General features: G+C 35.8%; 4 protein-coding genes, 2 long non-coding RNA genes and 1 pseudogene across 7 annotated transcripts in view; 2 read left to right on the top strand and 5 right to left on the bottom strand.

Moving 5' to 3' along the window:
• Positions 1-1,532, bottom strand: part of LOC147293204 (uncharacterized) — a 2,471-nt gene extending 939 nt beyond the window's left edge. The window contains exons 1-2 of the mRNA XM_086234139.1: positions 1,471-1,532; positions 1,324-1,368 (exon numbers count right to left, since the gene is read on the bottom strand). Of these exons, the coding sequence (XP_086090265.1) occupies positions 1,324-1,368; positions 1,471-1,524 (99 nt within the window). The 5' untranslated portion in view covers positions 1,525-1,532. The remainder of the gene's footprint in view (positions 1-1,323; positions 1,369-1,470) is intronic.
• Positions 1,533-16,940: 15,408 nt separating this feature from the next.
• Positions 16,941-18,829, bottom strand: LOC147293203 (uncharacterized). Its single transcript, XR_015120824.1, has 4 exons — positions 18,649-18,829; positions 18,516-18,561; positions 17,985-18,068; positions 16,941-17,391 (listed from the first exon to the last, which is right to left on the bottom strand). It is a non-coding gene; the product is annotated as an uncharacterized LOC147293203 (long non-coding RNA).
• Positions 18,830-20,333: 1,504 nt separating this feature from the next.
• LOC147293202 (uncharacterized) lies at positions 20,334-22,080 on the bottom strand. The gene is made up of 4 exons (XR_015120837.1): positions 21,900-22,080; positions 21,767-21,812; positions 21,236-21,319; positions 20,334-20,642 (listed from the first exon to the last, which is right to left on the bottom strand). It is a non-coding gene; the product is annotated as an uncharacterized LOC147293202 (long non-coding RNA).
• A 5,226-nt stretch (positions 22,081-27,306) lies between these two features.
• Positions 27,307-30,775, bottom strand: LOC147293201 (loganic acid O-methyltransferase-like). Of its 2 annotated transcripts, none has more exons than XM_086233749.1 (4): positions 30,708-30,775; positions 29,465-29,539; positions 27,973-28,635; positions 27,307-27,791 (listed from the first exon to the last, which is right to left on the bottom strand). In XM_086233749.1, the coding sequence occupies exons 2-4, from the start codon at positions 29,531-29,533 to the stop codon at positions 27,462-27,464; spliced, it is 1,062 nt and encodes a 353-aa protein (XP_086089875.1). In that variant the 5' UTR covers positions 29,534-29,539; positions 30,708-30,775; the 3' UTR covers positions 27,307-27,461. The 2 variants fall into 2 exon arrangements, with proteins under 2 accessions (XP_086089875.1, XP_086089876.1); XM_086233750.1 differs by having other exon boundaries at positions 29,465-29,535; positions 30,708-30,773.
• A 5,947-nt stretch (positions 30,776-36,722) lies between these two features.
• On the top strand, positions 36,723-38,781 carry LOC147293200 (rust resistance kinase Lr10 pseudogene; annotated as a pseudogene).
• Positions 38,782-44,654: 5,873 nt separating this feature from the next.
• Positions 44,655-45,804, bottom strand: LOC147293199 (uncharacterized). Its single transcript, XM_086231030.1, has 2 exons — positions 45,364-45,804; positions 44,655-45,110 (listed from the first exon to the last, which is right to left on the bottom strand). The coding sequence occupies exons 1-2, from the start codon at positions 45,802-45,804 to the stop codon at positions 44,655-44,657; spliced, it is 897 nt and encodes a 298-aa protein (XP_086087156.1).
• Positions 45,805-49,770: 3,966 nt separating this feature from the next.
• On the top strand, positions 49,771-52,236 carry LOC147293198 (uncharacterized). Its single transcript, XM_086231029.1, has 5 exons — positions 49,771-50,055; positions 50,116-50,925; positions 51,064-51,226; positions 51,308-51,381; positions 51,649-52,236. The coding sequence occupies exons 1-5, from the start codon at positions 49,771-49,773 to the stop codon at positions 52,234-52,236; spliced, it is 1,920 nt and encodes a 639-aa protein (XP_086087155.1).
• The last annotated feature ends 19,853 nt before the right edge of the window (positions 52,237-72,089 follow it).

Here is a 72,089-nt window from a genome sequence, read left to right as displayed (position 1 = left end):
GGTTAGAAAAACAAAAAATCATAAAGCCCACTGCCCACCCATCTCCACCCACGCCACCTCCAACCACCCTCATAACCTCCTCCCCTTTCTTTTTCTCTCTTATTTCTCTCTCTAAACTCTCTCTCACTTCCCTCCACCTGCAGCCGTTGCAGCTTTGCCATTCTTTTTTTTTGTTTGTTTGGTAACAGTTACGATTGTGATTGGAATATGTTGGGCTAATCTTTGTTTGGTCTGCCATTTGGGATTCCCATCAATCTGATCCCAACCTGATTTCCAAGTTTATTATAAGAAAATGCAATTAATGGAGATGCTTTTTTTGTCTTTGGTTGCTAGGCTCTTGGAATTGGAGAAAAAAAAAATCAATCTTGTGAAGGAATTTTAATTTGCAGAGAAGAGATGAGGAGTATATAGAGAGAAGAGAAGAGAGAATGGAAGAGAGAGACGAGTGTGGTCGGAGACTCAAAGGGAGGGGAAGGTGGTGGCGTGGGTGGGTAGTCGGTGGGGCTTTAATTAAAATTTGTAATTCATGTCATTTACAAAATTCTATATACATACATCCAAACAATAGAAAATGTAATTTATAGAAATTTAAATAACGGAGTTTTAAATTCTATCATTTATGAATTTCTGTGAAAATTAAAATTCCTTCATCCAAACACACTGTTACTGAAAATAATTTTCCAAGTAAAAGTTATGTCTGGAAATTCAACGCAAGAGATTGAGAACCCTTGAGGCCTTGAACTAAGAAATTATAGCTCGGCCAAAATAAACAATTTAAAGTGAGAGGTGGACAGGTGGAGAGTATGTCAAAAATTCAAGGCACAAGATCTTTACGTTTTTATGGCTATGATGGTAGCACCATCAATGTTCAATCCTTCTCTAAGTTTACCAGAGCAATCTTCTATCAGAAATCCTATCTCAGATTGCACTGAGGACTCATTCAGAGGAAAAATGCTAATTTATTTTGGCCTGCAAGTAAACAATGCCATCACACATTGGCTAAAGTTATCTTCCTACATAAGTCCCACTTCATGAACTTGAGCAAGACCCAAAGTTTTCTACTTTCTTAGTTGGGAATATGAAATGGAACTGAAAGAGGTATTCGTGAACATGTGCAGAAGCAGAACATTTACCCATAAGAAGATATAATAGGCAGAGACGTCACATGGTTCTAACTTCTAAGATTGACTGAAAGGACCCAAATTGAAAATTACACATTGAACTTCATTTCAGCCTTGTATGATTGATGTTCAGTTAAGCTTGAGTTGAATCTCATTTCAAATACAACAAACATTTGTGAGTGAGAGAGAGAAATGTACATACCTGATGACCAACATATTTAGCTCTTCGAAGGCACTCGTGGTAGAGCTGCAACGACAAAAAATCATTAAAACACAAAAAAAAAGTCGAGAAAAATGATTATTTGTTTGACATAAATGCAAAGGAAAAGAAGAAATTCCCGGTACTAACTCTAATCGCATTGTTCGCGAGTTCAGGAGGCAGAGCGGTTTGCAGAGACGGCATCTTCTTCTTTACCTAAACAAAAATCCCAATCTCAATCCACACACTCAAATGAAGTAATTCAGGGAGGCAATTTGCCAAACAGCGTACAGCAAATAATCGTTCAAATGGAAGGTATAAATAGAATGAAATGGAAGAACTAAATAATTATGTAACAGAATCAGTTGGCTGCAGAGTTTTTGTTACTTCTGAGTCTGTGACTAATTTTTAGGGCTGCCCATCAGTCAGTTCGGTTTGGTAAATGGGCTTACTGATCCGAAAACTGAAAATTTCGGTAATCAACTTTCAATGCCGATTACCGAATCGATGTATTAGGTAAATTTCAGATGTTTTGGTTATTCGGTATTTTCGATCCTTTGGTTTTTTCTGTAAATTTTTGGTCATTTTCGGTTTTTTGGTAAAAATTGTTGATTAAAGCAGTAAACAAAATAAAATTATTAAAAAAAAAAAAAAACCTAAGCCTTTTCCCAGGACATATATATATATATATATATATGATAATATGACATTAGAGTTGCTGGCATATACCATATGAATTGTAAAATGAACCCAAATTAACTAGAACAAAAAATTATAAAATCCAGAAAATAACCTAGTACATAACATAATGAAGATCACTCTCTTTCATGCAAGTCTTCAAGAACTGTAGCTTATCTCGAATTCCAATATGAGCTTCCACAATGTAAAAAGAATAGAGAATGTATAAAAATGAAAGTAAATTAATGAACCTATAGACTAAACATGTGGGCTTTATTTCACAAAATCACCTTCCATGCAGAGAATCAATTTCCTGCTGTTTTTTTTTTCAATGATACATGCATTAGCTAATTTAGCTACAACCAGCATACAGACAAACAGTACGCCTTGTGCATATACACAATCAATCCCCTGCTGTCTTTAGCTAATTTAGCTAAAACCAGCAGATACACAAGCAAGATCCTGCTGTCTTTTTCATGTTTACAGCATATACACATGCATCAGCTAATTCTGCAGGAAATACAAGCAAGACCAGTTTTGTTCAACAAGAAAAGTCAGCTACACATACAAGAAAAGTCTAGCTATATAAACCAAGATTGAATATTCCCCCTTTCTCTTATAATGAAGTTGGGCTTGAGGTCAGGCGTAATATGTGGCGAGACTAATCAAAACGATACCACAATAAATAAGTAACAAATAAAAATACAACCAATCAACTTAAGTCGTTAGGTGGAGTGGTCTATATATAGTATTTGTTCTCATATTTTTGATTGCTTGTAACCAATTGGGATTTTGATTCTACAGTATTTGGATAGTGCAGAAGAGTATGGTTTGTGGGTGTGAGAACTGCTTTATAAGCTTAGATTACTTTCCATTCAGAGTTGTTTTCTGGGGAGTTTATCATTTTCTTACTTCTAATTTGCCAAATACATGGGGTTGAGGTGCTTTGATACCTGCAGTGTTCAAAATATCGGCCAACATTCTGAAATGTCGACCGATATCATTATAAGATTATAACGATCTAAACTCCATAAATCTTATAATCTTCTTCTCTTATTTTCTCATATCATTAATCGTTTGATTATACTGTTTTTGGGTGATTAATAATCAAATGGACATCGAAGAGAATTCTACTAATGCAAAGGTAAGCAAAAAAAATTCAAATTGTATGATGCATGTTTTCAATTTTTATTTTTTGGGTAGAACGTACAACCATGAATTAAGATCCCCCTACTTCAAAAGTACAACGAATAGGACTGATAATATTACCTCCTTTACTGAGTATTATATATCCTCCTTTGACATGATCGAAGAACTGCTTGCACCTCTGCAAGATTTGGATAACTCACATAATCGTCATAGCATGGATCAGGACCATTAACCTGCATATATATATATATATATATATCATGAGATTAATTTAACTAATTTTGTTATTTATTTTTCAAATTAGCAGCCCTACTTTGTTAAAATCATCTTAATTAATTAATTAATTAGTGACTTACAAAATTAGTTGGGGGAAGGTAAGGGTTGTGATTGATCATCTGTAGACGTTGTAAATAGGGTGGGTGAAAGTATATGTATAACTCTCTAATCTTCACACACACACATATATATATATATATATATACTACCAAACTTAACTACAATGATCCATATTATACTTGATGCTAATCTTGAACAGGGCATGTCATTATCATGGGGTACACCTTGTAGAATACAAGATATTTGATCAATGATATCATATAATGTGAGGTCCCGGAAATTTTTCGTGTTTATTTTTGAGTTATGAATTCTATTTTCAAAGGTTGGTTTTGAGACAATAGGAAAATAATATTCTTCGCTACAAGTCTGTAGCATTTTTCGGGACATTATTGGGTGTCTGATAGTATTTTTGGCGAGTTGTTGAAGTTGGAAGTGGTTGAGGTAGCTAGATCTCAACTGTTGATCACTTTTTGATCTATCGGTTGGGATGTTGATAGTTGGTATGTAGCAACCCGAATTTTTCATCATATCTTGTGTTAACACGTGTTTTTCAAAAACTCTTTTGTACTTAGAAACTTAAAGTTTCTTAAAGGAAATAGAGCTTCCTTTGTCTTTTGTGTAATTAACTTGTACCATTAGTTGTTTAGAGTTGAGCTCTAGTACCTTGTACACAAGTTTGGTGTTTACCATGTTGGATTTAATTTTTGGGAATTAAATTCATAGGAGTTGAATTGTCCTTAATTTTTTTGGAGGACAAATTGTTGTTTTAAGGCTATAGTAAATTAGTACTCATTGAGACGAGTCCATAGGATTTTCGGAGAATTATAGGTCTATTGATTTTAACTACTAAATTTTAATAACTTTTTAGTTTAGGTACTAAAATTAAATAGCATTTTAGATTAGGTATTAGTTAAAAAGTCAAACAAAATAATAAAGTAAAAGGTATTAGAATTTACAAATATTACATCACATGCCACCACGTATAATAAAAAAATAAAAATAATATTACATCACAAATATTACATTAATTTATACTATATTGTATTAAAAAAAATAAATCAATCCAGTCACAACTTAACTGTGACTGTCTTGATAAATTGAAAGAGACAACTTACACCACTATACTTTGTATTATTTTGAGTAAAAGTATTGTTTTGATCTCTATTTATACTATATTGTAGTGTAATTTCTCTAAAAAGAATTTAATTAAGTCACAACTTAATTGTGACTGTCTCACAACTTAGATGTGACTGTCGTTCAATCACAACTAAATTTAAAGTTGTGAATGTCGTACAGTCACAACTAAATATGAAGTTGAGATTGCTAATAAAATGTGAAGTTGAGACTACATTAGCAAATTTTCAAAATAATATAAAAGCCTTGAGGGCAATTTTGTCAAAACCTTATAAATGTTAACTAACAACCATCATATGTAGACCAAAGGACAAATGTCAAATGGAAAAGGCTCAAATCAAAGAGGCCAATATATTTGTGACCTAATCTAAAAAACTACATTTAAGTTTGATAGTTAAATTGAAATATTATATGATCTTCATCCTATACAAAAAAATTATTGGGATTTGGTATTTAATTCTAATTTTCTAGAGAATTATTTGGAGTCCCGAGCTCTTTTTGGTGAATTTACAAAGTTTGGAGAAAATTGAAAATAGGAAAAAGAATTAAAGTTGCTGATTGGACTAACAGCGCACACGTGGCGCGTTGTCATTGGACCCGCATGCTAACGTGGAGCCACAAAGGCGCTGAGTTAAGTGAGCTCACGTACTCACAATAGGAAGCGCCACACTGGATCAATCTGTGTGTTTTAATCTGAGCCGTTCCACTTCATTAAAGCCCTTTGATCTCAGCCGTCAATCCTTATAATGGACCAGTCAAAGCCAACCGGGTCCTCTTGACCCGCGTGTTTTCTATTCGGGCTGACCCGCGTGTTTTTCCTCAAAAAATGGGTTATTGGCCGATTTCCTCTTGACCTAATTAGAGTTTTACCCTCTTGTGAGTGTGTTTTTAGGTGTTTTGTCTCATATTAAAAACTTACAACTTCTTTCCACCCTCTAGTGCCTATAAATAAAGATTCTTGTCACTCATTTTCATTGCACCACCAAGTGAAGTTTGAGATACTCACTCATTGGTTTATTTGGGAGTCTCTCAAGAAGAGACAAACCGAAAAAGAAGAAAATTCTCATAGTACGATCAAAAGTTTTTCTTTTGAAAAGCAAGCTCTAAGAAGAGTCCAAAGGTTGAAGTCTAGCAAAGGAGGTCTACAACCGAGTAAGTGTTTTAATCTTTTTTATTTATTTTTAGGCTTTAACTTTAGGTTTGCATGCTTAGTTAAGTAAGTAAGATTTATTTATTAATTAAGCATGTCTAATTTTATTTGGAGATTTAATTGCTTATTTAAAGGTTAATAGCATGCTAGGTTTAGCAAGTTTCTTTTGTAGAAATTAAGTTGGTTTAATCTAAATTAATTTGTGGAATTGCTTTGACTTAAAGCAATTAGTGAAGTGGTTTGACTTTAAGATAAAACTTGAAAATTGTAAAACCTTAACTAGCTTCGAAAGAGTAGAGTTTGGTCCACTTAGGACTAGTAACTAGTGACGTGTGACTAAAGGAAAGGTCATACCATTTTTCCTTATTTGTTGTCGTCCCCTAACTAGCTTAGAATTTGTTTTCTCTTTTTGAAAATTCTTTTTCTTGGATTTCCCAGTTGCCCAAATCATTAAGAGGTTAAGGTTACTAATTTGACTAGTTACCGAGGTGTTGATTCCTAAGTTGCCAAGATAGGACCGTACGCGAATGTGGAAGGCTATGGAAAAGAATACGTGAAAAGAATTGGATTCTAAGTAGAGGGATTTATCCTACATTCATGACTATGGACTTTTGTGTGTGTATGTGTAATTTTAAACTATTATAACATGCTATTATGATTATGTTTATTATGATGAGTTTGAGAGTAAGGGTTATCAAAGTAACCTTGGGTTCAAATCCCTAAATCTTCTAGAAGGGGTATCATTAAGGTTGTGAAGGGCCTAATCAAGTTATTACGTTATGACGTGTGTTTGGACTAGCAGATGCTCATAACTTATAGGTGGCAGGTGGTATAGTTATTCAATTGAGAATTCTTCCCTCTATTGACCTAGCACTCTCACTATGTTAGCTGTTTCTTTTGAATATGGCTGACTGTAGTAGTACCTAATGAGTATCGACCATCTAAGTATTTGTTATTTGTGAGTTTTTATGCATGTTTTACATAGATTGCTGCAGCTGAGGTTTTCAAATGTTTTGTGGAAATGATTTAGTGTTTTGGAAAACAATCTTTCACTGGAAAAAAGGTTTCAAACCTAGCAGGGTCCCCTGAGGGGAAGCTATGATCTTATGTGATGCTTACGCCCTACTTTCTTATGCAGATTGGCCTCTTGGAGGAGATCTTGATTGAAGGGTGCGCAGCTTTGGAATCTCTTGTCAGGTGTCTCAAGGTCTCTTTGCTCATATCTTTTGATTTTCAGCTGTTCCTGCCTTCCATTGGTCATTTTATGTTTATTTCCATTGAAAACTTGTTCAAACATTATCTTTATGTTTCATCGAATTTAATCAGTTTGTAAACTTAATTGGGTTTTGTCTATACTTTGGTAATTCCCTTTTAGGATGTTGATTTAACTATTTCACCATAGCGGGTTGGTTAATTTTTATATATCTATTTTGATATATTATTTCTTAAAAGATTCTATTGTGTAATGAGTACTCTAATCCAACCCGACCTATATTTAAACAAAAAGGCTCAATCTTAAGTTTCTTAGGGGATTAATATTGGTTTATTGGTATTAATATTTTGGGGCATTCAAGGTAGGTGCCTCTGTTACATACCTAGGGTTTAGGGTGCGACAGCTGGTTGGGCACCTGCCGTGAAGGAAAGTTGGAGAAGAATGGAGATGGAAGATTTGAGAAGTTGGTGGAGGAAGCTAGAAGCCGATCAGTGAGGGAAAACTGATCGGTCGATGATTACCTATAGAAACCGACCCAGTTCTTTTATGATTCTTTCGCACCGTTCTCTTCGTCGTTTGGAAAGCCAACGCTGGCGAGGTGGATCTCGTGTGGTGGTGGTGCTGTACGAGCTTACTAGAATTAATGCTCAGAATCCAGGTGGGTGAAACTTGTCTAGATCCTTACTTTTGTAGGTAGATTGATCCTTATTTTTGTAAGTGATTTGTCTTTTTTGTTTCTAATTAGTTGCTTGTATACTAGAATTGGTAATTTTAGGCTTGAATCTTAATAATGGAAATGATGATGATTTTGCCTATTAAGTGAATAATTGGATTATTGTGGATTACCACTAGGTATCTTATAATGATGCAAATTGTTTATGTTGAGGTTAACAGTTGATGATTAGGCATTTGATTTGCCAGGTTGATATATTATTATTGTTGGAAGATTATTGTGATTTGAGGATATAACTTGGTGGGCAAGGTGGGCCAGGTGGGCCGGATACAAGGTAATGAACCAGGTAGGCTGAGGTACTAAGGCTGATTGTATGTAGCAGTGAGCTCCGGATGTACACTTAATAGTTGTATGTGGCAGGTAGCCTAGATTGTACAATCGGCGAATGTGTGCATGGTAGTTAGCCCAGGTTGTACAATAAAAAATGGTTATCCTCACTACCAATTCATTATTATGATTAACTCAGGTAGAGTGGTAATTGGCCAAATTGGATCGGCCATGGAATTGTTGATTGTGGTGATTGGTTGTTGGTTGTGGTGATTGATTCATTATTCTAAATCACTAATTAAAATGAATTAATGAAATTATACACTCTACAAAAAAGGACATAAAAAGTATTAGAAATTACACCCTCTGCCACCAGTCTCACGTTTTTAACATCACTAACGTCTGAAAATTTCAAAAAGTTACAAAAATGTCAAAACCTATCTCCACAGCTAGCTATGCTTACTTCTCCACAGCTACCTCTGCTCTATCATCCATAATGTGTAATTTCTAAAAAATGTCAAACTATAGTAATCAGAATGATCTCTTCATTACAATGTAACATTAGTAATCTAGTTACCCTCAACCAAACAAAAAGGAATTACCTTCACTTAATTCTTTCGGATTTATATATATATATATATTTCCTTATTAATTTTTTTTTTTACCCTTCAAGAAAAAGAATACAATTCAAACCTTTGTTGTGAGTGTGATTGGAGTTAATTAGAAGACTTATCATTTATATATGTACTAGGGGTAAAGGGGAAATTAATTTCCTTAATTTAGGGGAAATTAATTAAGGAAATTGAATGTTAAGGGGAATTTAATTAAGGAGAGAGAGACGGCAAACTAATTCTCATGGGCGAGAAAGTAAATTTGAAAAATAAATAACGGACCATTGGATGAAAGCCAAAATGACCTCAGCCATTCGGACCTGGAAATAAATTTTAGAATTTAAAAACTGTTCTGTTTAATTATATAGATATATGTAACCTAAATTATGGTTAATTTATAATGGACTAGCATTTGAGAATTGATCGAGACTATTAATTGGTTCAACCTCAGAAAGAAGATGATTAAAACATGATCTTATGAATGTGTCAATATATGCCAATTTTGTTCCTATTTGATCAAGTTGGGATTCCTTCTTTTACAAGAAAAAACAAACTTAGACCAAAATATGTATAGGTAATGAGATGATGAACGTACAGAACACATATGCATATATCGTAATAGGCCAGGTATAGGCTCACCATAGCACGTTAATGATCTCAATTAGGATATACTGACCAAATTAGTTCTTACGTGGGTTTCTATTTTTTTTTTTTTTTGTGCTAGGAATCTACATAATTAGAAATAACATTTTAGTTAAGTACATTTATTAATTAGCATTGGTCATGATAAACTAGGAAGCTGGAATCACAACCACATGTACGTGTGTATTGTATACCTACGTGCATTATGAAACACACGTGTGTAAATGGATGTTGGCACGTACGTGCCTTCTTCTACTGTTCTACTATATATATAAGAGGAAGACTAAGCATAACCTGCACTGCTTGCTTGCCTTGTTTCTTAAACCTCCCATGCACTCCATCCTTAGTTCTCAGTCCTTTAGTAATTGATTTCGATATATGATGGTCATTCGCATTATTCCCCTCCTGCTTACGATCACCATAATAGGCTTTGGCTTAGTGAAAGCTGACCTTCAATTGGGTTGGCTTTTATAGTGGCACATGTCCTCAAGCCGAACCCATACGTCTTTTAGTCACAACTCTCTAGCACTATGTAACTAAAACTTTTAGTTACAAAATTTATTGTAACTAATTCAATTTTTAGTTACAAAACGTTGTCAAAAGTTGTGACTATAAAGCTTTTTTCTATTGGATTATTAGTTACAACATCTTTTTTTCTAAATCTATTTTTGTGACTAAATGTTGTAACTAAAAATCCCGTAGCCAAAAGTTTGACTTTTGACAACGTTTTGTAACTAAAAATTGAATTAGTTACAATAAATTTTGTAACTCAAAGTTTTAGTCACAACTAAGTGTATTGGGTTGTGACTAAAAATACCATTAGTAACAATTGTGACTAAAGAGTCGTGACTAAATGATCCCTTTTTTTGTAGTGTCACGATTCGTTCGATGATTTCGAATGCTTATTCCATTTTCAAGCTTAGAAATCATTGAACGAATTGTGGGTCCAGCTTGAGGACATGTGACATTGTAAAAGCCAACTCGAATTAGCTCAGCTTTCACTAAGCCAAAGCCCATTATGGTGATCGTAAGCAACAAGGCAATAATGCTGATGGTCATCATATATCGAAATCAATACATAATTGGAAAGATGGAAATTATTGAATGAATCGTATCACTTCCTACATGATATGTTATTAATTATATTATACTTACTTACAGGGCTGTGATGGCTCAATTCTGCTCGAATGATTCATTGAACTTAAATCATCGAAAATGACATTGAATTTAAATAATTGGAAATGATTCATTGAACTTGAATCATTGAAATACCGAAAATGCAATGTGATTTTCAGTAATGATACTATGCGAAAATGAAATTATGCGATCTGACATTACATTTTCTACCGGAGCTTGGTCAAATTACCGAAAATGTAATTTGACATTACATTTTCGCATAATCTCAAATGTAAATTTGGCATTACATTTTACGTTTGTCAAATGTCAAATTACATTTTTCAAATGTCAACTTATATTTGACATTATATTTTCAAAAATTAACGAAAATTACATTTGACATTACATTTTCGGTAATGTACATTTGCCCTTACCGAAAATGTAATTTGACATTTTTCCATATTGTCAAATTACCGAAAATATACTTTGACATTATATTTCTCTCGGAGCTTTGACAGGACCGCACCCGGATTCCACCCTGAAACCCGGAGAGGTCCTGCGGGAATCCAAAATCAAGGAAAATCCTACCGAAAATTCGGCAGAATCTCCCCTGAAAATGGACTAACCCAGAAACTTCAAAACCTGTTAAGCACTTCTAACTCTTTCAGCCACCTCTACCACAAGCAAATAAAGGGTCTCGGACCCAACAGATTTCAAAGAAAACCCACTTAAACCTTAGGAGTTGTTATCAGAGCCACTAATCATTTAAAGTATGTTTTTTACAAAAATAAAACATGGCGCCTACAGGGTTCGGGAATGAGAAATGGATGCTATGCCTCGACGCGTTTGGCTCGACCTCCACCAAAGCTACAACCTGGGGGGAACAATTTGAACAAAAATAGGAAAATGGTGAGATAACTCAGTGAGTGGACAGTTTAATAAAAATGAAAATCAAAGGTAAATATCTTTTCAGAAAACCCTTTATAACTAGATTTAAATTCTAAGACCTCACGTTGCTTTTGAAATCCCCCAGTTTTAAAATCATTTCCAAGCTTTAAGAATATTATAAAAACTAAAGGAACTCAAAGAAAAGGTAACTCAAAACACTTTTCTCAAAAGCCAATCATTTAATTTATCAAAATCATAATAAAATCGAAATCATTATAAAACTCGAAAGATATTTCTCACTTGAAATCCATAAAACACTCTTGAAGGTACCAATTTCATTTTCCACCATGCTATATACCCTGAATAATCCTGGCCATACACACGCGTGGAGTAAATCCAACACGTGCAGGCAATATCCTGGCCATACACACGCGTGGAGTAAATCCAACACGTGCAGGCAATATCCTGGCCATACACACGTGTGAATAAATCAGCACGTGCAGGCAATCCTGGTCATACGTGCACGCAGAGCGGCCCCCAAAGGGCGAAGCATCCCGACACACGGCCCAAAGCCTATATGTGTGCCGTGATGGGTCCCAAAGACCTGTCAATTCTGATAACCTGGAGGGTACTGCAAAAGGCAGTCTGAAAACCATCTTTCATAACCAAATCGTAAAATCATTTTCTCATCGAAATAAAATATATTTGAAACCTTCCAACAAAACATAAATCAAAATGCCAAAGTGTATTATTTCAAATAAACATGAAACAAATCCAAACTTTCGACAATACCCAAATTATTAAATAAACCACGTGAATGAAACAAGAGACTAGATTCTTTTCCAAAGTCCAACAACTCAGAAACATCAACATGTAAATCTAGGTTTTAAAAACTTTCTTATAAAGCATTTGAAATCCGAAATCTAACATTGCCATTGGTCAAATCCCAAATTAAAATCAACAACACTGAATAATTAAAATGATACGATTTTTATAACTTATTAAAGATTAAACAACCAGCTCAAGGATTTTTATTTCTCAAACAATAATTAGAAAACAACTATAAATTAAATTATAAACTTCCATAAACATTTTCAAAAAAATAAAACATTTTAGAAAGATTAAAAGTTAGTCCACTCACAGTGATAGCCCTAGCTTCGATCCTCCGCCGGATCGTCACGAACCACGGTCGTCTCGCCCAAAAATATACACAAGAAAACCGTAAATTTAGTCTCCAATTACAATCCGAAACACTTTTCGATCCCTCTAATCACTTCCAACCTAGAATGGAAAAATCCACCAAGAATCTCGAAGATTTGAGGTGAAATTGACTGAAAATAGAGGGAAAAGTCGACGGCCCTGTGTGGCCTTTTCGAGCAGCACCGACGCGCAAGGGGGGCTGGGCTAACTGGAGGAGGAGCTGGCGAGCTGGCCGGCGTTGGGGGAGGCTCGCCGGTGGCCTGGGCTGGTCGGGAAATGGCCGGAATTGACCGGGCTGGGCTGGGCTAGGCTGAGCTGGTCGCGTACAGAAAAAAGGGGGAGAGAGAGAACTCGAGGAGAGAGAAGGCCGGAGGGGTGGTCGGCGCCTGGGGGAAGCTCGCCGGAGCCAGAGGCTGGCCAGAGGTGGCCGGTGATGGCGAGTGGGGTGGCTGGGGCTGGTGGGCGCAGGGGAGAGGGTGCGGGGGAGAGGAAAAACCCAGAGTGAGAGAGAGAGTGCGGGGGTGATAAATAGAAAGGGAGAGAAGGTTCTAGAGAGAGAGAGAAAGTTCAAAAAAAATCAGATTTTTAAACCCAATTTGTCATTTTACGAAATTGCCCCTCACTTTAAACGCCTATATCTTTCAAACCGTAACTCGGATTGGCGCGTGCCGCGTGTCTATGAAATCGTGAGTTCGAAACCTATCTAACGGACCCGAAGCAAAAATCAAATTCCCATTCTTTTTAAAAGTCAACTTTTGGTCAAGCTTAAATTAAAACAAAAATAAATAAATCAAAACTTTAAATCAAAACCCTTTTTATTTTCCAAATAAATATCAAAATCTTTAAAATTCAATTCCACATCCTTTAAAAAAAATCTCTTAAAACATAGTTGAATAAAAATTTAAATTTCTAGTGAAAATTTGGGTCGGGTCGTTACAAGCTTGGTCAAATTACCGAAAATGTAATTCTGACATTACATTTCCTAATGCAATGACATTATGCGATCTGAATGTCATTTTCTCTTAGATAGCTAGCATAATTAAGATCACAAAATGTCATTACTCTTAGGATTACCGAAAATGTGATTTCATAATATTATTTCCTAATTTTATTATGCGAAACTGACATTGCAATTCAATGTCATTTTCGGTAACTTGAATCATTTTTGCATTACCGAAAATGATTCAAATTCATATCGCATTTAACTTCAAAATGCATTAATTTGTTGGCTCAAGTGAAAATATATTATGAGTTTAAGAAATTTGAAAAATGATTCTAACATGAAGATAATATGAAATCTAATGAAAGAGATTCCTTTTTGCATGCCAAAATATTAAAGTAAAATATCATGAATTTTTAAGAGCTAAGCATTGAATTCAAGAAAATCAATCTCATCATGGTAAAACAATTAACACACAAAAAAAAAAAAAAAAAACTTCTTTTTGTTTTTTTAAGAAGCTCCATTTCGGTTTTAATTTTCATGATGATTATTTGCATTTGCTCCATCCAGTTATGAAGAGCCATCAGTTTTTATTCATTTTGGTTTTTAAATGGAAAACAAAATAGTAAATTACCTATAAGTCCAGAAATTACAAAATACTTAAGTGGAAAACCAGTCATTATGTACATTAAGTGGAAGGACAATCTATTTACACGTCTATACGTACTGTAATGTATAAAATGTTGGTATTATATTGCTATAATAGAGGAAAAGCATATTGACTTTGATTTATACCAGTCTAAACTACTATTTGTCTACATGTCCATAGAGAGAGAGATAGAGATTGTATTGTGTGTTATATTCAATGAAAATTTAGGTAAAAATTGACTTACAATTATGTCAATTTGAGGGTTTTGGGGATGCTCATCAGATTAGTAAGCGTTAATTTAATGTGTTTTGGTATTATTATTGGCAGAATGTTGGTGTTCAAGGGCATGTAATGGTAGTGTCAAATTTTAAATGAATGTATTAGCTAGGCTATGTTTTATATATGTTGTATGCTGACCCATTTCTCTTGGTTTGCTTCTTTCAACAATATCAAACCCTTTCACTCATATTTCAAGTGGTTGCAAATGTGTATAGTGTAGTAGTGTGTATTGGTTCTAGCTTATGATGCATAACCAAGTTTTGTTATGGGTTTCGGAATATAAGGTTTGTGTGATTGTATGTAGAGACAGAGACGAACCCAGGATTTTATAATGGGGTGAGCTGGACTTCCAAGCTACTTCTCACTTTTTTTAGTGAAAAAGTTTTCTTAAATTTTGGCAGTATTTTGTTTTTTTTTTTTAAGGTCAATTACAAAATACGTACCTACATTAACTATAGTGTCACTTTCAATTTGGTACATAAGTTTTAAAACTTGACAATTCGATACACAACTTTTGCTCCATTTGACAATTACATACCTTTTGTCACTCCTCTTTTTAGATCTGTCGTGTGGCATTAGCGAGACACATCTTTACGACATTTTGAATTCTAGCTTACTTACTCTTTTCCGCCCATCATATGGGTATTTAATTTAGACATAAGAGTGAGCTGAAATACCCATCTAATGGACATAAAAGAGTAAGTTGAAATCCAAAGTATCGAAAAGATGGGTCCCACTAGTGCTACGTGACATTTAACGTGGACACGTAAGCAGAAAACTAGGAACTAATGGAAGAGGTGATGGACGGTATTTAATTGTCAAACAGAGCAAAAATTGTGTACCTAATTGTCAAGTTCTAAAACCCATTTACCAAATTGAAAGTGACACTATAGTTAATGTAGGTATTTTTTAATTGATCCTTGTTTTTATGTTATTTCCCAAATGTAATGCAAAACACTTCATTGATCTAAAATGAAATTTATATAAACAGAACTCGATGATACGAATTAATCTCATTATATAATAAATAACAAAAAATACACCTAATCAGGAGGGACGTAAAGAGGCTTACCCCTCAAAATGCATATTCAAACAAAAGAAAAAGACAATGAAATTACAAATAAACATGCAAATGCAAATACAATTTAACACTACTTAACACTACTTAAGTTGTGCCCTATGTTTCTTCACAGCATAAAATCATCAATTATAGAATTATACTGAAAGTATCAACAAGAACTTTTTCAATGTGGATAACCGTACAGTCAGCAAGAAAATCATTACATATCTTGTTTTGAATTCTAGTTTTAATAAGTTTCATAAATGAAAATGCTCGCTTTGCTATTACCGTCGAAACAAGAAGAGTCAACATTAGACGAATCAATCTCTCTACTAACCAGTATGATTTTCTTGTTTTAACAAATTCTTGACATAATTCAAAGAGGGAAGACACATGTTGAAATTGTGAAAGTTCACGAGCCTCATACTCATAATGTTCTAATTGTTCTCTTAAAGAAAACAATTCATATATACTCATTAAAATCTTGAGAATAAAATTTGTTAGCCAAAATGCATATTTTATCAATGTCAAATGATTTGAACCCATCATGAGGATCTAATGCTGAGCTAAGGATAAGGAGTTCCATTAATGTCCCCTCATTGAATTGCGCTACTATCTAACTCTATCATCTGAAAATCTATTACAATATTAAATATATCAATATGCTGCAGATATGATGTAATTAACTTCTTCTTTCAATATATTTTCTTCTACTTTCAAAAAGAAAAAACTAGCGCACTTATGTAATGAGAATTAAATTGTCAAATTAATTAAAGTTATTGTGCTAATTCCCAGCTGTACCCAGCGATTGTGAAGGACTTTTATACATACATATAGCATTATAGCCCATTAGGCAAAGCTTTCTTTCAGAGTTGGCACACAAAAGTCAAAATCTATGGATTGGTGTCACTGTAAATCCAAATCATAAAACTTCAAATTAACCTTTTCTGTCAAAAGAAAAAAAAAATTATATATATATAAGTAAGTAATCTGAAACTAATGATGAAAAGATTTACAGCAGGATAAGTAAGTAATATATAATTTTATTAGCTAGTAACTATAGAGTCTCATCTCAACAAAAAATCAAACAAACTATAGAGTCACATATACCACCAACACAGACTAGCTACTAATAACTAAGTAATTAACTAATTATAATGCAAATCAGAGTACTATTAATCAATCAGTACTTAAGGGGCTGTTTGGAATTATTGTTGAACACTCAAAAGCTGTTGTACATGACAATTTTAGATCACTAACAACAATTTTGGTGTTTGGTAACAAAAGCAAAAACTGTAGTGTCTCACTATTCTAAGTCACTCACTATAATTTTGAAAAGCAGCTATCCGCCCACCTGCTTTTCAAAATTCTGGTGAATTATAGTTGTGGGTCTCATTCATTTAAAATTTTAGTTGCCCAATATATCCTTAATTTTTATTCAAAATGACAAAAATAATATACCATTAAAATTTTTACCCAATATATCCTCATTAATTATGGTATTTTATTTGTAGAGATAATTACACATTTGGTCCAGTTATTTTATACCTAGTTCAATTTTGGTCCCCAATGTCACGCCCCGAAACCCGGGTACGTAACAGAGGCACCTATCTTGAGAATACCAGAGACTACAACAACCAATCCCCCGGTGTTATAATCCCAAATATCCACAAAATAGGTTAAGCCTTTTGGTTTAGTAAAAATGGGTTGGATCAGAGTGCTTGAGTTTGCAGCGGAAAGTTTATTCAGAAATAATTAATTCATAATTAAACCAACCCTCGGAGCTACTATTGTTTGGAGTAACTTCAAAGAAACTGTTTATATAGACTCGATAATTCAAAAGTAGACAACCCAAGGACTCAGTGTATATACAAGATATGACCAAGGGTATATAAAGATAGTAAAAGGACACCAAAGACCTGCCCAAGGAAAATATACTGACTAAACATGAACACAGGAGTTGACAAGCTCGAGACCGCACCACCACCCCCTTAATCGAGGCCGTCAAAGTCCACACGCGCAGCACCTGAGAGGGAGAAAAACAACAATGTAGGGGTGAGCATCACATACGTTCATTGCTCCCCCTCAGGGAACTCCCTGCTAGGTTTGAAAAATAGTTTGAGATAATTTAAAATCAAATGCATAACACAAACCAGTTGTCAAGCTTTGTAAAACGAGTAGCATGCTCATACAATTTTCAAAATACAGTTTTCCGGGCCCAATTTCAGAATCATACATGTTGACCAGCCGTTAGGGCTAACTACCCTCTCACAAAAGCATAACAAAGTCCTGCAGTCATTTGACTGGGACAGGGTAGCGAAAGTGGCCATTTCATGGTTATACCGCCTAGACTGGCCTCCCAAGAAGGACAATCGACCAGTCCGTCCGTACAACCCCTCATGAGGTTTTGGGGATCGAAACCCAGGGTCTACCGTAAGGGACCTTTCACTCTCAAGTCAAACACAACAACAATCTCACGAGAATATGCATAACAGTCATTATTCTCATCATCATAAAACCAAGCAGATATGCCAATCAAAAACATGCATCTTTATCACACAGTATTTATTATATAGTACATGCAGGAAATCCACTAGTCAGAGTGTGTTGTCCCCCTACCTAGGGTCCAAAGCTTTTGCTTGTTTTCGAGTACAAATCACAATTTGCCACGTCGCAACGATCTCCTTTAGGTAACTGGAGTTCCTAGTTTGACAACAACTGGTGTTAAAAACGGTCTTCACGTAAATCGATGACCTTGTCTGTTAAGACCAGGTATAATTCAGAGGTTTGGCACTAGCGTAACTGCTAGGCTTCTCTGAATTCTTAATCCGACATGACTTTGCACCCCGAGGCAAACAGTCATGTCAGACCGTGTGGTTTCTATATCTATTTTAATTTATTGTCGAGGAGGTTGATCAGATATGAACCTACAACGTGACCAGGTCAGTGCATGGGGAAACTGAGAGAGCTCTGGCTCAGTACCCAACGCCTGTATGCTCATGGACTGACCTTAGTCATCACGTTATTTGGTTACCACTGATATGGCCTCAATATTTATTAAGTTCATTTGATAACAACAGTTAAACAGCGTTCCGTCTATAACCACAACTTAAATAACTGCAGATTAAATAAGCTGGGTTAAGGGTATACCTGTTGAAGACTTCCCACGGGCAGAGTCTCGGTACTACTAGACTTGCTAAGTAACAAGATTAAAAGAACCTAATTAACAAGAGATTAATTTAACAAAATTTTAACAGAAATTCGACAGGGATCAAGAAATTACCTATGGAGCTCAGAAATGATTTTTTTTAAAACTTCACCAAAACATAGCCTTCACACTACTAGAATTGAAGAGCTCGTCGCCACGATCGCGTAGGCGAAATCGGATCGTCGATCGGAGCTTCAGAACTCAAGATAAACTCAAAACAAGATTGAAGAAGAGAGAGAAAGGAGGAGAGAGGAGAGAGAAGCTCTCTCTTGGGAAGCGTGCGGCTGAAATGTGAGGGATCAGCTGGGGGGTGCGCTGCTATTTATAGGGAGAGTGAGTGAGTCAACTCGGTTGACTCATCCGAGTTGACTGGGTTGACTCAAGTCAACCGTCACAAAATGGGCCAATGAGGAAGTGACACGTGGCATGTGCACTAACACTTGGCTGCACATGCAGCCATCAGATCTTGCTGCCATGCAGCGATGGACGCCCCAGATCGTGCCACGTGGCGCGATCTGGTGATTTCCTATTTTATTTTCTTTTTCCTATATTCCCCAACTTCAAAAATTAATTAAAAATAGCTCGGGACTCAGAAAAATACCCCGAAAAATACTACGGACTCGTATCGACTAGTACTAATTAACTATGAGGTAAAATTACCAATTTGCCCTTTAGAAAAATTTCGAAAATTTCAAGCTCCACAAACTAAGAAAATTTAGGAAATTCATAAAATAATCTCTCGGACTCGGAATAATACGAGACTTGCACCGTTGGGTTCGTGAGTAAAAGTACTACCTTTTAAAGTTCTAACTTGGGTCAAAACCCTAGTCAAAATTGGTCAAACAATTAAAGCTCAAGGTGGAAAAATTAGATTTTCTAACAAATAAATTCTATAAAACCTTTTTGAAAATACGGAAAAATCACAAAATAAATTTGAAAATTTCCGGGTCTCACATCCTCCCCTACTTAGAGAAAATCTCGTCCTCGAGATTACCAAGGGTGCTCGAACCAAAAGTGGGTACGTGGACTCTAGTTCCCGTACAACGTTTTCTCCTTTACGTTCTCAATCAGTCATAACCCAACTTTACTTGAGTGATAAAGCATGCATAACAAAAACTCTCGAGAAAAATACCTCTATTGATCAAGTCGAAATACTGGAGACTCATTTTTAAAAAGATAAAAACAAGCTACGGTTGATATCAGTCCCCAAAGACACTTCCGTTGATCTGACGATACCGTAATGTCGAGGATCCTTCTGATAACCAAACCCGTAAACTAAAGCGAAAACGGAGACCTCCATTGATCTCGACTATAAGTGATACTAGAGATAATTTCTCCTCACAACAGTCGTTCACCCAATGTTAGCCGTTGACCTTTTGCTGTGCGTTCATTTGGTTTGGTGGCTGAGCGCGGTTTTGACGTCGGGGCGGCATCTTGTCAACAAAACTGACAGACTAAAAGAAAAATGGGCAGACTTAACAATGACTTTCAAGAATAGAAGAAAAGGATGATAAACAAGAGAATTTCGAACAAGACTCTTGGAAGAAGAAAGAATTTCAGAAGACTCTATTTTGAAAACATTTTCAGGAAAACAGCTCTGATACCATTTTAACTGTCACGCCCCGAAACCCGGGTACGTAACAGAGGCACCTATCTTGAGAATACCAGAGACTACAACAACCAATCCCCCGGTGTTATAATCCCAAATATCCACAAAATAGGTTAAGCCTTTTGGTTTAGTAAAAATGGGTTGGATCAGAGTGCTTGAGTTTGCAGCGGAAAGTTTATTCAGAAATAATTAATTCATAATTAAACCAACCCTCGGAGCTACTATTGTTTGGAGTAACTTCAAAGAAACTGTTTATATAGACTCGATAATTCAAAAGTAGACAACCCAAGGACTCAGTGTATATACAAGATATGACCAAGGGTATATAAAGATAGTAAAAGGACACCAAAGACCTGCCCAAGGAAAATATACTGACTAAACATGAACACAGGAGTTGACAAGCTCGAGACCGCACCACCACCCCCTTAATCGAGGCCGTCAAAGTCCACACGCGCAGCACCTGAGAGGGAGAAAAACAACAATGTAGGGGTGAGCATCACATACGTTCATTGCTCCCCCTCAGGGAACTCCCTGCTAGGTTTGAAAAATAGTTTGAGATAATTTAAAATCAAATGCATAACACAAACCAGTTGTCAAGCTTTGTAAAACGAGTAGCATGCTCATACAATTTTCAAAATACAGTTTTCCGGGCCCAATTTCAGAATCATACATGTTGACCAGCCGTTAGGGCTAACTACCCTCTCACAAAAGCATAACAAAGTCCTGCAGTCATTTGACTGGGACAGGGTAGCGAAAGTGGCCATTTCATGGTTATACCGCCTAGACTGGCCTCCCAAGAAGGACAATCGACCAGTCCGTCCGTACAACCCCTCATGAGGTTTTGGGGATCGAAACCCAGGGTCTACCGTAAGGGACCTTTCACTCTCAAGTCAAACACAACAACAATCTCACGAGAATATGCATAACAGTCATTATTCTCATCATCATAAAACCAAGCAGATATGCCAATCAAAAACATGCATCTTTATCACACAGTATTTATTATATAGTACATGCAGGAAATCCACTAGTCAGAGTGTGTTGTCCCCCTACCTAGGGTCCAAAGCTTTTGCTTGTTTTCGAGTACAAATCACAATTTGCCACGTCGCAACGATCTCCTTTAGGTAACTGGAGTTCCTAGTTTGACAACAACTGGTGTTAAAAACGGTCTTCACGTAAATCGATGACCTTGTCTGTTAAGACCAGGTATAATTCAGAGGTTTGGCACTAGCGTAACTGCTAGGCTTCTCTGAATTCTTAATCCGACATGACTTTGCACCCCGAGGCAAACAGTCATGTCAGACCGTGTGGTTTCTATATCTATTTTAATTTATTGTCGAGGAGGTTGATCAGATATGAACCTACAACGTGACCAGGTCAGTGCATGGGGAAACTGAGAGAGCTCTGGCTCAGTACCCAACGCCTGTATGCTCATGGACTGACCTTAGTCATCACGTTATTTGGTTACCACTGATATGGCCTCAATATTTATTAAGTTCATTTGATAACAACAGTTAAACAGCGTTCCGTCTATAACCACAACTTAAATAACTGCAGATTAAATAAGCTGGGTTAAGGGTATACCTGTTGAAGACTTCCCACGGGCAGAGTCTCGGTACTACTAGACTTGCTAAGTAACAAGATTAAAAGAACCTAATTAACAAGAGATTAATTTAACAAAATTTTAACAGAAATTCGACAGGGATCAAGAAATTACCTATGGAGCTCAGAAATGATTTTTTTTAAAACTTCACCAAAACATAGCCTTCACACTACTAGAATTGAAGAGCTCGTCGCCACGATCGCGTAGGCGAAATCGGATCGTCGATCGGAGCTTCAGAACTCAAGATAAACTCAAAACAAGATTGAAGAAGAGAGAGAAAGGAGGAGAGAGGAGAGAGAAGCTCTCTCTTGGGAAGCGTGCGGCTGAAATGTGAGGGATCAGCTGGGGGGTGCGCTGCTATTTATAGGGAGAGTGAGTGAGTCAACTCGGTTGACTCATCCGAGTTGACTGGGTTGACTCAAGTCAACCGTCACAAAATGGGCCAATGAGGAAGTGACACGTGGCATGTGCACTAACACTTGGCTGCACATGCAGCCATCAGATCTTGCTGCCATGCAGCGATGGACGCCCCAGATCGTGCCACGTGGCGCGATCTGGTGATTTCCTATTTTATTTTCTTTTTCCTATATTCCCCAACTTCAAAAATTAATTAAAAATAGCTCGGGACTCAGAAAAATACCCCGAAAAATACTACGGACTCGTATCGACTAGTACTAATTAACTATGAGGTAAAATTACCAATTTGCCCTTTAGAAAAATTTCGAAAATTTCAAGCTCCACAAACTAAGAAAATTTAGGAAATTCATAAAATAATCTCTCGGACTCGGAATAATACGAGACTTGCACCGTTGGGTTCGTGAGTAAAAGTACTACCTTTTAAAGTTCTAACTTGGGTCAAAACCCTAGTCAAAATTGGTCAAACAATTAAAGCTCAAGGTGGAAAAATTAGATTTTCTAACAAATAAATTCTATAAAACCTTTTTGAAAATACGGAAAAATCACAAAATAAATTTGAAAATTTCCGGGTCTCACACCCAATTTTTTTAAAGTTCTCTTTTGGTCCACTAATTGTTCCTATTGTTCAATAAAGGTCCAGATTTGTTTTCTCAAATTTGTTCAACCTTTTACCTTATCAAATCTAAGTCAAATTCAGCAAACATATACTTATTTTAAAACTATGCATCTCCTCTATATAACTATATAAATATTATTCAAATCGAAGTTCTAAAACTTAAGATAATTGGCTCCAAAGTATGGTACCCGAAACTACCAATTTTTCCTAGAAAATTTTCAGATTTTTCAAACTTCACCAAACTTCAATTCTCTTTTATTATAATACTCCAAATTGGTTCCTATGACTAAAAAATAATGAAATATAACTTATACTTCAATTATAATTGAAGAAAACACAACCAAAATGATTTAAAATCATAACTTAAAAAAGATTGTGGACCAAAATTGAACTAAGTATAAAATAAGTGGACCAAAATTGAACTTAAAAAATATCGTGGACCAAAATTGAACTAGATATAAAATAAGTAGACCATTAAAATTATAATATATATACCTACAAAAATAATATGCATACTTATTTAATAATTTTGTTTTTAGCAATATAAATTTGTAAACCAAAAATTATAAACAAGTAAAAGGCTTGTTTTCTAACAAACAAATAAGTCAAAAGCACTTTCAGCATCATGTCTATTTTAGTAATTATAAACAGTCACAATAGTCTTACATTAAATTTACCAAACACCTTAATACTACTTTTTGCACTCACAACACTTTTGAGAACATAGTTTACCAAACACTCAAGTGTTTTACTTTACAGCTGACTTTATTTCATAACTATTTTACTTCACAACAGTTTTTTCGTACAGCTATACAAAACTAAGCCTAAGTATTTCTAAGAAGACCAACACCGAAATTGGTAAAACCAAACAACATGGACCCATGAATTGGCTGAGCTATAGAGCTTCATGATCTCCCCATCTGCACCAGTCTTGACCCCAACTTGGCCCATTTTGACAATGGCCTTGACAAAGTCCTACTCAAAAGACTCTTCATGACTCGCATTCAGGTAGCCCTCAATGATCCACTTTGTTGTCGAGTCATCCATCAGCCAGGCGTTCGAGTTGAGAATCGCAAACCCTCAGATTGAGTGGGATTTGAATGCCGACACCACCTCAAAAAGGGCACCATGCTTTCAGTATGGGGAGGAACTCGGGGTTATTGCTGGATCGGATCGAAGGGGAGCTTGCACTGAAATTGAAGAGACACTTTTAAATAACTACTAAGTTTATTAATTGCATACATGCATGATATATATTGTTTTTTACAAAGTTTAACTAGGGCACTCTCTACTCTATTATGGGTGTGTTGTTACAACATAACAACCATAAACAAAAGAAAACAAAAATAAACACAAAATAGAGGCTTATGTACAATAAGTTAGTTCCAATGTCTCTAAATAAGTCCTTAATTCAACTTATGCTAATTAACAATCACACAACTACATAACATTCTAAGTGTAAATATATGAGGATACAGGTAATGAGAAGGACGAGATCGCCATTTTCTCTTGAATTTTTCGCCATTTTCGAGCAAAATCACATTACCGAAGATGATATCGCATTTGAATTAGAACGCATAATTCGGATCGCATAATGTCATTACACTTAGGATTACCGAAAATGTAATGTCATTACACTTTTGCATAATTTGACATTATGCGAAAATGTAAAATTACAGAAAATGTAATTTGACATTTGACATTACCAAAATGTAATTTGAAATTATCAAAAATTACTGAAATGTAATTTGACATTACCGAAAATTACATTTGACATTACATTTTCGAAATTTACATTTGACATGCATTACATTACATTTGGCATTTGACATTTGACATTTGACATTACATTATGTAATGTCAAAGTACATTTTCGCAAAATGTAAATTACCAAATTAAAATTACCGAAAATGTAATGTCATTGCATAATTAAAGTAATTGCATTAGGAGACATTACATTTTCTCTCGGAGCTTGGTTAAAGTACCGAAAATGACTTTGAATTTGAATCATTGCACTTGAAGTTCCTTTAGTTCAATTGAAGCATAATAGTTATTCTTGACATAGGAAATGATTTTAGGCTATTTTGAATAAGTTTGAGCATTTCTAGCCATCCTTTTTCATTAAATAAAATGTTATCACTAGTGCTATTTTTGAGCCTTTATTTATTTAAGATTTTTGTTTAATACCATCATCCTATTTTCTGAGAAGTCAAAAAAAAAAAAAATGAGAGAAAAAGAAAAAGGAATGCCTTAGTTTTATTTTCAAATAAACTTTCTCCAAAAAGTCTTGAATTTACCACCTTAGTCTTACATTACAAGCCAACAAAATCTCTATTTGATCTTAGGAAAAGTTTGGTTAGAATATGGAGAGAGTGAGAATGAGTAGGAATTTAGGTGTTTGATTCAACATTTTCATTCAATTGATTTCCTTTCATGAGATTTTGTTATTCTTTGAAAATCCGTTCTTCATGACACTTATATGTGAGTTATATTTGTAAATTGTTCACATTTACTCATACTTACATATAACTTCAGAGAAAATAATCAATTCATATCCTTGTGTTTTATTTGTGAGTGATTTGTCTTGTGGGATTTGGAGTCAAAGGGTAAAAGAGGAAATCACGAAATGAATTTTCTGCAGAAATTGGATAATCCTATGTGGCAAATTTAAAAATATTTTAGGATTAATTAGAGATACCTCCATTTTGGGAGACCCATTTTGATATTAGATAATTACAAATAAGTCAATAAAACATTTCAAAATTACAAAAAAGTCAATACCAAATTTCCTATCCCATTTTAGTCAATCATATAATTTCATAAATTACGTTTTAATCAATAGCCCTATGGGCCGCAGCCCATTACTTGTTTTTCTTTGAGATCGTTTTGCCCCAGCCTATTGTTTTTATTTTAATAATTTAGTTTTGGTCAATAGCCCTTATTTTTGAAATTTTCATAGTAATGGCAGTGGCTATAATTTCTATTATTTGTTATGTCCTCTTTTGTATAATGCATAATTTCATTTAATTCATTTTAGTCAATAGTGACTATTTTGGGATTTAGGAAATGTTTATTGACCTATTTGTAATTTTAAAATGTTTTATTGAATTTTTTGTAAATAGCCCTTTTACCCCATTTTTTCGATAAAATTGAATATACACCCATTTTAAAATTTTCAATTATCCAATTTCTGCAGAAAATTCATTTAGTGATTTCTTCTTTTACCCTTTGAGTTGAAAAAAGGTAAATTTTAATGTTGTCAATTAATATCTTCTATGAAGGTATTATCATTTCTTATTTTGGTAATTAATTGATGTTTGACTTTGAAATTTAATATTTTCCTTTCTAATTTTTTTTTTTCAAATTTTAAACATTATAATGTTATCCAAATTAGTGTTTTGCGTGAACGTTTGAAGCTTTATCCTCACCTTTTCTTTAAGTTAACAATTTTTTAAAGTTTTACACGATGTTTTTTTGCAGTTTTTTTCAAGTTTCTATTTATCCTTAGTTACAGGTAAGTACGTGCTATTTTGCTTTGGTAGTATTTGTGGTTTCTTCAATCTTCTTTTTATTCTTCTTTGATCTTCCTTTTCTTTGATTTTTCTTCATCTTCTATCTTTCTTCATCATCAATCTTCGGTCTTCTGCTTCTTCCTCCCATCTTTTTCTTCGATTTTTTTTTTTCAACACCAAGCCCTCCATGATTGTGGTTCTTATTTTTCTTTCATATTTTAATTACTACTTGAGTAAGAAGTGATGAAACCATTGGTATATATACCTCAAAAAGAGGTTGGATTTGGGGGGATTTAAGTATGAATTTTAAATAGTTGTGTTAACTAATGTTGTTAGGTGTTATGAAATGTTGTTATGACTTTCTTGTTTGGTTTATATACTTTACATGGAGTTTGAGAATACATCAGTCTGAATCAAAAGTATCTTATTATTATTATTATTTATTTCCATATTGTTCTTTCATTTCTCTTGACCTGAGCGATATGTATTTTCTTCTTTTTCTTCTTTTGTTTTATATACCTAAGTCCAAGGTATTTGCATTTTTATCTTAGTGCTATGTTTGATTTGTGTTGGATTTGTTATATTTTTATTAGATATTTCTCATTTTTTTATCTATATTATAGGTATATTATATGTATATTGGGTGTTTAATTTTTTTTTTATATTTGAGTGTTTATATGTTGATGTTCATAATTGGTAACAAAAAAAAAAATTTGAATTGGATGCATGAATTATGAAATTTCATCGATAAAAACATTCAAAATTAGGAGTAATAAATGCCTCAAATCATAGATCTTTAAATATTGTTCAAATTGCAGCAATGACATATTTTGTAAATATTCACAAATTCATGCCTAAGCCATTATTTGACGTGGAAAAAAAAACTTCACACACATTTATTTACCTACTGGTCTACTCTAAAATGGAGTATTCAAAATGGTGTTATATCTAAAAGATCCGTACGCAGGCTTATTGATTCAAGGAAAACTAGTGTCTCTGTTAACCAAAGCGGCAAAGCCACAAATTTTATTTCCTTACAAACAAGAAAAAGAAAAGACAATATCACATCAATGGTATACGAAAAATGTATATATATCCACCTTTTACTTATAGAGAGCAAGCGCATTGTAATCAATGCTTGCGCTTTAGAAGGACAAATAATCCAACACTCAAGCCATCTTCAGCAGTAGTGAGGGGTGGACGTGGATGTCCTTCAAATTTCTTTGAGTGACGATCAAAAAGTGGTTCTATAATTTCAGGACCAAAGTGTTTGCTTATAATGCTCTGCATGCCAGCTCTAAACTCTTGTGTACTACTCATAGGGACAGGCATTCGAGGGGTCTCCTCCAAGCTTGCAATCTCAAAACTCCCATTTTTATGTATCAGCTTACGTAGCTCCTCAATAGATGGACTGTACGTTGGGATGTTGAAAGAATTGATTTTATCTTGGCTTAATAACCCCTGGTCGGACATCAAATAATAGAAGTTAAACCATTGTCCTCTGGCTCAAACTCAAGAAGTCAGAATACTATATATTGGACTATTAGTATTACACATATATTTTTATACAAGGCTATAAATTTTGAACCGAGGATATATACTTTCAACATTAACATACAATAGTAGTAGTAATTGAAGATACCTCATTAGCCATATCTATAAGGCAAGATTCCACAGGTTGGTAAAGAGGGCCATTAGAATACTGTCCCGGAAGTGTCCCATCCGGACGGCCGGAAATAAGAAGCGCCATTAACCCTCCGGGAGCAAGCTCTTGTGATCGAGCATCAAGAAAACATTGAATGTCATTTGCATACTGAACTGCATATGCCTCACAAACTTCAATAGGTGCATTGGAATAGTAAATCCTCCCCTTGTTACATATTGGTGATTTCAAATCACCCACTCCTTCGGGTACCTTAGAAAGCCATGTCACAGCGTATGCGGAGTACACAAAATTAAGGGAGGCCTTGGGAAACAATCTTCCATAGAATGATCCTGGAACTCCCGCTGCAAAGTATGGCCTATTTGTGGGAAGGTTGGTGAAGAGACTATTGAAATCGTTTGAAACATGGTCATTGAAGTATACGTGGAATTCAGGTAGAGAATCGGAGTGGCTTTCAATCTGGAATTTTTGTGCTACAGTTTCTATAATGTTGTTGACTGCAAAGAATGTGTTGGGTCCAACAGAACAACCCAAATCAGCAATCCGAAATGAGGTTGAAATAGGACACATATCATTTCCAATGTGAAGGTTTTCAAGTATTCCCTCAACAAGCATTCCCTTCACAGTATCAGCTGCAGCCCTCTACAACAAATAAATTAACATGATGAGGACAAATAAGTGTCACAAATACAGAAGCTCGGCTCAAAATATATATATGGTGGTTCATTTAAATAAAAAAAAAATTCAAACCTTTTGTGCTTGGCTATGTACCTTTCTTAGTTTGTCGTTTTTGTATTTTTTATTTTTAACTAGTTTTCTAAATTATACTGATTAATTAATTATTTATATATGATCTGTAACTCTCTTCCAATCTTAGTACTGTTTGGTTTGCGGATTGGGGCCTCATAATGGGTATGTGATTTTATTATCATGTTTGTTAAGCACATTTTTTGGAGTACGTATTGATTCCATTCCCATATCTGATAATCAAACATTGATCGAAATGGTAATAATTTACTGATTACCATATCTAATATTTCTAAACACTGAAATGAAAATGATACATTCTCGTATCTCTAGATGAGCATGGGTATGATATTTCTAGAAAAATCATTTCACGAACCAAATGTGGCATGGCCTTAATGATTTGCTCATTGCTAAGACAAAATGGTTTTATGGGTAGACATACACAAAGATGTTGGTTTATTAATTTGTAAGAATTTTTGTGAATGTAAATTCATTATTCTACTTGTAATACAAGAACATAAAAACTAAACGACTTTACATATGTGGCCCTTTTTTACACGAAAAATATAATTGAACTAATGAAAGAGGCAAATTGGCTTCAAAATTTAAGTTTATGGGGCACATTAATACAATTCATAGTTCATATCCTGAATTGAGACAAAGATCAAAGTTTAAACCCTAGAATGAGCAGAAGAATTCTAGTTTTGGGGAAGAAAAGAAAAACCTGTGGATTGGAATTTTTGCAGTAGCTGTATTGGCCATCTCCTCCAGTCATAGGAAATGCTTCTTCCATCCCTGTCTGAAAGTCAAATTATCAAGAAAGCTTGATGGTCTAAAGGATTTTTCTATCTTAATTTTTATCGTTTAAGCTCCTATGTATTGACACTGAGAGAAACTTTTCTGCAACAGGGATATGACTGGTTTAATATCTCAATTCAATAATATGATGACCCCTATGCATTTATATTTCATCACATAATAATTTCTCCAATTTCAAGACAGAAACTATCTCTTGAAATGCCAAGTCAGCTTCTATCCCTATTATATGTAAGTTTTTTTCATTGACTCTTCAACAAATATCAAACTCTAGAGATGAAAAAAAAACGTGTAACTATGAAATTACAAAGAAAGAGCATAGTAAACACTAATGTCACGTCATATGTTCACTCTATTTTTTAGAATCTTCATACCAAAATTTCAAATAACATAACTTTTTATATCTTACACACACACACATATATATATATATATATATATATATATATAACTCGCTCCTGTAAGTGTGAAGCGGTTCTTTCTGTTGCGCAAATACCGATATTTTGGCAAGCGTAATTCGCTTAATAGGTGTGCTTCTCATTTTTCTATTCTCAAATCACAAATACAAATAAACCTCGTTATTCAACCCAAATGAAAGACCCAAAAAAAAAATTGAATATGTGAAATTAAGGAGAAAGAATTAAGGAAAAATTAATTAAAAAGAGAGAATCGGCAAATCAATTCTCATGGGTAGGAAAGTAAATTTAGAAAATAGGTAACTGACCAATGAATTTAAGTCGAAACGATCACAGCTATTCGGATCCGAAGATAAATTTTAAGATTCAAAAACTGTTTTGCTTTTTTATATAGATATATATATATATTTTTTGACCAATTGGAAACCATTTCATTAAGAAGCCACAAAGGCAGAAAATTCAAACCAATTAAACAACAAGCATCAAACTAAAACAAACAGGATCAAAACAATGAAACAGAGCAACATAATGCAGCAAAACATATACAGAAATTAATCCAATGGTAGTCCATCTGCTAACAGCACACCAAGCAAGGAGAAATTATATAGATATATATATTTTAAAAGAAGAGAAATTATATTTTTGCAAACCATCTGTGGAGATTACACGTAAAAGAAGTGCCTAGCTAGTTAGGGGTAAAAGAGATAAAACAAAAAAGAAAGAGCAAAAAAGTACCTGATCCAATGATTTAAGGAGTACGTAGGTGTATTCTCTCTCTCTCTCTCTCTCTCTCTCTCTCTCGGAGTATATATGCAGATTAAAGCTCTCTCTCAATTGATTTATTTATACTATTTTTTCTTTGACTGAATTTCATAGCAAAAGGATAAGAACAAGTGTGTATCTATGTAATATATCCGAACTTTTAACCTCGACCACAAAAAAAATAAAAACAATCGTACTTTTCATAACTTCAACATCAAAGACGAGTATGCGGCGCCACCATTGAAGAGGAATGGTAATTAATTAATTAGAACAACAGCAAAGTCAACAATGTGTCCCCTTAATGGACCAAATTAAGTCAATGTTAACAAATGAAGCATATTCTAGTAAACTCCAACTCTTGAACTCTCTTATCATAATCTACGGATCACAAGGGTGCATGTATCTACGTAAGCCGTACATTTCATCTTGACCATAAAGAAAAGCCGTGCTTTTCATAGCTTTAAAAATCAAAGAAAAGTATGCGACGCCATATCTTTGAAGAGGGTAGTGATAGTTAATTAATTAGAAAAACAGCGCGCAAATTCAACAATGTGTCCCCTTAACAGACCAAAGCCAATGTTAACAAATGAAGCCTATTCTAGTGAACTCGAACTCTCTAAATCTTAACGATAATAATCTTTGTGAAGAAGTGTGATTCTATAATTTCACTTTTTTATTTGTTTAAACAAGATATTTTTAATTAGTTTCTTGATGTCATGAGAAGTAGGCAGATTTTGAATTCAAGTGACCCGTGTTCACTAACAACCCTATTTCAAACCTCTGTCAGATTCTTTATCATTTGGATGAAGTAGTTTAAAACTACTAAGGAATTCACAAATGAAGCAGTTTTGGTAACTCACAACATGCTTGATCCAGAGTTACCACTTACTTGACCGTCCATTCAAGATGTGGTAACCTAGGATCAAGTTTGTGGTAATATTGAAATTGGTTTATCTGCAGGACTTACCATTTTTTGATGCATCATTCAAGAAAATGGTAACTTTGATCAAGATTCTTGTAAGTTACAACTATCTTCATCTTCGATACCATTTACATGACTGTATATTCTAAACTTGATAACTCCTGATCAAGTTTAGGAAAACCTAATTACCACATTCTTGATCCGGAGTTACCGCACTACAAGAAAAAAGAGTTTAGGCAACGAACTTAGTTCCTCTCCCAAAGTCGAATTTCGTCACCCAAAATTTTGGGTGACGAAATGTATTCGTCCATAGTTTGGTCGCCCAAGCCATGACGCCCAAGACTTTGGGCGACGAACAAGTAAATTCCGTCGCCCAAAGATACCTGGGGCGATGAATTTGGTTCGTCTCCTGAGGAGACTTTGGGCGACGGACATATTGTTCGTCGTCCAAAGTATGTTTAGGCGGCGGAATTATTCGTCGCCTAAACATACTTTGGGCGACGAAATTCTAGCTTATTCCTCTCCCAAAGCATTTTTAGGCGGCGGAATCGTTCGTCGCCTAAACATATTTTGGGCGACGAAATTCTTATTCCTCTCCCAAAGCATGTTTAAGCGGCGGAATTGTTCGTCGCCTAAACATACTTTGGGCAAAGACAATCTTATTCCTCTCCCAAACCGTGTTTAGGCGACGAAATTAATTATTCCTCTCCCAAAGCATTAGGGGTGGGCATAGTCCAGTGCTCACCCCAAACTGTACACTGAACTGTGGAACTGATCCAGTCCAGTCCGGTACTAGAGAACTGGAAATTGGCTCAGAACTGGATCAAACTGAACTAGAACAGTTCCAGTTCAGTCCAGTTCACTGTTTGGGGCTGGGCCTCACTATTTGGGCAAAAAAAATAATTTTAAAACATGTTTTTTTTAGTTTTTAATAACAAATTACAACATTTTTTTTAACAACAAATCAACCATTTGTTCAAGTCACAATTAACAACAAATCACAACAATTCAACATTTAACAATTAATATATATATATATATATATATATAAGACGTACATCAAGTCATCAACATTCAACCATTACATTTTTTGTACCATTCCACAACCTACAAGATATCAATCATTAACCATTTCACAACCTTATGTTCTTCGATTTTGAACTCCTGGTTTTTTGTTAGATTTTAGGTTTTAACTCCCAAATTTGGGACTACCAAAGTTAAAACATATCATATAACCTCAAACAATGATTCTATATCCTAAAATGTTGAACCTTATAAAAAATGGCCTAAAAATGACAAAGATCATTAAATTAATGATCCATGCTCATTCTTTAGTTAAAGAGAATTTTTGTTTCCTTAATATGTCTATAGAAGTTAGAGAATCCATCAGAAATCATTGGCATATATGGGTGAAAAAAGGCAAAGAAAGTAATGTTTAAAATACAGCACTGATAGATTGGAGATGGAAATTAATCTGAAAACTATAAAAAAAAAGTTAAGGTTAACGGTACCTGAGAATTATTCTAAATATATATATTTTTTTTTACATAAAACTAATTAGAATTTCGATATATGTGAGGTTCTATATATAATCATAATAATCTCAACACAGTCTTAAACTCTAAATCGATCGTTCGATTATTTCGATTATAGGAATGACATTTTCTGTAATTGTTTGCTTTTCCTTGCGTGAATATCACACCCATATCCATATATATGAGCTTATCCCAGGACATTTGAAAAATTTATTTATTTCCCACCCAAAAAAAAATCCTGGAAATTTAATTTTACAGAAAAAAATTAGGAAAAGATCGAGAAACTAAATTAAAAAAAAAGTACAAATTAAGTGACAAAACGTATAGGATCCTTGAGAAATAAAAGAAATTGTACTACGTACCTTCCCCGAATTGATAATGGCAGTCGAGTTTGATGTTGTTGAGCACGCAAAACCCCTCAGGTCCTTTTTTGTCTACGATAAAACCCCGACATGTTCTTCGCATTTTGATCTACATCTATATTCTAACAAAGATAGTTAATTTGAAGCCCTGCGCTATTTCATTATATATGGCTTCACAGGACGTCATGTGATAATTGGAGGTTGGATTAGGTGACGCCATAACCATTTGTGTTATTTTGCAGGAGTCTCCCAAATGGACTGAACTTAGAAAGTCATTGCGTACAACCACGAAATAAGAATACACTGTGAAAGAAGAATTAACAGAAGAATAGGTGCTCTTGTTGATGCATGGAGCAGCATCAACAAAGAGAGGAGAATTCATTGGATTTGCACACTTGACAAAAATTATAGGCACTGATATGGACTGATATCTGGCGTAAATATTTTTATGTGACATCAACTTCCCTTGGTATCGGTATTCAAAATAGGTGTAAGGATCTTCATCACTAAAGTTGAACTTGGCCAAAGAGTAACGTGGATTGGAGAAGTACGTAGTTGTCTTTTTTCTCAACACCAGCATCCACAACTCGGATTGTTAAAGGCTTTGTAATCGATTGCCTTCACGTAATACTTGCCTGAATACAAGGGTAATACTGTAACGTTTACTTCACAAGATAGCTCAAACGTTTGGTTGCCACAGTATTGGGGATCTCCTTTTAATCGAAATGGAGGTTTAATGTTAATATTGCCACAAGAAAGGGTACAATAACTATAAGAAGAATTATCTTCAGCAGTACTACTACTATTTCTGGAACTTTGGGAACAAAAGGAAGGAGGAAGAGCAAGAAGAAGGGCTGTGTAAGCAGCAAATAGGACACTTGCTCTAGACATGGATAGAGAGAGATTAGGAGGGAGGGAGCAACAACGTATTTGAGTTTGTGGAATTTATTGATCAACAATATTATTGTCAAATAATTCGAATCAATCATTAATTCTATAAGTACATGCTTTAAGAATAATTTATACAAAAAATTAGTCAAATTAATTATAAACTGTTTAGCTGTTTGATTTTTTTTTTTTTTTGTCTCGATCATTATTGCAGTTTGTCGAATGCATTGTGTTTCTTTATAGAAAATAATTTGTCTGTCTCTGTGACAGAGACAGGCTGGTGTCACGACAAATAGAGAAAAAGAAAAAAAGAAAAGGAGAGAGAGAGAAAAAGAGAGTGAGAGAAAAGAGAAAGAGTCAATGAGAAGAAGGTGGGATGCCTAGTCTCCCTATCCCAGTGATATATAGGGAACTTTCTCTCTTCTTTATATACATTATGGGCAAAAAAGTCTACAAACTCAAGTTAATTTATGGCCATCCCCTCTAAACGATTATCCTATATATTCAAATAACTTAACTTGGACTGTTCTTATTGCATGTCCAGACTCAAGCACCGCCGTCTCATCACATCCACCTATTAATAATTTTTTTATAATTATTTTAAAAAACAAATTAACATTTAAAAAATTAAAGATAAGAAAGATCTTTGCAGGCCCAACAAGGGCATGGCATTTGGCAAGGACGATGGTCTCGATCAGTAGATGTCATCATATCTCTAGCTAGTATGACAAAAGAGTAAATACATAAATATTAATGTTACAATTAGATTATCTGATGGTTAAGTACTATGTTTTTTTTCCAACATTTTTGTGGGTGGAAAATAGGTTTTTATTTTTTGCTTGTTGGAAATTAATTAAAAATAAGCAAATTTTGTAAAATAACCCAATTAAATATCTGATTTACTGTTTTGAGTTTTGACCCTTAACTCAGTGATGGAAGCCTGGAAGGTACTCGGAAGCAGTAGTGAGAGTGACCGTAGAAAACAGCCTTGCTAGCTAGACGGACGGTAAAGCAAAACCATGTGTGTCTTATTTATTTACAATATGTATAACTCATAAGATCGAGAAGAGATGACTCAAAATGAACGACATAGATCGAGCAATCCCTTCATTGGTTAGATGGATCGAATGGTTATCCTTTTCTTAGGGTGGTTGCTCATAGTAGCTGTACATGTAGTAGGCTTAGGCCTTGAAGATTGCCCAGAAATAAGATGCAATCGCTCCGGCCCAGCCATCCGATTCCCGTTTCTAGTTAAAGGTGGTGGGCTGCCAATCCATTGTGGTTACCAGGGCTTTGATGATATTCTGTCATGCACCAACGACAACCACACTGTGCTGGACATTAGTACCATGTAGCCATCCTCAGTTGTTACCTCATCGATCATCAGCTAGCAATAAGCTCTTTGTTCAATCAATTAACTACACATCTCAGCAAATTGAAATATATGATCCAAATGGTTGCTTGCCCGTACACCTTCTCAACCTCAGTACTACTTTATCTTCTACTCCCTTCAAATCTGTATACCACTCAGTAAACTATACCTTATTCAGTTGTCTACCGCAAACAGAAGGTACACCGTATTAAACTCTGGATAGGAGTGAATAGTCTATATCAGTTGTTTGGTGTTAACTTATATTATTTAATTACCTGACTATGTAAACCGGACTGGGCTTTTAATACTCTCCTTACTTGACTAACTAATACAACTCACACACTCAGGATTTGATAATACACGCTTATTTATAAAGACTTGGGAAAATAAAAACACGCTTTCTACGTGAAAACCAACATATGCTCTTTTCATCTTCTTCTCCCTAGGGTTTTTCTCTGCTATATTCTCCACAAGTTATTCTCTTCACTATTCTCCACGTATCTCTCTCTCTCTCTCTCTCTCCAAAAAAGGTTAGTTCATGTACGTCCTCTTGTCCTATAGATCTTGGCAAAAACAAAGAAACAAAAACAAAGAAACAAAAATTTTTTGTCATATGAATCTTGCCAAAAATTATATGTGTCATATGAATTTCAATTTTCACTAAGTTATCAAAGAATTAAAAAAAATAATCTGATTCACTGCTATCTGATGGAGCAGCAAATACAGTATAGCTTAGTCAGACTGTTTATCCGAAACCATACCAAACGTCTGATAATATTCTTGATAAATAGTCTGTACTCTCCGGAATAGATTAATACTATCCAACAGAAATTAGTCAGTACAGTCCGACGTACCAAACGAGCCCAAAGTGATTATGATCATTCCCCTTGGGGCACAGGTTCTGATTCTATGGTGAAACTGAGCCCTTGCCTTGGCAATCCTACGGCTGCTGACAACCAGATTTTCGCTTTAGTAGCGGAATATTGTTCGGTTGATAAAATGCCCCTAGTGTCTTGTACCAAGCTGCATGACTACACATCAGTTCCCTACCCAATCGATCGGAACAATTTTCGGACGACATTGCGTTGGTCCATACCATCATGTGAATATTGCCAAACCATGAACAAGAAGTGTGGAAAGAATGAATTAGAACACGGAGAGACTGAAATTGAATGTTATGTGCCTAAACCTAAAGGTACGCATTATTTACGCTAGCTCCACATTTAAATATTCAAGTAATTATTATAGTTGCACTTAATTAATTAGGAAACAAATAACCTAGCTAGTTAGTACCATCTGTGTGTAAATATGTATTCATACAACAAATGTAGCGAGATATATAGCTAGCTGGACTACACAAATCGTGCTTTGCCTCTGTTTGCTGGAATTGAGTGAGGCGCGAGGCTAATAGAGCTGCTGATCTGGTGGCTGGTCTTGCGAGAAGGACGATGGGCTTCTCTGGTTGGCGTCCTAGGTTTACCTGAGGACTAGACTTGGTGTGGCTCTGGTTTTTCGATTTCGGGATAATTATGGTGTTATGGATTCTTTTGTTTATTTGGTTTTTCGCATCATGTTTAGTCGTTTAATTTGTAGTGTGCTTGCTTAGTGGCTTTTTCCTGTTTAATGAAATGCATCTTTCAAGGGCCAACAAAAATTTTGAATCGATCAACAATTCCGGATTAGTTTTATTAATTGATTTGATATACTCGATCAAGTACTAATAATTTTATTTACAACTTTTACAGGTCCTAATGGAGGCCCAAATTTAAAGGTATTAGGTAAGCTTTCAGCAGGCCAACTTATATTTTTAAAGTTTTAATTGGAGATCTATTGATGAGGCAAATTAGAATAATTTGATTTCTGGAATAAAATATATTGTCTCAACTCAAAATTAAGGTCATCTATATCTGGCTGTGCAGGTTTTTGCACACTTTCTGTGGTTCTTATAGCAACGAGAATTATAACCTACTATGTCTACAGCTCTAGAAAAAAAAGAAATAAAACATCAGCTGAGAATTGAAAGATTTTTGGATGATTACAAAGCTCTCAAGCCAAGTAGATATTCCTACGCTGATATTAAAAGGATAACAAATCAATTTCAGGACAAGTTGGGCCAAGGAGCCTATGGAACAGTGTTTAAAGGAAAGCTTTGATCCACTGAGTTACTTGTTGCTGTGAAGATCCTCAACAATTCAAATGAGAAAGGGGAAGATTTCATAAATGAAGTAGGAACAATGGGTCGAATTCACCATGTCAATGTACGTGGTTCGCTTGATTGGCTTCTGTGCTGATGGATTTATACGAGCTCGATCTTGTTTATGAATTCTTACCAAACGGTTCGCTGCAACATTTCTTGTCATCACCGGATGCTAAGAACTCATTCCTTGGTTGGGATGTGTTGCAAGATATTACTTTAGGCATAGCAAGAGGAATTGAATATCTTCACCAAGGATGTGCCCAACGTATCCTCCATTTTGACATCAAACCCCATAATGTTTTGCTTGATCATGATTTCACTCCAAAAGTTTCTGATTTTGGTCTAGCAAAGTTGTGCTCTAAGGAACAAAGTGCAATATCCATGACTACCGCAAGGGGGACCATGGGCTACATTGCACCGGAAGTATTCTCAAGGAACTTTGGTAATCTGTCGTATAAGTCAGATGTCTATAGTTTTGGAGCGTTGTTGCTTGAAATGGTTGGCGGTCGAAAAAATTTCGAAGGCAAGATGGAGGATTCCAGCAGCCAAGTCTACTTTCCAGAATGGATCTATAACCTTTTAGAACAAGGGGACGACCTACGAATCCATATTGAGGATGAAGGAAATGTTAATATTGCAATTGTGGGTCTTTGGTGCATGCAATGGCACCCAATAGATCGCCCTTCTATGAAAGTTGTGGTTCAAATCCTGGAAAAAGAAGATGACAATCTAACCATGCCTCCCAATCCTTTTGCCTCCACTTTGAATTGAACGAGTAAGAATGGAACTATATTCTAAGCCTGGAAGAGTTACCATGCAGTAACCTTAAGATGAATGATGATATACATAGAATGATGATATATGTATATCATCATTCATCTTATGGTTACTGCATGGTAACTCTTCAGGCTTGGAATATAGTTCCGTTCTCTAAAGCTTTAATACGAAGCTAACAATACTTTTGAGCCCACCACATAACTAATCTCATAATCCGAGCTATCAATTATTTAGGCCCTACATCAAAGATCATCATTGCAAAAAATCAACTAAATTAAAAATCATATAGTCATCTAATTGAAATCAAATAAATAAACGATCAATATTTTCGATAAAAGTATATAAATAGTTATTATTATAATCAAATGGCTAAATAACTTTTGATTTTGGAGATTTTTTACAAGGATGATCTTTGAAGTAAGACTTAAAAAATAGACGGTTCGGATTTTGAGATTATATTGTGCAGTGGGCTCAACATGGTGGTTAGATTTATATTAAATTACTAACCAATTAGTTTTAGAGCATTCTTGATATATATATATATATATTATATATCAAGTATTCTTTAACAGCTTTCTTCTCTTTTATCTAATCAGGCCTAGTCGGCGTTTTACAGTCGTCATGACATTGTATCAATTATGTTCGTCATAATACATATATCTTCTGAGTAAAATACACCATTGGTCCATTAATTTTAAAACTTTTCCCAAGTTGTTCCACGATTTATTTTGTCTCAATACAACCCAGTTATTAATTAACTTGATCCAACATAGTCCATTCCGTTAATTTTGTGTTAACGCCCGTCTATTTTCATTACGTGCCGCACACGTGTTCATTTGTTGAGGGCAAACGAATAATTTCACGGGGGATAGATTCAATAAATTTTTAATTCTATTTATAATTTCAAAAATATTAAAAGTAAAAAAGAAAAAATAAATTTAAAATTTAAAAATCAGAATCTGATTTCATTTTTTTTTATTCACTCCCTCTGTCTTCCCTCTCACTTTCTCTCTTTCTCTCTCCCCGACCTCACACTCTCTCAGATTTCTCAGCCCGGCGGTGATCGCCGGCGAACCAGGCCAAACCGAGACCACCATCTTCTTCCTCTCTTCCTTCTCTCTCTCCCCATGGGCTTGGATCACCCAGAAAACCACCGGAATTGAAGAATTCGGCCGAGACCCAAAAGTCAACTCTGTCAACTCCAGCGGCGATCCGCCGTCTCCGGCCAAATTGAGGCACCGGACCTACTGGGTATTCTTCCCCTTGTCACGGTGAGTCTGTCCATGGTCTCCGATTGTCCAACCGACGCTCCACGACGCCGAATCGAAGCTCCAAAGCTACCCAGAATCTTCCTTGTCTCGGAAATTTGGGAAACATAGGCCACATAGTGCCAAGATCTTGGTGATTAAGGACAACCCAATGGTGTAAAGAGTGAAACAAATGAGACCCAGAAACATAAAAAACAGAGCTTCACAAAAATAGTGGGACAATGAAAGAGAGAGATAATCATAAGCACTATGTGATTTGGAGGACGTACTGTCAACGACATTGCTAATCAGAAATGGGTTAATTAAGTCTAAGTCACAAAATCAATAGCTAAAACAAGCAATACAATAATTACACACACAGAAAAAAAAAATTACGGGAAATTTCAATTGGGTTTGGGTTTCATGTAGAAAGATAGTGAAGGACTTATAAGAATCGACAAGAAATGGTAGCTGAAGAAGGTTGAAAACAGCGCCTTTGCTTCTCCTATTTTGTGGAGCTTTCGTTTCCTTGTTTTTATTTTTTGGCCAAAGCTTTTTTTTATTTTTTAAATTAATTAATTTCTAAATTAAATAGAAATATATTTTTTTAATTAAATAAAAATAAATTTTTATTTTTAAATATACAAGTTAATTTTTAAATTTTTTGGGGAATGGGTAATGTTTTTAAATTTTAAATTAATTGTTTTTTAGTTTTAATATTTTTTAAATTAGAAATATAATTAAAAATTTATTTGATATGAAAAGACCATTTTATCCTTATTTTTAACCGAATTTATAACGGAATTGACGGAATGGACCAAGTAGGTAAACGTCGAAAAGAAAGTGGTTTAATTTGGTACAAAAAAAAATGATCGTGGACCAACTTGAGAAAAATGTGAAAGTAAGTAGACCAACGGTGCATTTAACTCTATATCTTCTATATCGGCTATATATTAAGCCTAATTAACTACATAAAATACTGTAAATGATAATAATTAAACTCATTCTACACCTCCAATAAAATAACCCATTTTAATTTTAATGACCGAGTTACTTTTTGGTGGGAAAATAGTAAATTTTCATAGCTCTTTAATCATTTTTTGACCAAAATACCTCTCAAAGTTTGACAAAAAGAAACCATTATGATCGACAAAATGATCAACAAAGTTAACAAAAACTTGGTTGCAGCACCATCTAAAGTGGTTATATATAGCACCATTTAAAGTCGTTACAGCACCATCCAAAGTTAGTGGCTGCCACAAGTTCATCTTATTCATCTTTTGACGAACGTACAGATCGATCTATAAACACAAAATTCAATCTAGATTGAAAGAACTGATCATGAAATGTATAAGATGGAAAAAAAAAACACCCCCAATTTAAGATCACCATAAAATGAAAATCTAAAACTATTTTAAGATCTACACATCTTTATGTTCATTTCCTTTATTAACAAATCAAAATGAACAACTCCCAGCAAAAGGAAGGAAAATGTATAAAACTTAACAAAACCAGATGAATAACCCAAAAAAAAAAAAAAAAAAAAAGGTAAATAACTTCTGCTATTGCTTAAATTATGGTGAATGTGACTCTATAAGTGTGAATGTTTGTATTTTATGTTAGTCTCAAATGATCCTCAACTTTCACCCAAATATCAGTTTAGTCCTTAAAGTGCATTTTCACTCAATGTGTCCTCCGTATTTACTACTGCATATGAATTTTGCCTTTTTGTTCAATTTCATTTAAATTTCTGTAAAAAATGGTTACGTGTGTCGCACGAAACTTTTTTCAAGGAGAAAAATGTCTTAACACACCCTCTCTTAAGATTCCGGTTAGGGATGATTGTTTTGATCTTTTGTCTTTTTTAATTATTTTATTTTTAATGGGAGAATTAACGAAAACTAAAAATTAATTGGCACAATTTGTAAACAAAGGTGAATTATATAATGGCACAATTAGTAAACAGTAGAGATTCAATGAAATTTTGTTATTTTAGGTGGAGCAGAATTTTGAATATAGGCTTTAGCTATTAAAAAAAAAAATAGTGCTAAAATCTAAAAAATGCAATTTAATGAGCAAATATCCAAACGACCCTACTTTCAATCAAGGAATAAAATTTCGGGTTTCAATCAAGGAATAAAATTTCGGGTTTCAATCAAGGAATAAAATTTCGGGTTTCAATCAAGGAAGATTTTTAAATTTTGACAAAAATTCGACAGAAACGACAAAAATTGCTATCAAAATACGGAAATTTTGAATGAAACTTTACCATATGTTTATTTAACATATTATCGACTACATTGATAAAAAACATTGAAGAAACCAAATTATATGGTAGGTTTCATGTGATATATGATGAATATAATGCGCACTGGAGGCAAAGACTGTTAAAAAAAGGTTTCACTAATTAATAATTACTTCAATAACACCTCAATTTTATTTTTACTACAATATTGCCACATAAATTACAAAAGTAATCAATACCACATAGAGTTTCTAGGAGGTTCAAAATTTTTGCTGTCTTCAATATCATCATGTCCAGAGTAGGTGTAATGCGAAGAATAATCATCTCAAGATACTTCTCCAGCATAATTTTGCATGTAATTGCCAACATACCAACCATATGGATCAAGAACCTGTTGTGGTTGAATTTGCCTATAAGCATACTAATTTGAAGAGTTTGTCTCTTGTTGTGCCAATGAGTTATTATCAGACTCAACCGAGTAAAGCAGATGTGGTAGGTAGAATATTAGAGGGTTTTGCCCATAATTGTAATTGTCACTTCCTACCCCCATAGAGCCAAAAGTGGTGGATAATGAATCCTCTTCTTCTTGTGCCAAACTCTCATGACCTCTTTGTCTGCGACTATAGCCTTTTCCTATGACACCAATTCCTGGTTCGGCACGCCTATTCCTATGATCCTCATCTTGTGTTGCATGTGTGTAGTTTGCTTCGACAGAAAATGGGCTCATATACTCTTAAGAATGTTCAGTGCAATCTTCATTTCCACCACCACCACCACCACCACCACCACTACCTCTACCACTACCACTACCACTACTTCTACCTCCACTGTTGGTAGGAATGCCCGATCTTGTGTCAGAGTTGCCTGATCGAGAAGGATTAGTGGGAACTGGCTCATTACGATGTGTCGACCTTGGTTGCATAAGTTCATCAAAACTTTCAGTAGGGCTCACCTCCTCATTTAGAACTCTGTCTACATTGATACCTTCTAGGCGTGCTTGAGCTGCAATATCATGATCTGGATTGCCTGCATCATCATCTAAATGGAGGGGCCTAATCTACTGATAAAGCAGGTTTCCCTCTACTTCATTATCCCCTATAGCAGCATTATATATATCCAGCGGATCATATTCATCAACGCGATCCTCCTCTACTTTCTTGTCTCGAAGTGCAAGCCTCATGTTATAGTAGCAATACACCATCTTTTCTAACCTACTATATGAGAGCCTGTTTTGTTGTTTGGTGTGTATGAGTGCGAAAGTGCGAAAGTTTATTTCACAAGCTGATGATGACGTCGTTTGTGATAAAACTTTGATGACTAACTTTCTTACAGTAGGCGCATCACTCCCATACATGACCCACTATTGACATGAAATGAAAAATTTGTTTGTGTAAATGTAACTATAAAAATAAATAATTAAGTTAATCTAACTTATACAAGTACGATGTATACTCACTAGGAGACATTCGTGATCTAGCGGCCTTTGCAGCTCGCTCTCCGAACATTTTCCGGACATCTTTAAAATATATTAACTAGATACAAATACAATACAAATTATACAATATCAATTAAATATATAATTTAAGACAATCAAATTCTATAAAGTATTAATATTTTTTGTAAGGATTCTTATGGGCCTTATGACAAATTATTTTTACCTCATTTCCAAATTGGGCAACTTCTGGTGAATAGGGATCCAATTTGGAGAATACGTTGTGCACAATCCGAATAAGTTCACCATCATCTCCAACGCCAGATCTATATTGATTGCGAGGATTCAAATAATAGGCTGCAATCATGTATCAAGTAAATATAGAAATACATAATTAGTAATTTAGTACATTAATTGAAAGCTAAATCAATTAAAAAAATGCGGAACCAAAATAACAAAGAAATTATTGGGTTACCTGCTGCATGCAAATCGTGTTGTAACGTTTTAAACCATCGATCGTTGATGATTTTTATCACCCACCGTGCACCCTGTTTTTTTTTTCTAGCTCTTCCTTCACGACACACATCAACTCATAAATTGATCCCATTGTAGGATACACTTTTGTGTCGACAATACGTAAAACTACGTAGAGAGATTCAAACAGACGACACACCTTATGCACCTGTTGCCAAAAAGAGTGATCAAGAACTATATTTTCAACCATGATGCCTGCATCTGAACGCCGGAAATTGCTACAACCCCAATCATCACTGGTGAACAATTGCTTCAGCTCCATCATCTTACCATACAAACTATCCAATGCAATATAGTTTGTAGCAAATCGGGTGGCACCAAGACGAACAATATCTCCCTTCGTGATCTCTCGCATCTTTGCCAACAACCAATTATGGTTGTAAATATAATTCGTGATCATTCTGGTTTTTTAAATCACATTAACAGCCTGCTCTTTCTTCCACATCTCTTCAAACATTAGATCAATGCAATGTGCTGCACACAACTTCCAGTACACATTGTATTTGTTCATTAACTTCTTACATGCTTTGACAAATGCTTCATTGTTGGTCACAACTTGAACAACATTATCCTCTCCAACCTCCGTGATTACATCCTTCAGTAGCCCATAAATATATTTATGATCCTTTATGCAATCTGAAGAATCAACGGACTTAAGGAATACTGACTTCTCTTTTGAGTAGGCCATGAAGTTTATGATAGACAGTTTGGTTGGACCTGTCCAACCATCGCACATGATTGTGCAACCATAAGTTGCCCAATCGGTCTTCAATTTGTTAACATGCTCTTGCATTTCTTGAAACTTCTGGTCCAAAAATCCGGTGCGTATCTGATAGGGTGTTGGAAGTTCCACTCCTACTCCTGCCTGTTGACATCCTATCACCAAATTTTTGAAATGATGAAATGCTGCTTTTGAAGGAGGAACATTTTCAAATATGAAGAACTTGCTGATCAAGTTTGCATCCCATCTTTGATTGACCCTCCGGAAAAAAGATTTTTAACATTCTTTTGGCGTGCTTGAGCTGCCTTGTACAAGCTTGGTGCTACTGGAGGTGTTGGTCATGATTCCCTCATGCTTGATCCTCTTTGCATCTGTGCACCACTACTAGACCTAGAACCTTGTCCCCTATTTGGGACTTTATGTAAGTGTTCCCTCTGCCATTCTGCTGCTCTAGAGGCTCGAAGTGCAGCTCGAAATTCTCTTCGCTCTTGAGGCCCATATCATCATTATGATCCTCATCATCATCACTCAGTTTAATCTGACCTTGTCCTCGAAGCTCTTCCCTGAGCTCTTCCATCCTTTGTATTTTTTTGTTCTTTTGGTGTTGTTTGTGTTGCATCCCTGCAATGATGAATTGTTTCACTTCTTGTGGGACACTATTGCATCGTTGCGCATTGTTTCCAGGATCCAAACCACTAAGGTGGTATTTCAGTCGTGTCACTCCAGCACCCTTCATTACAAGGTCGCCACAATATTTGCATATTGAACCTTGTTTGCTACCCGGTAGTGGATCAGCATGATCCCAAGCTGGAACACGTGATCTCCCTCCACTGGCCATTGAATCCTAAATGCCAAATAACAAAAAGACATACACAGTAACACAATAACAATAACAATTAACAAGAGAGTCAAATTTCATATTAATATCATATCAGTATATCACCAAGAAATTAATATCATATTAGTTATTAACTTATTACTAATTAGTAATTTCATATCAAATCACCAATTCCATTTCCATATTACTAATTTCATATTAATTATTAATTTATTACCAACTCCATATTAATTTCACTAATTCTAAATTACCAATTCGGCAATTCCATACATGATACATATTAGATACTATTAAGAAATCATACAATTTCATGTTAATTATTAACAAATCATACCAATTCCAATTCCATATCATATCACCAATTTCAACTTCCATATCAATATTTATATATCATAAAAATTACACAAATCATACAAATCAAAGTCAACCTAAAATTATACAATCAATTCCAAAATTATACGATTAAAGATTCAAATTTAACCAAAAATCATATAAAAAATCAACCCAAAATCATACAATTAATTCCAAATCTATATTAATCAACCCAAGATCAATATAATTTATAATTTACATGTAAACCCAAATATGATATTGATCTTATATAATATATTAATAGATGATAATAATTTATCTTAAAAAATTTTAACTGTAAATCCGGCCATTAGGCCCATTACCTTACAAACTGATTTCAGGGGTTAAGAGAGAAAGAGGTCGGAGTGGCTTTGAGGTGGCCGGAGTTGGTGAGAAGACAGAGAAGTCTGAGAACAGAAACAAAGAATCGGTGAGAAGAGAGAGAGACAAAGAAGAGAGAGACAAAGAAGAGAGAGAGAGAGATAAGTCCAGTCCAGTCCAGGCGTCCAGCAAATCAAGAAGAAGACGGAGGAGAGAGGAGAGAGAGCGGGAATGCAGATCAAGAGAGGCGTGCGACTATGCAGGTGTGTGAGGGTTAGCTGGGTAAGTGATCGAAATTTCGACAAAATTTAAGCGAAATTTCGACGAAATTTCTCTCAAATTCAAAAAAATTTGTCTACTAGGGTGTTCGAGAGCGAAATTTCGAATATTTCGCCGAAATATTCTAAAATTTGGTCGAATGTGTGTTAAAATTTCGAAACCCCTAAAAATCGAAATTTAAACCCTTGCTTTCAATAAGGTCCTTGTGTTTGTGCAATATTAATTGGTCGGACATGCGGCCGAGGTGTACGTGCGTTTAGGCACCAATAGTACGACTGTTGCATTATAATCATTTTTTTTTTATCAAGCTTTCATTATAGAAGTTGAATTTCAAAGTTATTCATAGTTTGTTTTATTTTTTTATTTTCATGACTGTTGAATATTTCACTTATCTCAACTTAGAGATGAGATAATTATAAGGAAAAAACTTGCAAACAGCATACATATTTTGCTGGTTGTTTCATTTCATGACATTCATTTTGATTCGTATAAATAAAGGACACATACTTTTATTTTGTGTCAATTAAGAACCATTTTTTATTTCAACTTTGGCCCGACATTGGACTCATCAAAACTCCACCAATTTAGTAAACTTATACTTAGTTTAAAACTATGCATCTTTTCTTTACAACCATATAAAGATCACTTAAATCGGACATCTACAACTCCAGATAATTAGTCCAAAAATAGGATACCCGAAACTGTCCAATCAGACCTCTGGGAAAAAATTTGAAAAATCGAACATGTTTAGGTACTCTATTTTGGGGCCGATTATCTGAAGTTGTAGAGATCCGATTTACATGATTTTTATATAGTTGTAAAGATGAGATGCATATCTTTAAACCCAGTATAACTTTTCTGAATTTGGTGGAGTTTTGATAGGTCCAACGTTGGGCCAAAGTTGAGATAAAAACTGAAAAAAAAAAAAAATATGGTCTTTAATTAACACAAAATGAAAGTATGTGTCATTCATTAACACAAAGGAAAATTAATATTCTGAAATGAAACAACCATCAAAGTATGTGTTATATTTGTAAATTTTTCCCTAATTATAATGATGGCAGGAGCTACAGACCAAGCGATGACTTGACTTAGAGATGAGATAATTAAATTAATGATGACAGTAGCTACAGACCAAGGGATGAGACAACTAATTAAAATGAAGACAAGAGGTAGAATTGGACTCATTTTTCGGTCAACACATATCTGCGAAGTAACTTTGAATGACGCAAGTCATGAAATTTTCTAACCAGCCTGCAGGATGCATGTTGGGCTGATGTTATTTTGGCTGGTTGACGATCCGTCTTCTATGAAAAACTAAATATAAAGATTCATGAGATTAATCAAATGTTTATGTACATTAGATTTTAACTATAAGATTTTGAAATCTAACATACAACAGTTTTATAAATTCTATTCTACACTTTAGAAGGGTATGAAATGAATCCATCGGCGAATGAAAAAAAAAAAAGAGGAATACAATGAGTTTGAATGAGGTTTTTATTTTATTTTATTTTTTTTATTTTAAGAGTTGGTAATTTAATTAAACTGGTTATTGAGTAATAAAATGGTTATGCATGAGAGGTTTTAATTTTGCAAAAGTATGTGTTGTTGAATTAATTTAATGGTTACCGTCTCTCATAATTTGTCCCTCATATGAGTGTGAGAATAATAGCAGCCTGAATCAATAATAATATATATTTGTACTACTTTGAATTAATTAATGATGAAGAAATAAATATACAAAGTTGATTATTCAGCCAACCGTACTTATTAATAAATAATAAGTTCAAGATACAATTTGATATCAGTTCATAATCAGTTTAATTTGCTTGTCATAATCTTGACTTGAACAAATTATTGTGGTTTCTTTTCCTATTATAATTAATTGATCTCAACAAGTACTTTGAATGGGCATCTAAAAAAAGCAAAAAAAAAAAAAAAAACCAAGTACTTGGAAATGGTAACGTCGTCAACATGTAAGTTTCCTTGATGTTCACTTTTGAAAATTAATTTCTTTACGAAGAGGAAGTCAGCTTTGCCACATAATATCTCAATTGTATGAAGTCATGAATATCGTTTTTTCTCTTTTCGTTTTCATGCTTAGTGAAAGAATCATTTGTTCGGCAGGCGAAGTGGTCCAAGTTCAAAGTGTTGGTGTGAGTCAACCCATGTAATTATTGTGTAATTATTAGAATTAATTAGGTGATTTATTAATTCCTATAATTTAGTTATAGGCCCATGTATATAAACCACACTTTGTGGTCTTAATGAATTAAGCAAGAATATATTTTAAAACCCTAAAACATTCTCTGTTCATGGTATCAGAGCCGACCTTAGCCACCTCTCATCTTCCATAGGCACTAAGGTTCGGTCATGGTGTTTTTGAATGGTTTAAGGGTCTAACTTGAGTAGTGTCTTGCCGAAATCTATTACTCACTATTCTTGTTGTCTTTCTGGTTTCTTTCCGCTGCAACATTGGACTTGCTGCTCTGGCGTGCGAGTCTGTTCAGATTGCCCTTCGTCTTAGTTCAGATTGGGCTTGCTGCTGTGGCGTGTGATCCGCTCTGTGCGACGCGATTGGCAACGACGACCGGAGGTGCTCCTTTGCTGTGCGACGACCGGCGCAGCAAGTTTTTGGGAGATCGACTGGTGCAACACGACTGGAAGCGGCGACTGATTGTGCAGCCGACTGGTGCCACGCGACTGGCAGCGGTGCAGCGATCGGCTGTGCGACCTGTTGTGCGACGGCCTGAACGACGGCGACCTGTGATCAGTTGTGCGACCGGCTGTGCGACGGCCTGAGTGATGACTTGTGCGACGGCCTGAGCGACGGTGTGTGCCCCCCTGCTGTGTGTGCGAACCACTATGCACATGGCGTGTGCCTCCCTGCTATGCGTGCGAACCACTGTGCACAGCTGATTGCTCCCAAATATAACTGAACAGTGTGCGGGTGCCCTGCTGTGTTCAACCTTTCGGGCATCAATTTTTTTTTTTTTGGGTTCAACCCACATTATGTCTGAAACGCCTCCCTCTGGTTCCCCGGCTACAGATTTGAATATGACCAATAATGTGGTTAATCCAAAGCCTCCTCCTTCTCTTCCTATGTTGAGTTCTCAGGACATGTCATCATTAATTTCTCCTGAGAAACTTGATGGCTCAAACTATATTGACTGGGCTCTCATTGTTCAAAATAAAATAAGAGGTCGAAAGAGATGGGGATTTATCACAGGGACAAGGGCAGCTCCGGAGGATGTTAATTCAGATGATTTTGAAGCATGGGAAGATGAAAATTGCATGGTTAAGTCATGGCTTCTTGATGCTATGACTAAGGAAGTCCGATCACTTTTTATTCGATAGCCAACGGCCAAAGATATCTGGGATGCAGCCAAACAGACTTACACAGTAAGTCAAGATGCCTCTAAGGCATATCAACTTCATTGTGAAGTGATCTTTGTGCGACAAAATGGTGGTTCAATTATTTCTTATTTTGGTACGCTGCAAAAACTTTGGCAAGATATTGATGCAATTGAACCTTGCATTATGGACTATGCTAGTGATGTTGAGAAGTACACCACTATGGTTAATTCTCAGCGATTGTACATGTTCCTCGCGGGTTTAGATTCTCATCTAGACGGAGTTCGAGGTCGTATTCTTGCTATGGTACCTCTACCTAAACTGCAGGCTGCCTATGCTATTGTCTGTTCTGAAGCAAATCGGCAAGAGACCATGTTGGGTGGTGTTGCAAGTGATGGGGCAGCAGCCATGGCAACTCGAAAATTTTCGAGCAAGGATGCTAAGAAATTTGATCGGAAGTGTACCCACTGTGGAGGTACGACTCATATGGTAGAAAAATGTTTTAAGCTTCATGGCTATCCAGAGTGGCATCCGAAGGGTGTGAAGGCTTCTTCTTCTACTTCGAAGGTGGATAACTCAAGTTCCAGGGTGAACTCTGTTAGTTCCTCCAGCTTTGTTGCCAAGTTAGGTATCTCTAACTCTGTTTTGAGTACTTCTGCTTGTACTAGTAATGGTGCATGGATAATTGATACAGGTGCTACGGATCATATGACTTCTGATCGTTATGTTTTTAGTCATCTTTCATCTGTTTGTCCTAAACCATTTATTGTTAATGCCAATGGTGTGTCATCTCTTGTTCTAGGGGCCGGCACGGTATCCTTCTCATCTGATTTGTCTTTACATAATGTGTTGTTTGTTCCTTCCTTAAATTGTAACCTTATTTCTGTTACTCAACTAACCAAAACTCATAATTGTGTGGCCACATTCTTTCCTACCCATTGTGTTTTCCAGGACATTCTTACCAAGGAGAAGATTGGCAATGGTATAAAGAGCGGTGGATTGTACTATCTGGATAGTGGGGTTTCTGCTTCAGATGGTCCTGGCATTGTGAGTCTCGTTCGTGATGATTCCTCAGAAAATAAGAAGAAGATCTGGTTGTGGCATCGCCGACTTGGTCATCCTTCCTTTAGTTATCTTCGACGTTTATTCCCCTCTTTATTTCTTGGTTTGAACATTTCCAATTTTAATTGTGAAGTTTGTGTGTTGGCCAAAAGCCATCGTTCAGTGTTTGCTTCTAGTGATAAACGTATGGATGTTCCTTTTGCTTTGGTACACTCGGATGTTTGGGGTCCTGCCCCGTGTGTTACACATAAAGGAATGAAATGGTTTGCGACATTTATTGATGATTGTACTAGAATGACTTGGGTTTATCTTCTGAAACATAAAAGTGATGTGTGTGCTGTTTTTCGCCTTTTTCATAACATGGTCCTCACCCAATTTGCCTGTCCTATTAAAGTTTTGCGCTCTGATAATGGCGGTGAGTTCGTTAATACATAGTTGACTCAGTATTTTGCTTCTGCGGGGATCCTTCATTAGACTTCTTGCGATCATTCTCCCCAACAGAATGGGGTTGCTGAACGCAAAAATCGACATTTATTGGAAGTCACTCGGTCCCTTCTTCTGGGCGGGCAAGTGCCATCTTTGTTCTGGGGTGATGCCTTGAGATTTGCCGTCTATCTGATTAATCGGACCCCATCTAGTGTCCTTGACTTTCGGCGACCTTTGGATGTTCTCTCGGATTTTGTCTCTTTACCAGGTATCCTTCATTTGGAACCCTGGGTTTTTGGGTGTGTTGTTTTTGTACATTTACATTCTCACCAGCGATCCAAGCTCGCATCTCGGGCCTTAGAGTGTGTATTTGTTGGTTATGGTCCGTCCCAGAAGGGGTATCGGTGCTATCATCCTTCTACTCAGCGCTTCTATGTTTCTATGGATGTCACTTTTCATGAACATCAGCTTTTTTATTCTCCACGTCCATTGAATTCTACCCTTCAGGGGGAGGCTTCTAATGAAGTGCAGAAACGAGATGATATGTTGTTCTTTGATCAGTTTGGTTATGGTAGTAGTTGTGAGGAAGGGTCAGAACAGACTACTGATCACCTAGTGTCTGAGTTTGAGGATTAGACTAAGACTGTGGAAATTACTAAGGATGATACTGAGGATATGGTCGGACAAGAACCCACGAATTCTGAGCCTGAGGAATCACCTCTCCATGATAGTACCGCCATCTCTCCTACTCCATTGAATCAATCTTCTTCATCCATTGAGGTAACCAACAATACTCTTGATTCACATTCTAGGTCAGATCTTGATTCTAATGCTTCTAAATTTACGCTTCCTCCTCGGTCTAACCGAGGACAACCACCAGCTAAATATGAGCCAGATCCAAATGCCAAAGTTAGGTACTCAATTAATAATCATGTGTCGTCTGTTAGGCTTTCAAAGTCATATGAATCGTATATTCTGTAATTATCTTATGTTTCTATTCCTAGTAGATTGCAGGATACTTTTACAGATTCTAGATGAACCAAAGCTATGGCTGAAGAAATGGCGGTATTACAGAAGAATTCCACCTAGGAGTTGGTTTCTCTACCTAAGGGGAAGAAAACAGTTGGATGTAGATGGGTGTTTGCAGTCAAACACAAAGCTGATGGATCAGTTGAAAGGTATAAGGCAAGGTTGGTAGCAAAGGGTTATACACAGTCCTATGGCATAGACTAGCTGGAGACGTTTGCTCCAGTGGCAAAGTTAAACACAGTACGGGTTCTATTGTCTTTGGTTGCTAATAAAGATTGGCCACTCCTTCAGTTTGATGTAAAAAATGCCTTTCTCCATGGTGATTTGACAGAAGAAGTATACATGGATCCTCCTCCAGGTATACCAAAGTTTGATAATACAAGATTAGTATGTAGACTAAGGAAGTCTTTATATGGTCTTAAACAATCTCCGAGAGCCTGGTTTGGGAGATTCACCCGTGCAATGAAGAACTATGGTTATTGGCAGAGTAATCTCGATCATACTTTGTTCCTGAAGAGAAGGGGGAAGAAGATTATTGCTCTTATCATTTACGTTGATGATATGATTCTGACTGGAGATGATTATGAGGAAATCTCTAACTTGCAGAGGTACTTGTTTAGAGAATTTGAAATGAAACAGCTGGGGTACTTGAAGTTCATTCTTGGGATAGAAGTTGCTCGGTTTAAACATGGCATATTCCTATCTCAAAGGAAATATGTTTTAAACTTGTTGACTGAAACTGGTATGCTTGGGTGTAAGCCAGCTGTCACTCATATGGAACAAAACCATAGACTGTTCGAGTGTTTGGAGGTCTTGCCTGCAGATAAGGGGTGATATTAGAGACTTGTTGGAAGATTGATATATTTGTCTCACACTAGACCTGACATTGCTTATGTGGTTAGTGTAGTAAGTCAGTTTATGCATGCCCCGTGTAAACCCCATATGGATGCTGTGGAGCGAATTTTGCAGTATTTAAAATTTGCACCTGGTAAAGGGTTGTTGTTTGCTAATCATGGTCATGTGAATGTTGAAGGTTTTTCTGATGCAGACTGGGGTGGTTTAGCGGATGATAGGAGGTCTACCTCAGGCTACTTTACCTTTGTAGAAGGAAATTTGGTGACCTAGAGGAGTAAGAAGCAATCAGTTGTATCTAGATCAAGTGCAGAGGCTGAATATAGAGGTATGGCACTTGGAGTAGTCGAACTTTTATGGTTGAGACATTTATTGACTGATTTAGGGTGTCCACCTACCAAGCCTATGGACTTGTTTTGTGATAACAAATCTGCTATTGATATAGCACATAATCCTGTTCAGCATGATAGAAGAAAACACATTGAGATTGATCGACACTTCATTAAAGAGAAACTTGAAGCTAAGATTATTAACTTCCTATTTGTGAAGTCTGAGGATCAGCTTGCAGATTTGTTGACCAAGGCCGTAGCAAATAGGGTGTTTTTGGACTCACTAGACAAGTTGGACATGTGCGATATATATGCACCAACTTGAGGGGAAGTGTTGGTGTGAGTCAACCCATGTAATTATTGTGTAATTATTAGAATTAATTAGGTGATTTATTAATTCCTATAATTTAGTTATAGGCCCATGTATATAAATCACACTTTGTGGTCTTAATGAATTAAGCAAGAATATATTTTAAAACCCTAAAACATTCTCTGTTCACCAAGTTATTATGTTAATGAAGGATACTAGGTATATATGGTTATTAATCTTTCTTTCTCTAACGACGTGTAGGGATATAAGATATTAGGATCTTAGCCCTTTAAACAAATTTTTTATAGAGTCTAACACTATTACTTTTTTTTAATAGCTAAAGCCCATATTTAAAATCTTACGCTACGTAGGATAACAACAAACCATTACTCTCTTATTATTTACAAGTTTTGTCATTATGCAATTAATGTTGATTTTAGATTTTTCTCTCTCACAAATCACTAAACTAAATGGAATCATTAAATTACTAGAATTATGGTTGTTCGTATTTAAATCCATTTATAACATATTTTTAACGTTGCAAAAGAGGTCGTACGTCCACCACAAATATTATTCATGACATATAATAAATGTTGCTAAAGATATTAGATTGCAAATGTTGTTATATATTACTCAGCTTGCAACATTGTTTAAATGCTGCGAATATTGGTTCTTTTTTTTTACATCATTGTTCTCTTGATTAACCATTATTGTTCAATTAGAAATATTTTCATATTTTAATACACCCACTAACTTCTAAAATGTTTCTCTCAAAGTCATCCATGAATCAAAATAGACATTGAAAAAATTAAATAAAATCAAGTGAATAATAGATCGCATTCTTATAATTAATTATAAAATATCACATAGTAAAATAATTACATCATTTCGCCACCTTAGTTTAGTGGAAATTACAAAAGATCTTAAATACATTCAACTAGAAGTTAAATTTTACATCAGACCAACTATGTAGAACAAAATAAGGTCACTTACTTCTAACATATACCAAATGCATGTGTAGACCACAAAAAGGTCAATATATGCATTATCAACTATAGCCAAAATAATGGTCAAGATGAAGCTGCAAAAGACCAAATATGCACAACCTCAAAAAACATATCCTGCATTGGTATAGCTAGACCATGTAGAACCAAAAACACTTTAGTTAGACTTTGGACCTAGAAAGATCACCCTTCTGCATAATAGCCAAAAACTACATTGTTCTAAATTAAGTACTTAATTTAGAACAATGTAGTTTTTGGGCCAAGCAATAGTACTTCCAATTGCATCATTAACCACATTAAACTCTGATGTTGGACGATATAATGGAGTATCTTCTAATACTATAAGTGTCACCCAAACCTTCCAACAATCTGGCCCGGCCAAGACAAACATGGTGTACCTTTGAAAGAGGATCTTTTGATGCAACAGTTCCTTCAGCTACAACTTCTCCAGTACCCATCCATGATAATAAGAGAAAATTATGCGTTTGGTCCACTTATTATTCCATAACTCTTGTTTTGGTCCATAAATTTTTGTAAGTTCCATATTGGTTCACGAATTATTTGATGTGTTCCATTTTGGTCCAAAATGGACTATTTTGTCCCTCAAAGTCAACTCATTGGTATAAAACTGAGGGGCAAAATTGTCTGGTTTGGACCAAAATGGAACACTTTAGACAAGTCGTGAACCAGTATGGAACTTAAAAAAAATTATGGACCAAAACGGGATTTATGGAATAATAAGTGGACCAAACGCATAATTTACTCTGATAATAATTTAGATCGACCATTTTCCACATTCCTTGCATCTGATATAGTTGGATTCATGTGCGGCAAATAGAGTAATTACAAAGAAAAATAAAATGCAGTCAATTTTCTCCAAGAAGATGTGACCAAATTGAATAGGCATATATATAATGCAAATCTGTGAAGTTTCCTTAGATGTTGCATGCTATCTTCAGGAGTAGCAGTTTGACCTATATATAAAGATTTTAGGATTTGTGTATCAATTTAAAATCAAAGTAATACAGATAGTTGTTCTTCAAATCATAAGACAATTGGAATCTTTTATTCACCAAATAGACACACACACATACAACACCTGTGGAGTATCTTCAGAATGCTCCAATGTGTCCTCTGTAGTAGTTTGATCCTAAAAAAAAAAAAATTAATAAAATGTCATATGCTAATTGAACATGAAGTAATTAATCATATATATTGTTCATCATTTGGTGTCAATTAAAATTGAACTACAACTCACTTCACAGCAAAAATGTAAGGGCCTTGGTTGTACATGAAATTTAACATTTTTCATGCTAGTGTATTTCTATAATTAGAGTAAAAGAGTTCATTGCTTTTAGATAAAGCAAAAAAATAAAATTACCTTTCGTCTGCTCCCTTGTTTGATAAACAAGGCTTTCAGCTCATCAAATTTTGATTGAAGATCTTTAATCTTACTCTCAAGACATGCAACATTGGACCTATTATATATGTGCTTGTAATTAAAGTGAATCTTGTTGATGTCGCTCCAAACCCGAGTGCTCGAACCTGCCCTGATCGTTCAACTCCAAATACATGGGTTAGAGCATCGTCCTTGAGAGATTGAGCAGCTTCACTTACATGTTTTTTGTTATATTCACTCACTTTTTGTTGAATGTAAGCAAATATTTTGGTTAACAGTGTAAGGCTAAAAATTAACAAATTTACTGCTTGTATGTATATGGCTAACTCAAAAGGGACAAACAAATCAACACTTAGATGAAGTGGATAGGAGTTGCAAAACAACACCTCATATCCAAACAAATGAAGAACATTGCAGATTCAAAAAACTTTATAATTAAAAAAAAAAAAAAGCAAACTAACGTTAAATAAAAGAATAGACAATGTATAACTGTTAAGAGATTCAAATAAACAATTCCCATAAGGGATTCCAACCCCTTCGGTCTATTAATTAATGTATATTACCATTGCATGAGCAAGTGCCTCACTAATTGGCTTTCTTGTTTTCTTTGAATATCCACGAAGCCACACATCAACTCTAGACACTGATCCATTCTCTTCTCTCTAAAGAAACATAGAAATAATTAGTGGATAACTCATTAATTTCAATTTTAGAATAACTAAAGATTGATAGACTTTACAAGTTTTACCATTTCATCTTCTAAACGAGCAAAGCCTTTCCGACCTGTAGTGTGAATGAGAGTCTGCTTTGCATTCATGGCTTGAAACTTTTTACTCTTTTCCTAAAAAAAAAAAAAATAGTAAACTATTGTAAATATATTGTTATATGTGGCTATCCCTGTAATTAGTTGTAGGGGCATACTAGTAAATATACAAAACCTAGTAAACCCTACTTCTATATAAGGATATTTATAACATGAATAAAACAGACTGATGATATTCTCTCTGCCTCCTCTTTTCCACAAACCCTAATTTTCACATACTTTTACAACACGTTATCAGCACGAGAAGCTCTTTGGATTGTGGATCGCCAAACAAAAGAGGATCATCATTCAATCTGTTCTTCAACCAAGTAGGTTTTATAAAATAATTTTATGTTCATGGTTATTTAACCTTGATTGATTGAAAAATCCCCATGAAGCATGAACCCTAAATCTATGTGATTGATTTATTTGGGATTACATATATTTTATACATGTATTTGGGTTGAATGATTAAATAATAAAAATGAAATTTATTGGGGTGATTGGAAACAACCCCGCGCGGCCAGCCCCCTCACCCACGCACGCTGCCAGCAGCAGCCTCTCTGCTGCCTCGCGCTTCGCTGCCAGCAGCAGCAGCCCTCGCGCGCGCAGCAGTGTTTCGCTGCCTCGCTGCCAGCAGCAGCGCCATCTTGCAGCAGCCCTCTCGCGCACCTAGCTTTGCTGCCTGCAGCAGCCCGCCTGCAGCAGCCCTTGTCGCAGCAAGCAGCAGCGCGCCTCGCTGCCAGCAGCAGCACTCGCTGCCAGCCCTTCGCGCGCGCAGCCCAGCAAGCCTTGCTGCCAGTAGGCAGCCCTCGCGCGCAGCGCAGCGCCTTGTGCCTCGCTCACAGCCTTGCGCTTCGCAGCAGGCCTTGCTGCCAGCAGCAGCCCACCAGCTGAGCAGGCCTTGCTGCCAGCAGCCAGCCAACAGCAGCCCAACTGGCCCAAGGCCCACCTCGCAGCCGCTGCCACGTGGACGCCACGCGAGCTGCCACGCAGGCAGCCCAGGCCTGCCACGTGTCTGCCACGCAGGCAGCCAAGCCGCTGCCACGTCAGCGCCATGCAGGCGCCATGTCAGTGCCACGTCGCTGCCACTCCCACGCTGACACATGGCGAGCCTCCTGAAACTTTATAAAAAGGAGATGTTAATTCTTGTCATGCCTGGGGTTTGAACTCAGGATCTCTTGGGTACCAATAGTGCACCTTAACCACTGTGCTGCTGATAGTTTATTGTTAGTATGCAAACCGTTTAATATATATATCCTAAATGCCAGAAACTTTTATTCAAATAATTTTGTGATATTTTTCTGTTCTACTTGGGAATATGAATATTTTACTTGTTTAAATTTTTGCACTAGAATATATGTGTAGAAATTGCAGGTAATTAATGAACCAGTTGTTCATACATAAATATTGAACCTGTAGCTTCAATAATGCCATATAAGGAACCTGAAGTTTCCTTCATAAATTCACCATACATGATAAAACCAGTAGATTTTACATGTCTATACCATGTTATAGAACTTGAAGTTCTTATTTATTGTTTATGGATTATTGCCCGAAGCACTAATCGTGATTATTTGTTCCTTTCAACCAAAGAATGTCAAATCTCAACAAGCTTGATTTCGTCGCTTTGGAAGTTTCCGGAAGAAACTATCTAAAGTGGACTCAAGATGTTAAGCTTCATTTGACTGCCAAGAAGATGAGATCGACAATCAATGCAGACAATGTTGTCGCAGAATCTCTTAAGGCAAGTGTCATGATCTTCATTAGGAAGCATATGGAGGAAGCGCTTCAAGTTGAGTACCTCGCTGAAGAGGATCCACGAGCTCTTTGGGTTGCTCTGTAAGAGCGGTTTAACCATCAGAAGACCATTTTCTTGCCTGAAGCAAGACATGATTGGCAGAACATTCGTTTCCAGGATTTCAAATTCGTGAATGAGTATAATTCGGAGATCTGCCGGATCCGGTCGCTCCTCAAATTTTGTGGGGAGGAGCTCACCGAAGCTGACCTATTGGAGAAGACTTTCTCCACCTTTCATGCCTCCTGTTTGGTCCTGCAGCAACAATACAGGGAGATGAATTTTACCAAGTTCTCGGCATTGATCACCAATCTGTTGCTCGCTGAAAAGAACAACAACTTATTAATGAGAAATGATCAAGCCCGACCTGTCGGTACTAAAGCAGCACCATTGCCTGAAGCAAACGCTGTTGCTTATCGCGATTCAAACCGCGAAAGAGGATACCGAGGTCATGGAAAAGGCACAAAGTCTGACCGCCCGAGATATGGAATGAAAGGTTCTCAGAGGAATGGCCTGTATGACGGAGGCCAACGTGGCCATGGCCCACGTGGTAGGAACCACGGTCCCTCGGCCCTAAGAACTCGAAATGATAGGAACACTGGTCCGGTCCGTCGCCACCAGAATCAGAATCAGAATGATCTCTGTTACCGATGTGGAGGAACTGATCACTGGTCCCGCACCTGCCGTGCATCAGCGCAAGCTGTAAATGAGTATCACGCCAGTCGCGGAACTCGAGAGACCAATCTCGTTGATGGATCATTTCCTATGGATACCACCTTAGAGGTCACTGATTTCCAGACTGCTACTGGACACTTCGAGGACTAAAAACTCGATGACATGGATATGATCAGCACTTGTGTCATATTTATTTTTCTGAATAATGTTTTTCTTATTCGGATTATTTTGGTGATTTATGATTTGGATTATTTGTTTTGGAAATTTGGTTATGCTCGAATATTATTTAATTCAATCAAGTTATTTTCATACATGTGATCTATTAAATTAAATTTATGAATAAACATGTTTAGTGGGGAAGTTTGTTGTCTGGCAGACAGTGCTACTACGCACACCATACTTCAAGATCGGAAGTATTTTTCAAACTTATTGCTTACTCATACCTCTGTGACAACCATATCAGGCCAATCCAACCTGATAGAAGGCCATGGCAAAGCCCATTTTTATGTTGTCCAACGGTACTGAATTACCATTAATGAGGCCTTATATTCTCCAAGTTCCAGAAGAACGTTGTTGAGTTATAAGAATATTCGAGCCAACGGTTATCACGTTGAAACCACTGAGGAAAATGGAGTGGAATATCTTTGCATAACCTCCAATTTGTATGGCCAGAAGCGTACATTGGAGAAATCGAAATGTCTCTCGAGCGGTCTTACATGACCACCATTTGATCGATTGAGGCCAATCACATAGTTAACCAGAAGTTAACCAATTCGAGCAGTTTCTTTCTATGGCATGACCGGTTGGGATACCCAGGTCAAAATATGATGCGCCGTATCCTCAATTCATCACACGGGCATCCCTTTACTAATAAGGATCTTGTGTTTAGTGACACACTATGCCAAACTTGCTCACTCAGAAAGTTGAATACTAGACCATCATATGCAGAGACTAGTAAAGACTCCATCATTTTCCTGCAAATGATACAAGGGAATATTTGTGGACTTATCCAACCACCATGCGGACCATTTAAATATTTCATGGTTTTGGTTGATGCATCGACAAAGTGATCACATGTTACACTATTGTCCACAAGAAGCGCTGCTTTTGCTAAACTTCTCGCCCAGAAGGCTCACCACACGGATTATCCTATAAATTCCAGAAGATTTGATAATGCCGGAGAGTTTACATCGAAAACTTTCGATGATTATTGCATGTCCCTTGGGATTAATGTTGAACATCGAGTTCCCCATGTTCACACCCAAAATGGTCTCTCAGAAGCGTTCATTAAAAGATTACAAATGATCGCACGAACCTTGGTTATGCGCACCAAGCTTCCAATTTCTGCGTGGGGCTATGCAATCTTGCATGCAGCCATGTTGGTCCGGTTGAGGCCCACTGCTACCCAACCTTACTCCGCGTTACAGCTGGTGACTGGGTACGAACCTGACGTTTCGTACTTACGCGTATTTGGGTATGCAGTTTACGTGCCAGTTGCGCCGCTACAACGTACCAAAATGGGTCCTCAACGAACGATGGGCATATATGTCGATTATGAATCCCCATCCATTATACGCTGTTTAGAGCCCTTGACAGGCGATCTCTTTACCGCTAGATTTGCGGATTGTCACTTTGATGAGACAGTCTTCCCGCCGTTATGGGGAGATATGAACGTCACCGTTCCTGAAGAACGACGTGAATTGACGTGGAATGTCCCCACTATGTCTCATCTCGATCCCCGAACCGCACAATGTGATAGTGAAGTACGGAAAATTCTAGATCTACAGAGTATAACTCATAATATGCCAGACGCATTCTCTGATCTAGCTAAAGTGACGAGATCACATATACCTGCTGCAAACGTGCCTGGAAGGATATTCATCCTCGAAGGACGTGTCGTCCCAGGAGGACGTGTCGTCCCAGATGAACGAGGTACAACAATAGTGGCTAACCAGTCATATGTCCCTGCCCAGAAGTGAGGTTGACCACTAGGTTCGATGGACTCTTATCCCTGGAAGAGGATAAATTTGGCACAAACGAGTCCCCTTGACATCGCGATCTCAATCGATCCATCTCACGAAATAGTTCCGGATTATGGGTCCGTCCCAGAAGAGACGACGTTGGGGGACGCTCCAACGTTAGAACCCACTCCCGAGAACATAGAGATCTCTATAAATTATGCATGCTTAAGTGAGCTCTGGAATCGAAACGAGATTATCATCGATGATATATTTGTATTCGCGGTAGCTACCGAAATCATAACTAGCGATGACATCGAACCTCACTCTGTTGATGAATGTCAACGTCGAGACGACTGGCCAAAATGAAAAGAAGCAATCCAGGTCGAATTAGATTCCTTGACAAAGAGAAAGGTGTTTGGGCCTGTCGTTCCTACACCTTCCCCATGTTAAACCTGTAGAATTTAAATGGGTATTTGTAAGGAAGCGTAATGAGAAAAACGAGATTGTGAGATACAAGGCTCGTCTAGTGGCGCAAGGATTTTCTCAACGTTCTGGGATTTATTACGAGGAAGAGTATTCCCCTGTAATGGACGTCATAACGTTCCACTACCTTATCAGTTTGGTAGTTTCTGAAAAACTGAGTATGCAGCTTATGGATGTGGTCACTGCTTATCTCTATGGGGATCTTGATACAGAGATATATATGAAAGTTCTCGTAGGACTTAAGACACTCGATGCAAATAGTTCCAGACCACGGAACACGCTCTCCATTCGTTTGAGGCGTTCACTATATGGATTGAAACAATCCGGACGGATGTGGTATAACCGTCTAAGTGAGTATTTGATCGGGATGGGATATGTGAATAATGTTCTATGCCCTTGCGTGTTTATTAAGAACAAGTTCTGGTTTTGCTATTGTAGCTGTTTATGTCGATGACATGAATCTAATTGGTACTCCTGAAGAGATCAAGGAAACCGCTAAACACCTGAAGTTGGAATTCGAGATGAAAGATCTTGGGAGAACGAATTTCTGTCTCGGCCTGGAGCTCGAGCACCGTGCAGATGGAATTCTAGTCCATCAATCGAATTACATCCAGAAGATGTTAAGGCGCTTTAATGAGGATAAAGCGAAGCCTTCTAGCACACCCATGATCGTCCGTAGTCTAGATCCTAAGAAGGATCCGTTTCGTCCCGCAGATGATAACGAAGAGATATTGGCACCAGAAGTCCCATATCTAAGTGCAATAGGCGCATTATTGTACTTGGCTCAATGTACTAGACCGGACATCTCATTCGCTGTGAACTTGTTAGCTAGATATAGCTCTGCGCCAACACGCCGCCACTGTAATGGCATAAAAGACATTTTTCGCTACCTTAGAGGTACGACGGATATGGGCTTATTCTATCCCTATGCATCAAGGAATGGATCGAACCCCCTCGATCCTCGGAACGATGCCCGCCTTGTTGGATATGCTGACGCAGGGTATCTATCAGACCCGCACAAGGCGCGTTCTCAAACTGGTTACGTCTTTACCATTGGGAATACAGCAATATCTTGGAGGTCAACGAAACAGACCCTTGTTTCTACCTCTTCGAATCATGCTGAGATTATAGCCCTTCACGAAGCAGTTCGTGAATGTATATGGCTGAGAGCAGTTTCCAAACATGTTCGAAGTACGTGTGGGCTGAATTCCACCACTGATGAACCAACGATTATCTATGAGGATAATGCTGCTTGCATCGAGTAGATGAAGACGGGTTTCATCAAAGGAGACAACACCAAGCATATTGCACCGAAGTTCTTCTTCAATCAACAGCAACAAGAGCATCAGATGATTGAAGTCAAGCAGATCTGATCTCAAGAAAACCATGCAGACCTCTTTACCAAGTCACTACCAAAGTCCACGTTCTTGATGCATGTTCGAGGTATTGGTTTGCGTAGATTGGCTGATTTACCTAGTATGTAATCTTCAGGGGGAGTCGACATCAGGGGGAGTATCCCGAAGCATACTCACTTGACCATCGTGTACTCTTTTGTCCTTCGTCCAGGGTTATTTTGTCCCACTGGGTTTTGTTACCTGGCAAGGTTTTAATGAGGCACATCTTAGCATGGTCACCCTACTCATACTACATCCTGAAGATGTGTTGATCTGATATATATGCATTTGCTCATCTTTTCCCTTCGACCACGGGTTTCTCCCATTGGGTTTACCGGGCAAGGTTTTGGTGTAGCAACTCTAATGCACCCCGCTCCCATAGACATACTATTTGCCTATGATCTAGAAGATATGACTTCATCTACTTTCGAGATTCTGATGCGACTACTCCACACTCAAGCGCTTTGCACTCTTTTTCCTTCGACCAAGGTTGTTTTTGTTCCCACAGGGTTTTTATTACTTGGCAAGGTTTTAACGAGGCAACTTAGAAGCGCATAGCAGAGACAACACTAATAACATGGAATATCCAAGGGGGAGTGTTGTAAATATATTGTTATATGTGGCTATCCCTGTAATTAGTTGTAGGGGCATACTAGTAAATATACAAAATCTAGTAAACCCTACTTCTATATAAGGATATTTATAACATGAATAAAACAGACTGATGATATTCTCTCTGCCTCCTCTTTTCCACAAACCCTAATTTTCACATACTTTTACAACATAAACATGTAATTAAGAAGGCATCAATCTTTATTTTACCTAAAAAAAAAATGTCAACATTTGCATTATTATAGAACATGCTAACCTTGATAGTATCAGACAGTCTGTCTTTGACAAACTTCGCCCAATGTTTTTCTTTAATGCTTTTGGGTTTCAAGTCCTTGAATGCACCGATATGTCTGGAAACATCCTCACTTTCAGCTAATTCTCGTATTTTTCGTGTTAGAACAGATTTGTGAGTCCTCCAGCTCCTTCCCATTGACATTAAAACAATTTTTTTATGGCATTCCTCTAACTTGAATTGTTGCTACATTATAAAAGAAAATGATTTATGAACAAGTTAGAATGTAATAAACTTAAAAATAGTAAAAAGCAACAGCATGTGTTACAACACGTACCTTAACACAAATCCAAAGTCGTTCTTTTGTTTCATCATCAAGACCATGCCAATTATCTAATGTTATGGGTACCACCTGTCGTGCCAAACAACCAGCATAAGAAGGTAGCTTATTCGAACTTTTCTTCACAGGTTGACCCAAAGGATTAAATTCAACATTGACAAGTCTTCCATCTTTGGGAGGACCAATAATATCAATCGTTGCAGGGCCCCTGGTCTTTTTTTTCAGTGGAGAGGAATGAGGTATATATCTCATCTACATTAGGCGTTGATATCAGGATCATCACTGATTCTAATTCCACGGTTTTCAGTATTATTTCTAAGAGCTGCAACACTAGCATCTTGTTCTTTCCTTGCTCTTTTGTTCCCTTGTTTAGACGACTGTGTAATAATAGATAATGAAATTTAGAGACTTTTATATCATCAAAATTCCAATACCGATGATATGTGCAAATTAACTGTAAAGTGGAGTTTACCTTGATCTGGGTTGGTTTTGGACATCTATGAAAATCTAGTTACAATTGCAAGATATTGCATACATGCCAATTTAAATAGAGATATACCTTTTTTTTTTTTTTTTTTTTTTTTTTTTTTCCAATGAACCCCAATAGATGAAGTTTATTAATGAAAAACAATAGAGAAAAGATAATATGACATTTCAAAGCAAAAGCAACCAATAATTAACAACAAAAAGTGCTTAATCAATAGATGAAATAGTACCCTAAATATAATTTTTTATATAAAAATCTAGGTTATTACACTAACATTAGAAGTTACACTAAGATTCCACATTCCTCCCTAACATACTGGACATCTTCACTTATATAAGTAGACTCAATTGTTTCTTTATCTAGAGTTGCATATGGAGTAAAATCACTCTCATTGGACATCTCTACATCATGAATGCCTCTAGGTGGTGCTTTTAGTACAACATACCATGATGATGTATCACTTTCCCTAGAATAAAAGACTTGCTTCGTTTGTGGTGCCAAAATAAAAGGATCTTTTTCAAAGGCTGATTTTCCATCAGGGAGGTTAATTAACTAATATAAAACCATCTTCTACCTTAACACCATTTAAAATATTAGCCCAATCACACTTAAATACAGGAACACTAAATTTGTGGTAATCAAGTAAAATGATATCCTTTAGAATCCCATAGTAAGGGATGTTTCCCATAACTTGATTAATTGGGCAAAAGTGGGATCTTTTGCACTAGATTTACAAAGAGTGTCAGCTTCAATGGATACACCGCTATTTTGTGTTGACTTCTCAATATCCTTAGTACGAAAACGAAGTCTGTTAATAATATATCCAGAATATGATCGACATAGCATAACTTCTAGGTCCATATGCAAGCCAATAAAGTGTGTCACTGATCCCATGCATCTTCTTGGACCTTAATTAATTTGTTTAATAAAAATTAAGTCTTCAGGTAATCGCATTGTTTTGAATCTCTCCTCTCCAATGTCAAAAGCCAATATCATATTCTGACTCCTACACACGCTTTCGTTATGGAACTGGAAGCTTTGAGGATCAAAAGGGAAGTCAACGTACGTCTATGTGCCTCCATGCAGTAGCATTAGTACCCAATGTGAAAATCTGTAATGTGCAACAGGAGAAGGATTTCCTAAACCTTAAGGGATGAATCACTATAAAAAGAAGTATTGACAAGAAGAAGCCACTATCATATTCTGACTCCTACACACGCTTTCGTTATGGAATTGGAAGTTTTGAGGATCAAAAGGGAAGTCAACGTCTATGTGCCTCCATGCAGTAGCATTAGTACCCAATGTGAGAATCTGTAATGTGCAACAAGAGAAGGATTTCCTAAACCTTAAGGGATGAATCACTATAAAAAGAAGTACTGACAAGAAGAAATCTCTCTCTCAATACATTCAACACAAACACAACACAAAAATCAACACAAATCTCATATCCAAGCATCTCAGTTTTCTCAAGTTCTCAACCTGATTGTTTCTTTGTTTTTAGCTCTTCTAGGGTTTCCTTAGTATTGACTATTGATTTTCTTTTGGTTTAATTCTTTGTTTTCTTATTACTTTATTTTGAGATTTGTCACTTGAACAACAATTGTTACTCAATTTTGTGATAATCAAATCATTCACACATTTTTCATCAGAATTCATTACTTTTATATTCACCCAATGAATCAAGCACTCGTCGTTCACACTTACGATTTCGAGCATATAGTCACAGAAACCAACGATCATTAAAGTCTTTGAGGATCAAGGCAAGTAGGACTTTCGGTGAGTTTTTGTTCCTTGCTCGCCTACAATTAGTCGGTTAGAAGTTAGACTGTCGGCGCAAATCATTAAATACATTCAATTTCTATTACGGCCTCTCGGCCGAGAATAGTGGCACGCCCATAAATTAACAAGGAATTCAGTGTTCTTATGAATCTTCTTGACAATCTTTGCCATGATTTTTTAGGGTAACAAAAAGAAAAAAACTAAGGAACCTACATGAATTACTTAATAGCTAGGAACTTACATTAATTACCATATAATTCAATAAGGAACCTATATTAATTTTACCCTATCAAATCTCAGCTAAATTTGTTTTCTCAAATTTGTCTCGCATTTGACCCTATTAAATCTCAGCCAAATTCAGATATGCATCTCCTCTTTACAACCATATAAAGATCATTCAAATCGGAGTACTAAAACTCAAGATAATTGGCCCAAAGTAGCCAGCTGAGTACCCAAAACTACCAATTTTTCCTTGAAAATTTTTCAAAATTTTCAAACTTCACTAAACTTCAATTCTCTTTCATTCTAATACTCCAAATTGGTTCTTATGACTAAGAAATGATGAAATATAACTTATACTTCAATTATAATTAAAGAAAATACAACAAAAAAGATTTAAAATCATAACTTAAAAAAAAAAAATCATTGACCAAAATTGAACAAGGTATAAAATAAGTGGACCAAAATTGAACTGAAAAAAAAAATTGTAGACCAAAATTAAACTAGGTATAAAATAAGTGGACCAAATTTGTAATTTCCTCTTTTAAAAATATACTATAAATAACCTACATAAAAATTATTCATATGAAACCTACATAAGAATTATGTAATATGGAACCTACATTTTATGAAAATATTTTGCAACATTGTCCAACTGTTATAAAAGTCAATATCCAATGATGAAAAAATGTTATAAAATATTATTTGCAGAATTTCTTAGTAACATGAAATAAACGTTGCAAAAACAAAGTGCCTTTTGTAACGTCTCAATATACAATGTTTAATAAAACGCTGCAAATGATATTTTGTAGCGTTTATTGAATGCTGCAAATGAGTACTTTTCTTGTAGTGAGTCCTATTGTGTACTTTCATATATATATATATATATATATATATATATATATCTACAAGAATGCCCACAAAACTGATACCAATAAACACCAAATTTAATAAACACTTTTGCAACCAATAGTGGAGAATGAAGAGATTATATATGGAGCCTAAAGGGGCACAAATGATAAATACGTGATAACACATTGAGGTGTGGAGTGTGGATCCCTGCTTCCATGATTGATTATATTTATGTGATTTGGATGGGTAACATATTGAGCTGTATGATGTGGGCTGCCATGAATCTCCCTTTTAAATGTGCATGATATGTGTATATATGTGTGTAACATACAAGAAGTTAAGGGTGAGAATAGAAAGCATTGAGTATAGGGAGAATAGTGATAGGTTCAACTAGGAGATGAAAATGATAGACTAAATTATAAAAAACAATAGTTAGTGAACAAAGGTTACGAAGCCTACTGTGTATTGATGTTGCTAGACTTAGGATTTTATGGAAGGTTGCAATGATCACAAGTGAAGAATGAACATAATAGAGGAACAAATAGGGCATTAATTTTTAAGAGATGGAAAGGAAGAACGTAATTAACGTGGAAAAGTATATGCAAGACATAGAGTTCTATAAATAGAAGAAAGAAAAGGAAGCTGCCAATCTCGAAAAAGAAGAGAAAGAGTTGATGAAACTACCAAATTAAGCACAAAATAACCTTGCAACTACTTAAAAGGAGAAAACGTACATATAGAAAAGAAGGGGTGAGCAACCTCCGAAGTTGTTGAGCAGGGTTGGCAGTACGTACATGGTTTTTTTGAACCAGAAAGAGCAAATGCGAATTAGAATTGACTGGATCTTGGGACCCAATTTCTACTCTAAAAAACAAAGAGTTCATATTCATATTTAACGAAAATGACTGGATTTATGGATTTGCGTGTAATTTGCTCTGTCACTAAACTAGTGTATTTATGTAATGAGAACTGAATTGGCAAATTAAAGTTAGTGTGCTAATTCCCAGCTGTACCCAGCAAAATTGTGGAGGAGTTTCATACGTACACATATAGCCCATTAGGCAAAGCATTTTGTCTTTCACAGTTGGCACACAAATGTCAAAAACTATGGGTTGGTGCCAGTAAATCCAAATCTAAAATCTGAAATCTAAATATTAATAGAACATGCACCTACATTCAACTTCAAATTAACCTTGTCTGTCAAAACTTCAACTTATATATATATATATATATATATATAGGTAAGTAATTTGAAACTAATTAATGATTTAATATGAAAAAATTTACTGCAGGGTAACTAAGTAATATATAATTAATTTTATTTGGAGAGTCCAGTGAGTAACATACAAATGAGTCACATACATATACCACCTACACAGTAACACATGCTACTAATAACTAAGTACTTAACATAATGCAACAAGGAGATCGAGTCCATGACCCATCTATTGACTGAGCTACAGAGCTTCCTGATCTCCCCATCCGCACCAGTCTTGACCCCAACTTGACCCATTTTGACAATGGCCTTGACAAAGTCCTGATCAAAGGTAGCCCTCGACAACCTGCTTTGTTGCCGAGTCATGCATCAGGCGGGCGTCCTAGTTGAACACCGCGAACCCGTCAATGCTGATGATGATGAAAAATTTCAATAATGCCCATCATCAGCATTATAATTCGGGCTATTTACAAAAAATTCAATAAAACATTTCAAAGTTACAAATAAGTTAATGAACATTTTCTAAATTCCAAAATATTCACCATTGACTAAAATGAATTAAATGAAATTATGCATTATACAAAAGAGGACATAACAAATACTAGAAATTACAGTCACTGCCATTACCATGTAATTTCAAAAAATTACAAAAAGGTCAAAACTAACCAGAAACTGACACGTGTCCAAATTAAAGGTAACAAACTAAACTAAAAACAATGGAGGGCAAAAGGATAAAACGAGCTCAATAGGTAAGTAATTTGAAACTAATTAATGATTTAATGATGAAAAAATTTACTGCAGGCTAGGGTAACTAAGTAATGTATAATTAATTGAGATAATTACAGATTTGGTCCACTTATTTTATAAATAGTTCAATTTTGGTCCACGATCTTTTGTAAGTTCAGTTTTAGTCCACTAATTGTTTCAGTTGTTCAATAAAGGTCCAGATTTGTTATCTCAAATTTGTTCCGCCTTTTACCCTATCAAATCTCAGCCAAATTCAACAAACATATACTTATTTTAAAGCTATGTGTTTCCTCTTTACAAGTATATAAAGATCATTCAAATCGAAATTCTAAAACTCAAAATAATTGGCCCCAAAGTAGGGTACCCGAAACTACCAATTTTTCTTAGAAAATTTTCAGATTTTTCAAACTTCGCCAAAATTCAATTCTCTTTTATTCTAATACTCCAAATTAGTTCCTATGACTAGTAAATGATGAAATATAACTTATATTTCAATTATAATTGAAGAAAACACAACAAAAATGATTTAAAATCATAATTTTAAAAAAATCGTGGACCAAAATTGAACTAAATATAAAATAAGTGGACCAAAAAATTGAACTTAAAAAAAATCTTGGACCAAAATTGAACTAGGTATAAAATAAGTGGACCAAATTTGTAATTTTCTCTAATTAATTTTATTGGAGAGTCCAATGAGTAACATACATATGAGTCACATACATATACCACCTACACAGTAACACATGCTACTAATAACTTTTTTTGAAATAAGAAGCTTGGCATTTATTCATGACGTATATCTTCATAGAAAAGTTCTAAAAGCCAAGGAGGCCCAGATACAGAGTCAAAGCCAAACATTGAAATTCAAAGAAGAGAGTGCATGCTTTGCTACTATAACTAAGTACTTAACATAATTCAACAAGGAGAGTTGATGACCGATCAATTGACTGAGCTACAAAGCTTTCCTGATCTCCTCATATGCACCAGTCTTGACCCCAACTTGGCCCATTTTGACAATGGCCTTGACAAAGTCCTGATCAAAGGTAGCCCTTGACGACCCGCTTTGTTGCCGAGTCATGCATCAGGCAGGCGTCCGAGTTGAGCACCGCGAAACCGTCAATGCTGCTGATGATGTTGATGATGATGATGATGATGATGATGATGATGAAAAATTTCAATAATGCCCATCACCAGCATTATTATTCGGGCTATTTACAAAAAATTCAATAAAACATTTCAAAGTTACAAATAAGTCAATGAACATTTCCTAAATTCCAAAATAGTCACTATTGACTAAAATGAATTAAATGAAATTATGTATTATACAAAAGATGACATTACAAATACTAAAAATTACAGCCACTGCCATTACCATGTAATTTCAAAAAATTACAAAAAGGTCAAAACTAACCAAAAATTGACATGTGTCCAAATTAAAGGTAACAAACTAAAATAAAAAAAATGGGCTGGGGCAAAAGGATAAAACAAACTCAAAGAAAAACCAGTAATGGGCTGGGGCCCACAAGGCTATTGATCAAAACATAATTTATGAAATTATGTGATTGACTAAAATGGGATAGAAAATTTGATATGGACCTGTTTTGTAATTTTGAAATGTTTATTAACTTATTTGTAATTATCTATATATATTAAGATCGATCAATTAGCACTACTATAGTACGTTTTTCAAGTTTATTATTTTAACTTTTAACCTCTAGGGTTGGTTTTTCAATAAAGATATATTTCTTCAAATTGTCTTATATTTTCGTTGCACTTTAAGTCTAATCCAACTCATTTTTACTAAATCAAAAAGGCTTAACATATTTTGAGTGTACATGGGATTATAATACTCGGGTGTACAAGAGTTACATACCCATGGTCTAGGGCCTGACAAGCGACCAAAGAATGGCAACGATACCGTGTTAACAAAAAAGAAGAAAAACTGACTACATGCATGCATAAAGTTATA

This window comes from Dryas octopetala, chromosome 2 (assembly GCF_963921425.1).
Source record: "Dryas octopetala chromosome 2, drDryOcto1.1, whole genome shotgun sequence".
Lineage (NCBI taxonomy): Eukaryota > Viridiplantae > Streptophyta > Magnoliopsida > Rosales > Rosaceae > Dryas > Dryas octopetala.
The sequence above is the reverse complement of the archived record's forward strand: the minus strand, read 5'-3'. Positions and strand labels throughout refer to the sequence as shown.

Coding starts and splice junctions, on each gene's coding strand:
- LOC147293201 (XM_086233749.1), bottom strand. CDS start 29,533: ATGGAAGAAGCATTTCCTATGACTGGAGGAGATGGCCAATACAGCTAC. Junction 28,636..29,464: donor GCAAAAATTCCAATCCACAG/GTTTTTCTTTTC, acceptor TATTTGTTGTAG/AGGGCTGCAGCTGATACTGT. Junction 27,792..27,972: donor TTATAGATATGGCTAATGAG/GTATCTTCAATT, acceptor ATGTCCGACCAG/GGGTTATTAAGCCAAGATAA.
- LOC147293199 (XM_086231030.1), bottom strand. CDS start 45,804: ATGGCCAGTGGAGGGAGATCACGTGTTCCAGCTTGGGATCATGCTGAT. Junction 45,111..45,363: donor AGTCCCAAATAGGGGACAAG/GTTCTAGGTCTA, acceptor GGATGTCAACAG/GCAGGAGTAGGAGTGGAACT.
- LOC147293198 (XM_086231029.1), top strand. CDS start 49,771: ATGTCTGAAACGCCTCCCTCTGGTTCCCCGGCTACAGATTTGAATATG. Junction 51,227..51,307: donor GTTGTGGCATCGCCGACTTG/GTCATCCTTCCT, acceptor TTAATTGTGAAG/TTTGTGTGTTGGCCAAAAGC. Junction 51,382..51,648: donor TGGATGTTCCTTTTGCTTTG/GTACACTCGGAT, acceptor ATCCTTCATTAG/ACTTCTTGCGATCATTCTCC.